General features: G+C 39.3%; 1 protein-coding gene and 1 pseudogene across 3 annotated transcripts; one reads left to right on the top strand and one right to left on the bottom strand.

The window, feature by feature from the left end:
* The first annotated feature begins 23,534 nt into the window (after positions 1-23,534).
* Positions 23,535-43,465, top strand: ZNF330 (zinc finger protein 330). 3 transcript variants are annotated; one of them, XM_039224858.1, is made up of 10 exons: positions 23,535-23,714; positions 25,565-25,697; positions 27,565-27,584; positions 27,682-27,752; positions 29,656-29,735; positions 34,882-35,008; positions 35,428-35,532; positions 40,118-40,164; positions 41,231-41,348; positions 42,505-43,465. In XM_039224858.1, the coding sequence occupies exons 2-10, from the start codon at positions 25,578-25,580 to the stop codon at positions 42,777-42,779; spliced, it is 963 nt and encodes a 320-aa protein (XP_039080789.1). In that variant the 5' UTR covers positions 23,535-23,714; positions 25,565-25,577; the 3' UTR covers positions 42,780-43,465. The 3 variants fall into 3 exon arrangements, with proteins under 3 accessions (XP_039080789.1, XP_039080790.1, XP_039080788.1); XM_039224859.1 differs by having other exon boundaries at positions 23,535-23,723; XM_039224857.1 differs by lacking the exon at positions 23,535-23,714 and adding an exon at positions 23,752-23,923.
* A 4,390-nt stretch (positions 43,466-47,855) lies between these two features.
* On the bottom strand, positions 47,856-49,486 carry LOC120226679 (annotated as a pseudogene).
* Between the last annotated feature and the right edge of the window lie 22,603 nt (positions 49,487-72,089).

Genomic DNA, 72,089 nt, shown 5'->3' with positions numbered 1-72,089 from the left:
AGAAGTCTGAAGAGGTTGCTGAATAGTCCAAATCAAGAGAGCTAGTTAGTGACTCAACAGGGTCAGGGTCTTTTGAAATCTTTCTAGTCTCTCAGTTTATGGCAAGGTCCGTGAAGTGTCTGCAATTTTACTCGACATACAGTTTAAGTGGATGCTGGCAGAAGACACAAGACTCTTGGGTCAGAGATGAAAGACTTTAGTATTCATGGTACAGCAGGAGCTAGAGTGTCCTTAAGGATATTGTGTTGATTCCTCTTGACTCAAATCTCAAAGAAGTGATGCTGAGGGGCCACATGCAAGCTATGCACATGGCAGGTTTGCATCATAGGCAAAGAACACCGGGCCTGAGGAATTTACAGCTTTTTTACCATGTGGAAGCAAGCTTGCTCCTTTTCCAGTGAAACATGTTACTTCAATCCTGAAGGTTGCTCATTGCAAACATGTCGGAGAAATGACTCTGCTAAGGGGCCTTGGATTCTTGGCACACCAACAAAAAAGCACAGCTGAGGGCCCACAGCCTCTCACAATATCCACTCAGTGGTAAGTTCTGAGAGGGTACACAGGCAATTATTCACACATAATTTAAAATGCGTATTTGCAACATGCAAAAAATATGCAATATATACATGAATAGTCTATTTCTGAAATTATCCATGATTTTGCTTATTATAGTTTGTTCATATTCACTACCATAAAACATTGCATTGGGTGAATATGTACCAATTTATAGATCTCTTCTGTTGGTAAACATTTGAGCTGGTCTGTAATGTTTTGCTATTATGCTACTATAATATTTTTGCATACATTTTCTGGTACGTATGTACAGAAATTTCTTTAGAGTATTTGATTAGTTGTGAAATTACCTGATTATAAAAGAGGCTAAAAATAATTGCATACATTTATTCACAATTTGTTTTCCAGTCTGTGAATTGCCTGTTCATATCTTTTACACACTTTTCTATTGGGTTGCTTGTCTTTTTAAATTTATTTTTAAGAGCTCATGGTTTTATCCCTGATTTCTGGTTACAACAAAATCTGTTAGTAACAGAAAGGAACATTCTTACTCTGCCCACTGCTGCCAAATTTCTTTTAAAGGTATCTATTAAAACCTATAATTTCAAACATCATTTTTATGAATATGATAAAAGCATTCTTTTTAAAATCAGAAATCAGATGAGAATTGCTTCTGTCATGGCTTCTATTTAACATTGCATCGAAAGTCCTCCCCAGCTCATTAAGGCAAGACAAGGAAATAAAAGATATAAGGTGCTGGAGTGAAAGCAAGAAAAAGGTCACTAATCATAGATTATATAATTGTCTTATTAAAGACAAAATTATTCACAGAAAAGTTAGTAGAAATGGTAAGAGAATTTGTAAGTTGCATGTGTATGTTTAGAATCATAAATGAAAAATGAAATGTTATTTTTCTGCAAATAAAGAGATAATGTATCTTTTTTGTTTAATCTGTTACTGTGATGAATCAATTGTAGGTTTTATGTGTGTGTGCATGTGTGTATGTGTGTTTGTGTCTATTTGGCTATCTCTGTGTGTATTTCTCTGTATTTTATCATGATCTCATGCTTGGTTGATTTTAATCTGTGGACAACCTGGAGGCCTAAATTGGCAATTCTTTCCTCTGGCTATATTTATGTTTGCTTCTGGTTGAAGTTCAGGGACACCACTGGCCTGGGGCCATTTCAGCTGCCTTCAAGGACCCAGTTTATAATCCAGGGTTGTGATTGAGCTCCTTGAACTGGTTGCTGGCAAGAGGCTAAATTTCACATGTGCTATGCTGATGCTGGTTTTGGCCTCAGACAAACACTCCTTATATGTCTGTTTTAATTTTATTCATTTATTTTTTTATTATTTTTTAAATTTAAAAATATTTATTTGTTCTTAAGAGAGAAAGATTCAGAGCACAAGTTGGGCACTTAATTGACTGAGCCCCCCAAGTGCCCCATATTTATTTATTTATTTGAGAGAGAAAGAGAGTGTGTGTGTGTGAGTTGTGGAGAAGTGCAGAAGGAGTGAGAGAGAGAAGATCTTAAGCAAGCTCCATGCTCCGTGAGGAGCCCAACTCAGGTTCAATCCCATGACCCTGGGATTATGGATTATGACGTGAGCTGAAACCAAGTGTTGGAAGCTCAACCAATTGAGTCACCCAGGCATCCCACGTTAGCTGACTTTTTAACACCCTGGCTGCACAAGTTCTGGCTTTTTTTTGGTAAGGAAAGGGTGGTGTTGTTTAGAGATTTCTCTTACTTCCTGTGAGCTCAGCAACACGTTAAGAACTATGTTGCAAGTGGGATCTAATTATTTTGTTCTTGAAGGGATTTTCTTTTAATTTTTTTAAATATTTATTTATTTTTGAGTGACAGAGACAGTGTGAGCAGGAGGTCTGGGGGGACAGAGAGAGAGGGAGACACAGAATCTGAAGCAGGCTCCAGGCTCTGAGCTGTCAGCACAGAGCCCAATGAAGAGCTCGAACCCGCTGACTGCAAGATCATGACCTGAAGTCAGACGCTTAACTGACTGAGTCACCAGGTGCCCCTGGAAAGGATTTTTAAAAAACAGTGTTTTCCATTTTGAAACTATTCCATTCCACTCTTTTTTTTTCCAACCCATTCCATTCCACTCTTTTTTTTTCCAATTTATAGTTTTTAAATTTCCTACCTTGTAGAATATCAAATATCAAGTTGTAGCTAGAACTGCTAGTTTCCTGCTTCATATCTATTATCCATTTTTCCCTTAATAACATAACCTCGATTTTATTTAAGGTGGCAATGTGTTCAGATAAAAAATTTCCCAGATTTTCTAGCTACTCTGCATGCTCATGTGATTCAGTTCTGGTCAATTATCCAAATCCAGAGTCATTTAGGCTTTAAGGAAAGCCAATGACAGGTGTTGGCTTGGCTGTCATGGGTCCTTTTGCCTTTTTCCCCTTCCTCAATTGTTCTGCCTAACCTGTTCCTTGATGGTGATTACCCTTGAAACCTTGGCCAAAAGAATCCCAAAGACTTTGGCAGTCAAGTTCTTGAGCTACTGTATCTGTTCTGGACTTCTTGTAATGAGAGAAAAATAAACTATCTTGTTGAATCCACTATTACTGAGTTTTCAGTTACGTGCAGCTGAGTGCAGCTCCCAACTGATATATTTCATATCTAATTTTGATATAATTTTTAAAGTTTATTTTTATTTATTTTGAGAGAGGGAGAGAGCAAGCAGGGGAAGAGCAGAGAGAGGAAGACAGAATCTCAAGCATGCTCAGTGCTGTCAGTGCACAGCCAGATATCTGGCTTGAACTAACAAAACTTCAGACCGTGAGATCATGATCTGAGCTGAAGTCAAGAGTCAGACACTTAACTGACTGAGCCACCCAGGCGCCCCTAATTTTGATGTAACTTTAAGGGTGTCTTTTTTTTAATAGTTTATTGTCAAGTTGGTTTCCATATAACACCCAGTGCTCATCCCAAGTGCCCTCCTCCATGCCCATCACCCCCCCTTCCCCTTTCCTCCACCCCCATCAGCCCTCAGTTTGTTCTCAGCATTCAAGAGTCTCTCATAGTTTGCCTCCCTCCCTCTCCCCCACCATTTTTCCCCTTCTTCTCCCCCATGGACCTCCATTAAGTTCCTCCTAATCCTTCTATATATTCAAACATATCGTATCTGTCCTTCTCTGCCTGACTTATTTCTCTCAGCATAACACCCTCAAGGTCCATCCATGTTGCTACACATGGCCAGATTTCATTGTTTCTCATTGCCAGGTAGTACTCCATTGTATAGATAAACCACATCTTCTTGATCTATTCATCAGTTGATGGGCACTTAGGCTCTTTCCATGTTTTGGCTATTGTTGAGAGTGTTGCTATAAACATTGGGGTACATGTGCCTCTGTGCATCAGCACTCCTGTATCCCTTGGGTAAATTCCTAGCAGTGCTATTGCTGGGTCCTAGGGGAGTTCTAGTGTTAATTTTTTGAGGAACTTCCACACTGTTCCTCAGAGGGGCTGCACCAGTTTACATTCCCACCAACAGTGTAGGAGGGTGCCCGTTTCTCCACATCCTCACCAGCATCTAGAGTCTCCTGATGTACTCATTTTAGCCACTCTGACCGGCGTGAGTTGATATCTCAGTGGGGTTTTGATTTGTATTTCCCTGATAAGGAGGGACGCTGAGCATTGTTTCATGTGTCTGTTGGCCATCTGGATGTCCTCTTTGGAGAAGTGGCTGTTCATATCTTCTGCCCCTTTCTTTACTGGATTATTTGTTTTTCAGGTGTGGAGTTGGTGAGTTCCTTATAGATTTTGGATACTAGCCTTTTATCTGATATGTCATTTGCAACTATCTTTTCCTATTCTGTCAGTTGCCTGTGAGTTTTATAGATTGTTCCCTTTGCCGTGCAGAAGTTTTTATCTTGATGAGGTCCCAATAGTTCATTTTTGCTCTTGATTCCCTTGCCTTTGGGGATGTGTCAAGTAAGAAATTGCTGCAGTTGAGGTCAAGGAGGTTGTTTCCTGCTTTCTCCTCTAGGGTCTTGATGGTTTTCCTGTTTCACATTCAGGTCCTTTATCCATTTTGAGTTTATTTTTGTGTACGGTGTGAGAAAATGATCTAGTTTCATTCTTCTGCATGTTGCTGTCCAGTTCTCCCAACACCATCTGTTAAAGAGGCTGTCTTTTTTCCATTGGATACTCTTTCCCGCTTTGTCAAAGATTAGTTGGCTGCACATTTTTGGGTCCAATTCTGAGTTCTCTATTCTATTTCATTGGTCTATGTGTCTGTTTTTGTGCCAATACCATACTGTCTTGATGATGACAGCTTTGTAGTAGAGGCTAAAGTCTGGGAAGGTGATGCCTCCCATTTTGGTTTTCTTCTTCAATATGACTTTGGCTACTCAGGGTCTTTTGTGGTTCCATACAAATTTGAGGATAGTTTGTTTTAGTTTTGAGAAGAATGCTGGTGCAATTTTGATTGGGATTGCATTGAATGTGTAGATTGCTTTGGGTAGTAATGACATTTTAACAATATTTATTCTTCCGATCCATGAGCATGGAATGTTTTTCCATTTCTTTTGGAAAAAATATGCAGCCAAGAATCCTCTATCCAGCAAACCTGTCATTCAGAATAGAAGGAAAGATAAAACTCTTTCCAAATAAACAAAAATTGAAAGAATTTGTCACCACTAAACCAGCCCTACAAGGAATCCTGAGGGGGACTCTATGAGGGAAAAGTTGCAAGGAATGCAAGATACCAGTGACACCACCACAAGCATGAACCTCACAAAGGACATGATGACTCTAAACCCATATTTTTCAATAATAACACTGAATGTAAATGGACTAAATGCCCCAATCAAAAGACATAGGGTAGCAGAATGGATAAAAAATCAAAATGCTCTATTTGGTGTCTACAAGAAACTCATTTTAGACTGGAGGTCACCTTCAGACTGAAAGTAAAGGGATGGAGAAATATATATCATGTTACTGGAAGTCAAAAGAAAGCTGGAGTAGCTACTTATATCATACAAACTGGACTTTAAAGTAAAGACAGTAAGAAAGGATGAAGAAGGGCATTATATAATAATTATAGGGTCTATCCATCAGGAAGAGCTAACAATTATAAATGTCTAGGCATCGAATATGGGAACACCCAAACACATGTAACAATTAGTCACATACAGAAACAATATTATGGATAAGAATGTGCTAGTTGCAGGGGACTTTAATACTCCACTTACAGCAATGGATAGATCAACTAGACAGAAAATCACTAAAGAAACAATAGACTTGAATGACACATTGGACCAGATGGACTTGACAGATATATTTAGAACTCTACATCCTGAGGCCATGGAATTCACTTTTTTCTCAAGAGCGCATGGCACATTCTCCAAGATTTAAGTGTGTCTTAACATCTTTTAGTAGCAGGCTTAAAAAATCAAAGTAAGAGATCACATTTTTTACATTTTTGATAATTTAAAGTGTTTTGTTTTGTCATGCTTAATTATGGAAGCGGCTGGAGATCAGATGTATCTATGCTTGTTATTTGAAGAAATTTTTATTGAAGTTATAATTTGATCTTATTCAAAGAAAAATGAAGCTATAATTTAAGGCAATAGTTACTATCTGATATTATGTGTCTATCATGTGTAACATATTAGAAAATTATCTGATTTTGTTACTTTAATGCCTTACTGTTGCCTCCAGGGGTTTGACTTAATGTATTTCAACTTTTATCATTAATGGGTGTTTTAGAGGTATTGAAGGTTATCTATACATTGTTCTTGCACTAGTTCCCAAGTAGAAAAGTAATAGAGTCAACTATCCCTTTAACTATTTTCATTTATTTTAATGTATTGATTTTTTTTGGACATGTGGTAACTATTGTCATCTAGATGGTTGTATTGGGAAAAATAACATTCTATGTTCAAATTTAACAGTAATTGATTTTTTAGGCAGTTTCACTTTGCTGTATTATCTTTATTGTCAATATTTTAATCAATTTTTAAAAGCTTATTTCACCTGAAATTTCATACTAAGTCAGAGTTGTAATAATGATCATTCCTAAAGTGAAGGGAGGAAATTAATAGGAATTTCTAGGAAACTGGGAAAAAAGTGAATGCTTTGCCCATTTTGAGCTGTCTTTATGGTATAATAACTAACTATCTTGTTTGATTTTGTTTTCTTGCCCTTTATTTGTTTGTTTATTGATTGACTAATTAATTATTTAAATTCCAGTATAACTAATGTACAGTGTTATATTAGTTTCAGGTGTACAATATAGTGATTCAACAATTCCATACATTACTCAGTGCTCACCATGGTTAAGTGTATTCTTTTTTTTTTTTTAATATTTTTATTTATTTCTAGGAGAGAGAAAGAGATAGCGTGAGCATGGGAGGGTCAGAGAGAGAGGGAGACACAGACTGAAACAGGCTCCAGGCTCTGAGCTGGCAGTCAGCACAGAGCCCGACGTGGGGCTCGAACCCACAAACCGCGATATCATGACCTAAGCAAAAGTCGGACGCTTAACCGACCAAGCCACCCAGGTGCCCCAAGTGTATTCTTAATTATTATCACCTAGTTCATTCATCCTCGCACCCACCTCCTATCTGTTAACCACCAGTTCTCTATATTTCAGGGTCTATTTTTTTTAATCTCTTCTTTTCACTGTTTATTTGTTTTATTTGTTTTTTTAAAAATATATTTTAGAGAGAGATAGAGAGTCAAAATGGGGGAGAGGGAAAGAGGGAGAGAGAGAATCTTAAGCAGGCGCCATGCTCAGCACAAATCCCGATATAGGGCTTGATCCCATGACCCTGGGATAATCACCTGAGCCAGAATCAAGAGTCAGATGCTCAACTGACTGAGCCACCTAGGTGCCTCTGTTTTGTTTCTTAAAGTCCACATATGAGTGAAATCGTATAGTGCTAGTCTTTTTCCAATATTACTTAATTTCACTTAGCATTATTTCCTATAAATCCATCCATGTTGCAAATGGCAAGATTTCATTCTTTTTTTAATGGCTGAGTAATATTCCATTGTGTGTGTGTGTATATATACACACACACACAATGTGTATATATATATATCCATTCATCTATCAATGGACACTGGACTGCTTCCATATTTTGGCAATTGTAAATAATGTTGCAATAAACAAAGGGGTGCACATATTTTTTCACATTAGTGTTTTCATATTCTTTAGACTACCCTGTCTGATTTAAATGTCTCACATTAGTGTTGTCAGAGTCTCAAGTGCTACAAAGATAATATTTCACTGAATATTCTGAACAACCCGATAGAGACCACTGGAGGCCTATGGTCTGAAGGAGCAGGAGACAGGACTAATGGATGAGTTGGGTTAAACAGTGAGCAAAGGTGGCAGGTTCCTTAGAGCCAGGTAGCCAAGGAAGAAGGAACTTCACTCTTCCTGGCTACCATGTGCCGCTCACTGTGCACAAAGCATTAACTTAATGCCTTCCCCTTTGCCTATGTGGAAGGGGCTTTGTTACTATAGACCAAGGATGTGACACTTTGAATATTCTGGAGTCTCTAACTATCTTGTATTTGTTATCTTCATTTCCCCATAGAGTACAGTGGAGAAAGCTTTAAAAAGAAATAAACAAATGCTTGAAGGTGGGCTTGTACTTAGGAATTCTTTTATGGTGATTTTTATCCCCCCCCCCCCAAAACAAAGGTGATACAGGGAGTTAACCCTACCATCTTCCTCTGTGGGGTGAGAGTTTTGGTTTTGTTTTTTAACTTTGTTTTTGCATTGAAGTTCTTATCCTTTGTAGGCCCCAGCTTTATGCCAGAGTCTTCATACAATGTCTTGCTCTGTTAGGCCACAGGGCCCCGTCTCCATGCACATGATACTTATTAGAATCCAAGTTCTAGGTCACTGAGTTTTTAGATGGTCTCAGCCAAATATCAGCTCAGGCGCTTAGTACTGTTTGGATTCCTACTTTTGTTTTCTTCTCAGTTCCCTTGAACTTCTATCACTTTACTGTCAGTTTAGCCACATACTGGAAAAAGTGTTTTTTGTTTATTTGCTCGCTTTTTTGTTGTTTTATTCAGAATTTTGTGGGCTGTGTTCTTACACACTTTCTCCAGACATCTTTATATATATCTTGATAGGTAATTTGGAGATCATATTACAAAGGCTTAATTATAAGAGTGATGGATAGGAGAGATGAGTGTGTTTGAGTTGATTCTCAGATTTCTGGCTTAAACAGATGGATCAGTGCCTTGTGTTCCCTGAATTAAGACTCCAAAAAGGAGGGATCAGTTTTTGTGGAAAGATGCTGAATTCAATTCTGAACAGGTATCATTTGTCATGACCGATACAACTCATTTACATCTTTCTTATTTGTGAAGTGGAGAGAATATCTACTTTAAAATAGATATTTTATGGGTATTAAATATAAAAAAGAGGTACTTAGAGTGGTGCATGGGTGGCTCAGTCTGATGAGAGTCAGCCTTCAGCTCAGGTCATGATCTCACAGTGTGTGTGAGTGAGTTTGAGCCCTGCATTGGGCTCTGTGCTGACAGCTCAGAGCCTGGAGCCTGCTTCAGATTTTGTGTCTCCCTCGGTCTCTATCCCTCTCCTGTGGGCTCTCTCTCTCTCAAAAATAAATAAACATTAAAAAAAATTTAATAAGAAGTACTTAGAGCCTTCTTTATTAAAAACTGGGTGTCTAATAGGGTGTGATAACCAGTGAAAAAAGGAGAAATAAGTAGCTAGCTCATTCTGAACACTGTAAGTCTTTTCCAAAGCACACAAACCATTTATTAAGGATCATTTATTAGCCTAACTGGAAAATGTGACACTTTAAAAGAATTGAGGTGAAATCAGTTATGCAGTTATTTTGTGAACCACAATTATTTCCCTTCTGATTCTTAATGATAGTGAAATACAGAAAAGATGGACAACATTAGTTGTCTGGATTTCTGAGCTAGAAAATTTATTTTCATTTCCAGGATTAAAATTAAAGGAAGACAAACTGAAAAGCTTTAAATGGGTGGGGTGAGAACTCCGGTGGTGCAGAGCTCCCCAAACTACCTAACCCAGCACATTTATATGCTGCAAGTAAGTTGTAAGTGTGCCTTGACCTGGAGCTTTGAGTTGGGGCCAGAAATAAAGAAGACTGACTACTTCTAGAATCAATGAGTATGAGAGGTACCTGTTATGAAAACACAAAGAATTCTTCTTATAGAAAGATAAATGAATAGAGATTTTTACCTTTGCACTAAAGAAAGGGGGTTGGGGTGAGGGTCAGATGTGGAGAAAAGTCAAGAAAAAAAAAAGAGAGAGAAGGGGAGGAAAACTTCTTCTCTACCCATTAAGGTCCTCCAGCTGGACTAAGAATTAAATTTACATGAGACAGATTAATAGGAGAAAAAGCCAAAGGTTTATTACGTGTCCATGGAAGCCCAATGATGAAATTGGCACCCAAAGAAATGACCGTGGCAGGAAGTGTTTATACTCTTTAGACAAGAGACAATAGATCTTGAGGAATTGACAACAGAGAAAACAACTTTGGGAGTTTCAATTAGTAAGGAATTCTAAACAGAATTTTGGCTGGGGTAGTAAATTAGTAAAAGTAACAAGGGTTATTTATGAAGACTGCCCTGCTCACTGGGGCACCTGGGTGGCTTACTCAGTTATGCTTCTGAATCTTGATTTTGGCTCAGGTCATGATGATGAGGCAAAAAAAAGGCAAAAAAAATGCAGTTTAAATTAATTCCCTTACAGCCTATAGCCCATTGATAGATGTCAGAGACTTGCAATGTGTAACATTCTCCAAGATGTTTATGGCCGCCTTAATGCCTTAATATTTACACTCCCTTAAAAACTAAAAGCAACCTTATCTTGACAATAGCTAAATCGTCAGAGTCTTATTGATGAAATTTGAAGTGGGGTTTGTGAGCAAATGGCTAAGAAAGAATTCTTGGAACGTCTTTGGTGCAAAAAGGTTATTTTATTAAAGCGTGGGGACAGGACCCATGGGCAGAAAGAGCTGCACTGGGGTTGTAAGGAGCAACTGATTATATATGTTTAGGGTTGAGTGGTGGTAGAGATAAAGTAAGTTTTTAAGGAATTTCTGTAGGCTGAAAGCAGAGTCTCACAGGACCCTGAAGATTTAGCTATTGTCAAGATAAGGTTGCTTTTAGTTTTTAAGGGAGTGTAAACATTAAGGCAGCCATAAATGTCTTGGGGAGTGTTACACAGTGCAGGTTTCTGGCATCTATCAATGGGCTGCAGGCTATAAGGGAATTTAATTTAAACATTTTTTTCTTGCCTTTGTTTTCCTCATCACTAGGAGACCCTGCTTCCAGCATAAAGCAACTCCCTGGAAACTAACTTTATCTCTATCCCTCCTCCCTCCACAAACTTCCAAGTATACAATGAGTCGCTCCTCACAATCGCAGTGCAGTTCTTTCTGCCCACGGGTCCAGTCCCCATGCTTTAATAAATTCACCTTTTTGTACCAAAGACATCTGAAGCATTCTTTCTTAGCCATTTGCTCTCTGAACCCCATTTCAAATTTCATAAATGGTCATGTGGTCCCTGGGATTGAGCCCCGAGTCAGGTGCAGTACTGACCGGAGTCTGGTTGGGATTTTCTCTCCCTTTCTCTCTGCTTCTCCCCTGCTCATAATCACGTGCCTGCTCTCTCTCTCAAAAGAAATAAATAAACTGAAAAAACACAGAACAAAACAACTTCTCTGCTCTAAACTTCCCATCTCTGGCCATAAGAATGTCTCTTTACCCCTTGGTATAGGGAGGTTACTAGTTACACGGGAATTTTTTTTTTCCTGCTTTCAGGGAGACAGAAGAGCATCTGAGTGTCTTTTTTTTTTTTTTTAATTAAAAAATGTTTCATTTATTTTTTGAGAGAGAGAGAGAGAGGAGGAAGAAAGAGGATTCAAAGTGGGTTCCAGGCTGACAGGCTGACAGCAACAAGCCCAAGGTGGGGCTCAAACTCACAAACCATGAGATCACGACCTGAGTCAAAGTCTGACACTTAACCAACTGAGCGAGCCAAGCGCCCCATCTGAGTGTCCTTTTTACACAAGTTATCTCTTCAGTAACTTAAAAAAATTTTTTTTAATGTTTTTATTTATTTCTGAAAGAGAGAGAGAGCGTAGGAGGGTCATAGAGAGAGGGAGATACAGAATCTGAAGCAGGTTCCAGGCTCTGAGCTGTCAGCACAGAGCCCGATGTGGAGCTTGAACCCACGAACTGTGAGATCATGACCTGAGCCGAAGTTGGACGCTTCACCACTGAGCCACCCAGGCGCCCCTCTCTTCAGTAACTTTTACTTAAAATAATCAGTATGCCAAAGTGGCACATCTTAGGCTTGCCCACCCTTGGTCCCCACAGGAGTTACCTCTGGCAACAGATAGGCCTGTCCTATTTACCCATTTATGACTTATAAGTATTATTTTCTATTTATGCTGCAGCAAGGAAATGTTCAGGAAGTACTGATATAGACAGCTTCTCATCCAGATTTTCTGCCTCTATTTTTAATTGGTATTCCTTTAAAAAAAACTTATAACAAAACATTGCATGTATATGACATGAATCATAAGTTTTCTAGATTGATGAATAGTCACAGTTTGAACAAAGTTGTAAATCGAGTATTTCTAGTATTCCCATTCATGATCCCTTCCAGTCACTACCTTTTTCTGAAGGTGTTAAAAAGAAACAACAGCCCCAAATGTAGTCACTTAGGTCCTACAGTGACTTAAACTTCTAACCCAATTGTAGTTTCAGCCCCTCCTAGATGTGGGACTTTAAATCAGTCAGTCTAGAATTTCCTATCAGCTCTAGTGCAGTAATCTGCATAATAAGAACCTCTGCCCCTCCTCCCAAGGTGACGTTGCCTGAAACAATCCTTTCTCTTCTTTTGCTAATAACTTCCTTGTCCTGTCATTTCTGCCTATAAAAAGCCTTACATTTTGTTCTGCTCTTCTATTTGTTAGATGGAGGCTGCCCAATTCATGAATCATTGAATGAAGCCAATTGGAACTCTAAATTTACTCTATTGAATTATTGTTCTTTAACAAAGATAACCACCATACAGAATTCTAACCCTGTGAGTTTAGACTATTCTTGAACTTTACATAAACAGAATTATAGGGTAATTTTTTTTTCATTGCTGACTTCTTTTTCATTGCTGGCTTCTTTTGTGTAATCTTATTTTTGTGAGATTTATCCATATGGTTATGTGAAGTTGTAGTTTGTCCAAAGTTCCAATTCATTTATCCGCTATGCTGTTGAGGGACAATTGCTTTTTTTTTTTTTTTTTTTTTTTTTTGAGTTTTAGAGTTAATTATGAATAGTGCTGCTATAAACATCCTCCATTTAGTATTTAGTAGATACAGGTATGCATCTAATATATGATGTTAAATAATTTTCAAAGAGGTAGTTCAAATTTATACTCTCCCAGACTGAATGAGAGTTCCGGCTGCTTCACATTTTTATCAACAGTTGATATTGTCAGTCTTTTTAATTTTAGCCATTCTGATAAACTCAGTATCTAACTGAGGTGTCTCTCCTTTGGATGGGTGCCTCCAAACATGGAGCAATGATTGGGTAGAAGCCGGTGGCTAAGGAGGTGAAAGAATTCACCTGAAGCAGAATAAAAGAGATAGTAGTTTACTGAATATGCTGCAAATAAGTGGTGGGCAGGACAGCAGAGGAGAGGCTGTCTGCAACTGAGGTAGTGGGAGGGGCTGTTTTTAAAGAGGGAAGGTGAGGTCATATGGCGTTTTACAGAATTTTCTTTTTCGGTAATTGTGCCTGGTTGTAAGCAGCCCATTGGTCACTTAGGGCCTATGGATATCTTGAGACTGGGTGCCTGAAGGGCCTGTTTGTATTCAGCCAAGTGGCCCCTGTGGGCCCTTTTCTACATTCCAATGTTCAGGTCTGCTGGGCTAAAAGCAGCCTCTACAGTAAATGGGGTATTGTTACCCTAACCTGGGTTTGTTTTTTGGCGGATTTTAAGACAAGAGACACAACCCAGCCAAAGAATAGGAAAAAGACAGGGTTTTACTTTCAACAAATAAAGGAGAACAATGGGAATATCTCAAACAACCAAACTGAGGAAATTTTAAACTAAGGATACATATGTATTCACAAAGGGGCTTGCACAGGGGTGCTTGGATGCCTCAGTTGGTTGAGCATCCGACTCTTGATTTCAGCTCAGGTCATGATCCTAGTGTTGTAGAATTGTGGTAGAGCCCCTCCCTAAGGAATGTTGTGAAAAACCTCAAGACAAGGGAAGGCAACCTGGCTATGTGCGCATGCGTGACATTCTTCACGTCTCTGAACATAGACCACCCATTCAGACTGTCAGTTACCACATATGAGACACAGAGGAGCGAACATTGTACAAAAGGCAAACTCCCACTGCACTGCGGGCTTAGCGCTTTGGGTCTTAGCCCACTGAGCGCCTGCTGGCATGAATAAAGTTGCTTCCTAGAAAGAAAAGCCTCCGTGTCTCGACTCTCTGTGTGTGACTCACTCTACATTTTGTGGGGGCTCTTCCGAGAGATGGAGATGGTGTGTCACCTCCCTTGTCGCCAGGGTACAAACCTTGGGACACCAGGAGAGATGACCTTGCCTGGCACCAGTGGACCACCCGATCTGTAGGAGACTAGCCTCTCCTGGCACACCAGGGTGAGGACCCCAGATACACAAAGGAACCTGACGAAGCCCAGGAAACAGCTCAGGGAGCACCTCTTGTCATACTGGTAAGAATCTGGGTTTGTTTTGGGAGACCTGCCCCTAAGAGACAGAAGAGGAGCCTGATCACCTCCCAAAGTTGCCTGACTAGTTCCATAAGGAACAAAACCACAAATCTAAGGTGCGGGGCACTGGGCATCGGATTGGAGTCACTGTGTGACTATGTATGAATGAGACAGACAGCAGAAAGGTTCAGCCAATGGGCTGAAGCAAGTGTTGAGTCCCAATCCAGGGTTCTGTGGTAACCTTATACAGCTTAGGGAGGCATCAGACTTCTTCGGGAGTCTCTTCTGGGTTAAGGCTTGATACTGAATCCACCTATGTTAAGAGGCACCTAAAATATCTCTTAGAGAGAGGCTGGAAACAGATGAAGCTTGTGTGTCCACTCCAAATTAGTCCCTCCCTTCCCCCATTTTTCCTCTCTTGTGATGAAAGTTGTCCATTATGGGGAGGAAATGGGCTACTTGGAAGAAAGAAGTCACAACAGTGCTCCTTCAGAAGGGGGCTGCTACATCAGGTTGTCAATCAAAGGCCTGTAACTCTGTTAATTTTACCATCATTAACCCAGGAGATTCCAAATGGCAATGGGGCATCCAAATCAGCATCCAGATCCTTGGGCAAGGCAGAGACCCAGGGATTGTGCTATATTTCGAGATGGTCACTACCACCCATCCAGGCACATCCCATCAAGTCTTCCACTCCCTCAATAAAGAAATAAGAAGTAGCCCCCCTTCCCATTTCAGTCACAGCAAGGAAGTTGTTTCTAGCCCTATCAGAGACTATAGCCCAGACTATGAAGATCTCTTCTTGCTATGTATGCAGGTAAATCAACATGGGGGAATCAATGGCCATTGAAGCTATAGAATTATATCCCCACAAACCTTATAATGGAACAGAATATCCCAGTCCTACTATTGGGATTAGACATCTCAAAACCTCAATTATTGGGAAAAACTGCCTTGCCTAGTGGAGAAGAAAGTTTATCATCTCTCTTAGAAGCTTAACCTCCTTGGGCCAAAGATTTTATAACTCAACAACCTGGGAAACCCAAGGATGGGGGTCCCCAAGATCACCTTGAGCCAGATCCCTACCCTATGGCTAACTTCTTTCATCTCTAAGAGGCTGGGACAATGTCGACGCAGCCATTGAATGGCGAGTCCGGGTGACTCTACTGATATGTGGAAGGACAGCCTATACAATAGTTCCCTTAGGCTGGTCAGGGTCATGTGTGCCGGGAACTATTCATCCATCTTTCTTCCTGCTCCCAGTTGCCAGAGGGGAACATTTGGGAGTCCAAGTTTATGGGGACAGGGAGACTCAAAGGAAATGACATGCCCTACAAATTGGCAATTGGAAAGACGATGAATGGCCTGCTGGGCATATAATCCAATATTATGGCCCTGCCACCTGGGCAGAGGATGGGTCCTGGGGTTACCACGCTCTCATATGCTAAACCACAGAATCAGACTGCAAGCAGTTGTAGAAATTATAACCAATGAAACTTCCAGAGCTCTTAACAAAATGTGCATGCTATCAAAATCGCTTGGCCTTAGATTACTTACTTGCTTCTGAGGGTTTGTGGAAAGTTTAACCTAAGCAACTGCTTCCAACAGATAAGTGATGAAGGAAAAGTCATAAAGGAGATCACAGATTGAATGAGAAAGGTAACTCATGTCCCAGTCCAGACCTGTATGGTTGGAACCCCAGGGAGTTATTTGGAGGATGGTTTTCAACTCTTGGGGGTTCAAAACCCTCATGGGAATGATTGTTTTCATTTTGGGAGCTTGCTTAATCCTACCTTGCTCAGCTCCCCTGGTTATACAGTCTGTCTCCAGCCTCATTGAGGTAATGGTTGAAAGGAAAATGGCCCCACATGTGATGACTTTATGGAAATATAAGCCTCTAAACCAAGATGATGCTTTTTGATCCAAAATAGGGGGTCTGAGCATCAAAGGGGGGAATGTGGTAGAGCTCTGCCCTAAGGAATGTAGTGAAAACTTCAAGACAAGGGAAGGCTATGTGTACGTGTGTGACATCCTTCACGGCTGCCTATTCAGACTATATATTACCATATATGGGAGACAAAGGAGCAAAAATATTACAAAAGGCAACCCTCTCCCCGACTCCCGGTTCGCTCAGGACTCAATGTTTTGGGCCTTAGCCCACTGATCCTGTGCTGGCACCAATAAAGCTGCTTCCTGGAAAGAAAAGCCTCAGTGTCTTGACTCTGTGTGACTCACCGCTCCAGAATTGAGCCCTGTGTCAGGCTCTGTGCTGAGTGTGGAGCCTGATGAAGATATCTCTCCCTCTGGCCCTCTCACCTGTGCTCTCTCTCTCTCTCTCTCTCTCTCTCGCCCTCTCTCTCGCTCTCTCTTGCTCTCTCCCTCTCCCACCCTCACTCTCTCAAAAACAAAAAATTAAACAAAACCCCCCCACAAAACGAAGGACTCGCACAATGGGGAATTCAGCATGAAATCGGAGTAAAAGTCACCTTAAGGTGGCAGAATCCAGGTTGAAGTCACAAAGACCTAGAGCCAGCAAGGATCAGCATCAGTTCTCTAGCTTTAGTTGGCCCGGTATCTGAGTGCTCAAAGGGGTTTAGATCCTGTAAAGATAACTCAAGAACGTGCATCAGGTTGATCTTTACTTTCGAACCAGCACTGGGAGTTTTGTTGATAGAGTCATAGCCAGGTAGCAGATATGAGCAGGGAACGAGTCCTCTCTGACTGATAAAAGCAGTGAGGCCCAGGGCACCTTACTGGCTTTGTCAGCGGGAATATGTGACTCTTGATCTTGATCTTGGAGTTGTAGGTTTGAGCCCCATGTAGGTGTAGAGATTACTTTAAAATATTTTTAAAACAGGTGATTGTGAAGCTAAGTTCCAAACAGCCTGGACAGACCCCAAGGGATATGCACACATTCCCCCTATGACTACTGCCCTGCAGTAACCTATAGCTTTATTATTATACATTTACCCTGGGGTTTTAATCCTCCTCCCAGCCCTGAAAATTGCTGCCATAACGGTTTCTGAGAAGGGACATAGGAGACCAAAATCACCCCCTTGCGTCTGGTAGGAAGAGTTCTTTAGACAATTGGTTTCCACCTTAGTCAGACACTGCCCTGCTATGACCCATAATCCATCCAAACACAAAAAGAGAAGACAGCCCTGAACCTCGTGAAGCCGCCACCTCTGGGCCGCCAGCTCTCCCAATTTAAGAGTGTCCTTTCATTTAAACTGCTCCTAAATTCTTGCTTAAATGTCAGAGGCCGGCTCCGGCAGGTCCAGGGGTCCCTGAAGGATGGACGATGTCAGCGAGAGAGAGAGTGAGAGAGCCCCAAGATTCTTTCTGATCACCAGGCAGGCATCTCTGTCCTGTTGGTTTTGGTATCTTTATTTAAAGGTTCATGAACAACATGAGATCAGAAAAAGGAATTTTTACAATGGGAAGCCTTTTTGTGAATTACCCCAATCATAGTGAGGTTGAATTTTACAACTAAGTAAATAACAGGATGTTCTTAATGAAAAATAGGACGACATATATATGTTAAGTCGTAAATAGTTAGGCTAGGAATCATTCTGTTTGGCTCTCAAGAGATGAATGTTTTTGAACTGGTTTGTTTGTGGGAACCTATTTGATGCTGAATGTGTGAACACCATGGGGGCCCTAAATGTGTTAGCCTTTTGCTTTTGCGTTATGTGTTAGCTACTCTTATCTATCCTCATCCCAGCCACATGTAAGGGAGGGTGTTTGCAGAAGGTAGGCCCTGGGGAAGAGACTGCCATACATCACCAGTTAGAAGAAGGTGTAAGTGTTAAGTTCTACCCTGATTTGTTCCTTAACTCTAAATTAGGCTCTTTGTCTTGGGGCCAGACTCAATTATCTTTGATCTGCAAGGCCCATAGGAAGAGGCTTTTGACAATCATCCACAGTGCTTTCATCTAAAATCTCTTTTGTAAAGGCAGGAATATGCTTTTCCTTATGAAGTATCTGTGTTCAGAATATGGGTCTGATATGGAATATTGTGAGGCCTGGTCAATACCAGCAGGCTCATTTCCAACATGAGCCAGTAGTAGCAGAAAGAGATACCAGTTTTCATTTCTCATAACAGGAGCTGTGCAAACACTGCCATTTCCTCGCTGTGACTGCCATCCAGAGAGGCCGGTGTGGCTCCCAGCACTTAAAAATTTGGCTCCAAATTCTTTCTTGGCCAAACTCAAGAACCGAGGCTGGTTAATGAGACTCACCGTTGCCATTACCACTGATTTATTGTCCCTGATATGATTAGGCTATCTCCTGGCCTGATAGTGGCTGTTGGTTCTTACATTCTGTTGTTCTTTCAAAATTATTACCTATTGGGGTCTTTTCTTCTGTAATTTCCACATATCCCAGGAAGTTTTGCAAGAAATATGCTTTGAGCAGGTAATGCAGGTCAGGCATAGTTCACAAGATGGCCAGGGGCATAAAATGGCTTTTCTTACGTCAAGAAAGCTATATCTCATCTTTATTTTTCCAGGGACCCTTAATCCTTTCTGTTTATAGTATTACATATGTTTTTTGATTAGTATTGTTCTGACAACTAAAAGTATAGCTAATGCCTCACATCTATCTGTTCTTTTTCTTTCACCAGAAATAATCACAATCTGAAGTTAATATTTCTGTGAATGTTTTGATACTTTTACTAGGTATATATGTATCCATATGTATGTATATAATTGGGTTTTTTTTTTGCAATTTTATTAAATAGTATTTGAATTAGATTTCTCCTTTTCTTTTAAGTTTATTTATTTTAAGAGAGAGAGAGAGCAAGCTAGAGAGAAACAGAGGGGGTGGGGGGGGGAGATAGAGAATCCCAAGCAGCCTCTGTGTTGTCATTGCAGAGCTTGACACAGGGCTTGATCTCACGAACCATGAGATCATGACCTGAGCTGAAATAAGAGTCAGACACTTAACTGACTGAGTCACCCAGGTGCCCCTTAATTACTAGAGCTTTATAATAAATAAAGGCATCCTTCTTTTGCTGGTGTTTAAAATGGTCTGGGATAGTCATGGTTCTTTACTCATCCATATGAATTTCAGCATCATTAATCAGACTGCATTAAAAGGTCCCTGTCAGGATTTGATTTTAATTGCACTCACAGTTGAATTGCATTCGCAGTTGAATTTAGAGACGATTTCCTTGTAGTTTTTATATCCAAAAGTATTACAGTTCTGTTGCTTTGTAAGGTTCTATTGTTTTATACAGGTAATGTTTTAGATTTACCCTATATGTTAAATGAATTGATTACACACTATTGCTTTTTGCATCTCCCTTCTTTCTGAATTCCATTTTTATCTTTCTGAAGTATACTCTTTGGAATTCTTTCCACGAGGGTCTGCAAATGGTAAAGATTCTCTCTCTTTTAATATTTCTTCATCGTGCTATCACCTTTATAGTGACTCCTTGGAGGCACTCCTTGTATGTGTCTTAAGAAACAAAGGCATGTGGGTGGCTCGATCAGTTGGGCCTCCAACTTTCGGTTATGGGTTTGAGCCCTGCATTGGGCTCCATGTGCTGGTGCAGAGCCTGCTTTGAATTCTCTCTCTCTGCCCCTCCCCTGTGCTCTCTCTCTCTCTTTCCCTCTCAAAAATAAATAAACTTAAAAAAAAAAGAGAGACAAGGGACTTATTCCCGGAGGTGCTGGGAATTCAGCAAGCTGACACATTTCAACTCTCAGCCTCTTCAGTGGTAGTCTAGCCCAGAGTTATACTCGTTTTCCTTGTCAGCTCACATCTAAAGACTGTCACAGGTATATAAAGGTTGAGCCTACTTGCCTAAAACCTAGGGACATCCCAGATTCAAAGTTGAGGTCTCCACTAAGACTAGAGTACAGGCCAACTCTTTTGTCTGTCCACTCCTGCTACCATCCCTTCCTCAGTAGTTGTTCCCAAAGCACTCCCCGATGAACTCTCTATATTCATCTCTGACTCAGAGTGCCTCCAGAGAAACCAATCTAAGATAGTTGATGTTAGGAATGATTCAAGAAAATTGAAGCTCATACGGGATTTTCAACTTGAATCATTGGCCACCTGACTATCAGTGAGGACCTTCTCATTGGTGATAAATGTAGGACATACAGACCTTGGCATGAAGTAACAGTGCAATAGGTAAAGCTTTCATCAGTAGTTTACTGGGATGTATTCTAAAGAAAGATAATATACTAGCGGGTGCACTTAAGAAATATAAGGGGAACAACACTCTTAAGGACAGAGGAATTGGCTGTTGCTAAGCAAAATCGATTCTTTGGAATAAGCAAAACACTGAGATGGGTACTGGCTATTAAAAACCTAAGAGTAAAATTCACAAAGCCTCTTTGGTAGCAAATAAAGAGGCTTTTATCTCCTGCAGTGGGAGGGCAGAAAAAGCTGAGGAACAGGTCCAGCACTAAATCATAAGTGTGGCAGAGCTCCAAAGGAGATTAACAGCCTTGCAGCTCAGCTAGGTCAGTTATGCCAAGGTCAGAATGCTGGATCATAAAGAAAGGAACCCTGATGCCATGGGCTGGGTTGTGATACCGAAAAATCTTGAATGCTTAGATTCTCCTACACCCTCTGTGTCTGAACATGGCCCAGTATTCCTAATTAATGGATAGTGCCTCCATCACACACACCTTGCTTAAATACAATGTAAAGACTTCCTCCTCCTAGTACAACCAGTACTCCCTTTAGGATCCGCCCCTAGCTCCCCTCCTAGTCACTGGATTAATAACTTAGCATTCTTTACAATGTAATCTGGCATAATTATCATAATCACCAGCAAGGGCAGAGGGCAGTAAGGAAAAGAGCTCTGACACTCAGAAGATTAGGGAGATGGATGGAAGTATATAGTGTCTCCAGGAGCAGAATGGATCCCCAGGAAGCAAACAAGGATCTTTCTCAGTGTGTAATCAAAATAAACCAAGAGAGAGCATGACCAGGAGCCTGAGAACAATATTCTAATAACAAGGCACAATTATTTGCCCAGTTTTTAAGTCCGAGCCAGTTTTTGGATCCGGCAACCATGGACATTGAAAAGACTGCCAGATACCCAGGAGGAAGAGCCTGCAACATCATAATGGTGTATACTGTAATAATTCACCGGGGGTTCTTTCCCAGAGCAGTCTTCACTATTTTACTGGCTAGCTGTATGTTAGGAAAATGAGAACATAAAAAAAACTTCTCAGTGGATGGCGTATATAAGAATTTACCTGCCTTCTCTTAAGCTTTACATTAAAGACATTTGCAAAACTGTAAAACAGTACCACTCTTGTATGTTTTCTATTTAGGAAAATAGAACATTTTTTGTATAAATATTTATACTAAGATGTAATAGATGTATTATTCTTTAAATGTTTATTTATTTATTTTGAGAGAGAGAGAGAGAGCACATGTGTGAGCATGCATAGGAATGAGGGAGGGAAAGAGAGAAAAGGGGGGAGAGAGAGAATCCCAAGCAGTCTCCACACTCAGCTCAGAGCCTGAGGTGAGGCTCCATCTCACAACTGTGAGATCATGACTGACCATGAGATCATGACCTGGCTGAAATCAAGAGTCAGATACTTGACCGAGTCACCCAGGCTCCCTAGATATATTATTTTTTAATGAATTAATAAATTTTATCTCCTTTAATTTTTTGTATGGTAAATATCAATGGATATAGCCCACATAAACAAAGCTTGTTAGAATCTTCAATTTTTAAGAATTTTTAAGGGGTCTTGAGATCAAAAGGTTTAAGAATTGCTGCAACAGATAATTCCACAAGCCAAAGCATCCGTGGAATCTTGGGGCAAGTTTCATAGTCTTCCTGCTCAAGTTTCCTCATGTGTAAACTCAAGAGTTAATACTACATATGTAAGGTAATTAGAATGTCAGGGGCATATAATGAAGTATAATCATTATTGCTGTTATTCCATTTTCTTTGTGAAATATAATATCTGCTAAATTGATGGAAGAAGTGATAGATGGTTGAGGAAAGGGGAGAAGATTTATCAAAGCCATACGGAGAATGGGAACAAAAAATCTGATTAGGAAACTCTAGGAGGATTCAAGGGCAATTTTGAGAGCCTTGTGGAGGTTAATAACTTTGGATTCACAGTAAAATCATGATTGTGTACTTTTTTCCCACCTTAACAATACTAAGTCCAGTGTAGAAAAGAAAAGGCAAGCTGTTGCATTAACAAAATTGGGAATGTTCCAGTTGGTTTGATCAGAAAGAAAATAAAGCAAATTGTGATAGATGTGATGAATTGCATTTTATAACGTGGGGGCAAAAGGAATGGAAGAAAGCAGAGAGCTAATCGATAGGGAGAAAATTAAAGAGTTAAGAGATTTGAAGTCTTCATTAGGAGGGAAAATTGAGTGAGAGACTTGGTAAAGTAGGAGGTTGGACGGTTTGTTTGAATTTTGGATTTTAGTAGTGGAGTCGATCCACCTGACCCCACGACCTGGAGTGTAGTCTTGAGAGTAGATGCCTCTAGTGGCTTCGAGGTGTTGGCTACTGGAGATGAAAAAAATCTAGAACCCAGGAGAACCGGTTTGGATGTTAGTGTCATTCTGGGTGATGGCAGAAGTTGGAGGTCAGGTTCTAAAGTTTTCCATTAATAAAGAGTGGGTAAAAAAAAAAAAACAGCAATGACGAAGGAAAAATGTGGCATTGCTATCTAGAAAGGAGGAATAATTATCTGAATGAGGTGCTGGGGAACAACAGCATTGCTCCTATCTCTAGACAAGAGATACAGCAAGTGTGCAAAAACGAGCACCCTTCACTTCAGACAAATTCAAAACAAGTAGCTTTCTTGTAAGGGAGAGGATGTTAGGTTTCAGTTAAGGACAAGGCAGAACACACCCTAGATGTCCAGAATGTGGGAGCCTTTGTTCACAAAATAATGGAGCTCACAGTAGGCACAGCAAACATTAGAAGTGGGATGTGAGTCCTAAAAGATGTAAGTAGCAGAAAGTTTCCACAAGTATTAGGCACGCATTTTCTGTTCGGATCAACTGATGCAGTATCAACTTTGTGAATTCAGTTCCCTTTTCCTTTAGATTTCTCCTTTTCTGAAAAAATAAAATTGACGGACCTTCCCGTTCCCTCCTTCTGTCCACTTTTCTTCTTCACTCAGGTTTTCCCGTCCCTGCTCAGGCGGATCCTCCGCGCAAGAGTGGGAGCCCCGCCCCACCGCAGGAGTGGGCGGGCCCAGGGCGGAGCAAGCAGCAGTGGGAGGGCCCCTTCCTGTCGACGTGCTGCCGTAAGGGCGCTGCTGTCGTAAGAGGACATCCGGTCCGCCCTCTGTGTTGGAAATTGGTTGTGTCCGCCCTTCATCGGTTTTAGTAGATTCTTCCCCCGGAGTCCTGGCCCGCAAGTTGGATTTGCTGCAGCCGCGGGCCGGTCCCACTCTGTTCCCTGCCCCTTTGCCCCCGGAGTGAGCCCGGCCTCCCCGCCAGGGTGAGCTAGGTCGGCCTGGAGCGCGCGCGAGGGAGGGTGTCCCGCGGGCGGGTGATGGTTGTCGGTTCCCCGAACCGCGTGGCAGCTCCGCGGTGGCCTCGGGACGCCCCCATCACTCCGCTGGGCCCTCCGATGGCGGGCCTTTCCTCCAAAGCCATGGTGACATCGTGCCTTTTTCCGCATTTGGTAACGCGGGCCACGTCGAAACGGTACCGGAGAAGGGCTTAAACCCATATAAGGCTGAGGGGGAAAAACCATTCTTTTAAGTTTTAAGTTTCCGGAACAAATTGGAGAAAAAAAATCGAGGCTCAGCAAAAAATTCATCGGGGTGGTCACCCCGTGATTGTTTTCTGAGTTCCTTTGGCAGAAGCAAAATCTACGTTTCTTTCGCCCTGTAGATTTTTGTCATTGTAAATACTGAAAGGGTGATCTCCTGGGACGTTGCTTAGCCGACCACCTACTAAACCTCCTGGCCTCATCTGTCTGTATTTTTAAGTCGCAGCTTCCCAACTTGGACATTTCTCACATGAGCTAAAACCCAAAGTAGGAAAACGTAAGACGAGTGACCTTCGTACATGTTGGTGCATGATTTTGCTCGATTGCAGTTGGGCCTTTTACATAAGATGAAGTTCTCAAAGATGTGATTTCTTGGAACTCTGTCCATGTATCATGGACGTGCTTTAGTTTCTTTGAAAATGTTCATGCCTTCAGGGAGATTGTGTCACAGTCACCAATGAAAATCCTACCCTTGGAAGTTTAGAGTTTGTAGATTTTGAGTTGGGCCTAGAAATGTAAATCTGTATTTGTCAGGAATATTTACAGTTGATTTTTGAGAATCGCTCTTAGTGAAGACTTAAAAGATACATATTTTGAAGAATATTAAATTTGAGATTCATGTTTGGAAGCAAGTACATAAACCCGTTCATGCCTGTGTCTCTTCATTTATTGACTGCTTAGTATATACCAGGCAGGGCTGGTATGTAAACATTGTCAAGAAAGACAAATCCTCAGGGAACTTGTGTTCAGATTGGATGAAAAGCCAAATAAAAACGTGTTCTGTAGTAAAAATCTTTTTTTTTTTTTTTTAATGTGGTGGGTCTTTCAACTAAGTGATGAAAGATGAAAGCCTGTTTTTAAAGTCCTTATTTATATAGTACTTTAAGTGCATACTCTTATATAATACTTTTAAACATACACTTGAGCTTTGTTAAAATTATGTACTCACTGTAGGTAGAGAGACATTCTAACAAAAGAGTTGAAGGGCAGCCTCTAAAGTCAAAGCAACACTTTAAATATCTTTTCCAAGAGAGAAGTTTGGCTTTGCAGTTAATGCTGTCATTTGACTTGACTGTCAGATGTTTTGGTTAGATATTACATGGGAGAAGTAGGACTTGTTTTCTTCAAATCTTAGTATCAAGTTATCCGAATATATAGCTCAAAAAAGTAACATAAACTGAGTCAATGGTATACTTTTTAATTATTTCTTGTTAATGATATATTCCCAATAACTTTTTAATTTGGTACAGAGTAATTTTTAAAGAGTACTTAACATCAGAGAACCTTTTTTTTGGTCCCTCAGTGGGAAAAGAAAACTTTTAGCTTTTAGGATAAGTTGTTCTGATGTTTACATTTTTTTAGAATTGTTTGGCAGTGTAAATTATTTTAAAAGTCTTCTATTTTATTTGAGATAGTATATATGTAATGTTTCATAAAGGCTTAAAATATGCATAATGGTCAAAGTGACAGGGTTGAATTTAAAATTTAATGAGAGTAAAAACACTTCGTTCTACTCTTTCTTAGTCTATTTAAAATAGGAAATGCAATTATATCTTCTCTCTTCTCTTGTGTAGAAAGAGGGGTAAAATGCCTAAAAAGAAGACTGGTGCTAGGAAGAAAGCAGAGAACCGCCGGGAACGTGAAAAACAGCTCAGGGCATCAAGAAGCACCATAGATTTAGCTAAACACCCATGCAATGCATCAATGGTAACAGCTTTTTTTGATATCTGTTGGTGGTTGAAAAACTATATAATACTTATCTGAAAAGCGCCTGAATAAAATTTTGGTGAATACAGTGTTGCTGCATATATTTTATTGAATTTCAGATCTGTGTTTTGTCCATTGTTTTTATTGACTGAGCAGCAGTGAGTTATTTATTTGATTGTTTATTATGTTGGCTGCTGTTGGTCATAGATATGAAACAGTAAATACTAGGAACTGTGATATTTTCTAGCTTTTCTAACCTTATGTGCATTAACTTAATTTGTTCTCTTAAGTTGGAAGCATTTCATTATTCCTCTTAGTAGTTCTTAACTCATATGATTGCTTTTTTCTAAACTTTCACTTTTCTTGACATCACTTTTGGCTGTTTTTTTACCTTGTTTTCCTGTGCTCAGTGAATTAGTCGTGATCATTTCTGCGCTTCTTTGGTCAGAGTGTGAAAAAGCAAGATTATCCTGTGATTATGACCTATTTCCTTTCTTTGACTATATTTCTTTGAGTTGCCCCTTATTTCTCTATTTCCAGTCCTCTCTGCTTTTCTATTCCTGCTGCTCCTCATTCTTCTTTTGTTTCATCTAAACAGCATATGAAATGCTTAATATGACTTAGTTCCACAGGTGTTTCTTGTGCATCTACTTTGTGCCAGGTACATTTTAGTTAGAAAGATGGGGCATATATAGATGAATGATGCAGCTCCTGTTTCCACAAGTTTATAGATCACTTGTTTGTTTATAAGTGACAAATCCAACTGAAGTAACTTCAGGGAGAACTAGAGTTTATTGACTAACACGTGGTTGGGAAGGGCATGTAGCTGGAACTCAGGGACAACAGGAACAAACTTGTATTTCCATCTTTTGCTTGTCTTTCTTTTTGCTTATTGGTTCCATTTTCTCGGGGCGTCTTACCCATTCGTTTGGGTTCACAGGTACTGGTAGCTTGTGCATCTCACATCACATAATGTCCTCAGAGAGGAAGAAAACTCTGATGGATTGGAGTTAGTCAGGTGCCCAACCCAGGGCTAATGTTTATGGCTGGCATCAGGTGTGGGAGAGACCAGGATTACATAACACAGGACAGATGGTAGAGACTCCCTTCAGGGACATTTTTTAGAGAATAGGGATATGGGACAGATAAAACAACAAATGACTCACATACATAATTATACATAGTGAAGACTAGAGTTTGGTACGTGTTGTAACAAATACACAGTTAAGCCCAAGGTACATCTGGGCTAAGAGGTGATAAACTTGAGTGTGTGGATGGGGTGCAGTTCATAGAGGAGGTGGGGTCATCACCAGAACTTTGAACAGGTGAAGATTGTGAGGATAGGCTTTTCAAGGACAAGTACTAGAGTGGTAAGGCATGAAAAAGAGAGAGTATAAGACATATTTCATGAATGGCTGACAGTCGTGACTCGAATCTGAAGAGAATAGGCTAGCAAGGTGTGAAAGTGTTTAGGGACTGGATTGTTGAGAACTTTTAGTACCATGTTTAGGATCCTAGATTTTCTGTGAGCTTCATCATACTGTGTTCTCTACTGTTTCTTATGTCCATTCTGTAATACTTGTCTGATTAAAAAACGATAACAACCAAGAATACAACCAAAAAATAAACCGTGCTGTATTTATTGAGCCTCTCATGGAGATACCACTTTTTTCTCTGGTGTGGTATGCTTAACAACATACCTTTGTTATTAAAGTATGTACAGACACTTGTATACATGGGTGAAGTAGGAGGCTTTGGGAACTCTTACTTACATTTAAACATAAAAAGTAAGGTGTTTATTATAATGCAAGTAAATTTGCGGTTTTCAGCCAGTAGAAACTTAATGTTATATTTTTGTATTTTATAGGAATGTGACAAGTGTCAGAGGTAAATATTTCTTTTTCTCTCTATATATAGTAACAGAGATCCTGTCTCCTTTTATCTGATAGTGATTGTATTTTAAAATTTTATTTTACATGACAAGGCGGCAGAAGAATAGAGCGTTTTGCTATTTTTGCAATTCTGTACAGAAGTTACCAATTTGTGCACAGTGCGGTAAGTATATGAACCTAAGGAAATATGCCTTTTGTTTTTTAATGTTTATTTTGAGAGAGAGAGGGAGTGCAGTCAGAGAAGGGGTAGAGAGAGAGGGAGAGAGAATCCTAAGCTGGCTCCACACTGTCAGCACAGAGCCTGATGCGGGGGTTGATCTCACAAACACATGAGATCATGACCGGAACTGAAATCCAGAGTTGTGGACGCTTAACCAACTGAGCCACCCAGGCGCCCCATATGCCTTTTCTTTTATCAGACATGTTTTGCAATTAATCGTTTGAACCTGGGGCTTATCATTGTTTACAGTAATGTTAAACATTATTAATGAAATAACACATTGTTATTTGGCTTGTCAAATACTGTCACATCTTGATTTTGTCTCTGATGTAATACTGAAAAATAAGATATCGTTTAGGTATAGGTTACCATCATGTTGTAAATGTTAAAAGATCAGATTTCAGACTAATAGCATTTGGTGATCTAAGTTTTTAGTTATACTAACTTCGTCTTGTTGATATCTATTTGCATACTTTTCTAAGTTTTGATTCCTGCTGAAATTGCACACAGTATCTTAGACCATTGAGAATAATTTTATTCTACATTTGCTTGGTGCCAATTTTTTTCTTTCTGGCACTTAGCATGTGATTCTTGAATGTCCTCATGTGTTTTCCCAGGTGATTGAAATAGAATTCCTAAGCCATCTACTCAGTTGCCAGGTATAAGTGAAAACTTTTATTCAGAGTAAATGATTATTCAAAGTAAAACTAAATGGTAGTTCATAGAACATCAAGGTTGGTATTTCCCAAATAGTCTTCCAGAGTACTTGAGATATTAATAGGTGTTTCTTAAAGTATGCATACATTTTAGAAATGCTGTTTGTTTCATTCCCTCCTTTCCATCTGGGAGATTTCTATTACATACTTTTATGTTAACGTAGGTAATACTGAAGACCTCCAGTAAAGAAATCTGATTTATTCACTCAATACTTAACTCCCCAAACTTTTATTTGAACCAAATGTCCCCTTTGGTTATGGGATAATAGTTTAAGGTAGAAAACAGTTTGGGATATGCTCACTTAAATGTGTTTATGTATGATGACACTGCAGAAAATTAGCAATGTTTAGGGCTACATCCCTGAATATTTCTAGCGTAGTTTTCGTTTTCAAAGAGGCCATATTTTGAGGTTCATAATTAATGAACCAGGTAAGTTGCATAATCCTTGTTTGGTTTGGTTTGAGATGTTCTGTGGAAAGAAGTAAGCAATAACTTCAAATTGGACTATTTTTATTGTAAATTATAGACTGTAAAATTTATTTTAAAACATAGCTTTTTAAAATCTGTATTAATTCATTTGAAAATTTGTAAGATTTTATACTACTTGAATGATTGTTAGGTTACAGACTATAACCTGGAGTTTCTGATTTTTTGTACAATTAGCATATAATTTTATTATGCAATACATTTTTATAGATTTACTAATAAATTTCTAATCTTTTTTTTTTTTTTAAGTTTATTTATTTATTTTGGGAGACAGAAAACATGAGTGGGGAAGGGTCAGAGAGAAGGAGAGAGAATCCCAAGCAGGCTCTGCACTGTCTGTGCAGAGCCCATTGTGGGGCTTGAACCCGTGAACTGCGAGATCGTGACCTGAGTCGAAGTCAAATGCTTAACCGACTGAGCCACCCAGGCTCCCCTAATAAATTTCTAATCTTAAAAGATATGATTCAGGTTAGATTTCAGTTATGTCTAGCTTCTGTTTTTAGTGACATAAGCAGTGAACTGCTGCTTTCTGTCCATTTTTAAATTATTTCCATAGGAACTTAGGCTAGATAAAAAGTGGAGTTAGTGAATACTTACATGTACTACTTTGCAAGAGTAGTAATTCATATTTGCTTCTTACTAGGGAAAACTAAATGCATGATGAAGTCTTCAGACTGTGTCATAAAGCATGCTGGTGTGTATAGTACTGGCCTTGCGATGGTGGTAAGTTTTTGTCTTCATCTCTTAGACTATTAGGTTTCCAAGGATAAGAAAAGTCTTTCTGACCGATGGTTATTTTTTCTAAATAGCACTGATATGCCCTTGATTAAGTCAATTTGGAATTTTTCTGGATTATCTGTGGCATGTTCTTTGTATGATTTTCCTTTACTACCCACTTGTCTTTGATTGCTTCTATTTTCTTTCTGGAAAACATATAAGAAATGAAAGCTTATTTAAAGTTGATTTAAACAAAAATTCATTTGTCATTGGTACCTTTCTAGAGTGGTACCTATCCAGACTTCATGGAATTTAGCACTTATACTATTGAATACCCTGTTTAAGCAAGGTTCAAGCTTTTGGTTAAAAAATAACCTAGTTTCAAAAGAACCTAATATTAGTAGATTTTTTGTAGCTTTACATTCCAAACAAGAATACATATTTAACATAGGCTTATAACTAATTTCCTCATTACATATGGAGTTTTCTAGGGAAATACATTATTTTAAATACAGGCGTACTTCAGAGATATTGTGAGTTGGTTCCAGACAATTGCAGTAAAGCAAGTATCACAATAGAACAAGTCACATGAATTTTTTTGGTTTCCCATTGTATGTAAAGGTTAATGTTTAGGGATACCTGGGTGGCTCAGTTGGTTAAGTGCCTCATTTTGACTCAGATCATGATCTCACAGTTTGTGAGTTTGAGCCCACACTGGGCTTTGCGCTAACAATGTGGAGCCTGCTTGGGATTCCCTCTTTTCCTCTCTCTCTTCCCCTCTGCTACTTGCGCAGGTGTGCGATCCCTCTCTGTCTCAAACAAAGGTTACATTTACATTATACTATAGTCTATTAAATGTATAATAGCATTAGTCTAAAGAAACATTTTCTGTACCTTTAATACAAAATATTGCTATACAGTGCTGTTTCAGGGAGTTGTAATCTTTTGCTGGTGGAGGTTCTTTCCTTGATATTGTTGACTGCTGATCAGGATGGTGGTTGCTCAAGGCTGGGTGGCTGTTGCAATTTCTTAAAATAAGACAGCAGTGTAAAGTGCTGCATCAGTTGACTCTTCCTTTCACGAATGATTTCTCCATAGCGTGCGACACTATTTGATAGCATTTACCCACAGAAAAACCTCTTTCAGAATTGGAGTCAGTCCTCTCAAACACTGTCCCTGCTTTTAAACCAATTTTATATAATATTCTCAATCCTTGACTGTCATTTCAACAGTCTTCCTAGTGTCTTCATCAGGAGTAGATTCCATCCCCAGAAATCACTGTCTTCATTCATAAGAAACACCTTCTCATCTGTTCAAGTTTTACTGTGAGATTGCAACAATTCAGCCCCATTTTCAGGCTACACTTCTAATTCTCTGCTATTTCCACCACATCTGCAGTTACTTTCACGATTGAAGTCTCGAACCCCACTAAGTTATCCATGATGGTTGGAATCCCCATTTTCCAAACTCCCGTTAATGTTGACATTTTGATCTGTTTCCGTGAATCACTAATGTTCTTAAAGGCATCTAGGATTGTGAATCCTTTTCAGGTTTTCAGTTTACTTTGCCCAGATCTATTAGATGAATCACTATCTATGGCAGCTATAACGTTATGAAACGTATTTCTTAAATAAAAAAGACTTGAAAGTCTTTTTCAAATGACTCCTTGACCCACGGGTTGCAGAATGGATGTTGTGTTAGTAGGCCTTTTGAAAACAACATTCATCTCATTGTACGTCTCCCATCAGAGCTCTTGAGTACCAGGTGCATTGTCGGTGAGTAGTCATATTTTGATAGGAATCGTTTTTTCTGGGCAGTAGGTGTCAACAGCGGGCTTAGTATTCAGTAAACTATGTTGTAGCAAGATGATCTGTGATCCAGGCTTTCTATTTCCATTTATTCAGTGTGGGCAGAATAGATTTAGCATAATTGTTAAGGACCCTAGGCTTTGCAGAATGGTAAATTAGCAGTAGCTTCAAACTGAAGTCACCAGCTTTATTAGCCTCTAATAGGAGAGTCAGCCTGTCCTTTGAAGTCAGGCATTGACTTCTCCTCTCTAGCTATAAAAGTCCTAGATGTCATCTTCAAATATAAGGCTATTTTGTCACCACTGAAAATCTGTGGCTTGGTGTAACCACCTTCATTAATTTAACTTAGCTGTATCTTCTGGATAACTTGTGGCAGCTTCTAGAATAACGCTTGCTGCTGCTTCTCCTTGTATTTGATGTTATGGAGATGGCTTCTTTCCTTAAACTTCATGTACCAGCCTCTTAACTTCAAACTTTTCTTCACCTCTGAGCCTTCTTAGAACTGAAGAGAGTTAAGGGTCTTGCTCTGGCTTAGGCTCTGGCTTAAGGGAATGTTGTGGCTGATGTGATCTTCTATCTAGACCACTCAGACATAATCCATATCAGCAACAAGGCTGTTTTGCTTTTTAATCATTCATGAGTTTATTGGAATAGCACTTTGTGTTTATTGGAATAGCACTTTTAGTTTCCTTCAAGAGCTTTTATTTTTGTGTATTCACAACATGGCTGAGTATCTGGCACAAGAAGCTAACTTTTGGCCTATCTTGGCTTTCAACCTGCCTTCCTCATGAAGCTTAATCATTTCTAGCTTTTGATTTAAAAGTGAGAAATGCGTGACTCTTTCACTTGAACACATAGAGGCCATTGTAAGGCTATTAATTGGTCTAATTTCAATATTGTTGTGGCTCAGGGAATAGAGAGGCCTAAGGAGAGAGAGAGAGGTGGGCAAATAACTGGTTAGTAGAACAGTCAGAATATACAGTGTTTACTGATTAAGTTTGCTGTTTTATATGGGCACAGTGTGCGGCACTCTAAAACAATTACAGTAGTAATACCAAAAATCACTGATCACAGGTCACCATAACAGATAAAATAATAAGTGAAATATCATGAGAATTAACCACAGTGTGACGCAGAGGCACAAAGTATGCAAGTGCCGTTGGGAAAATGGCACCGATGATGCAGGGAAGCCACGTACCTTTGATTTGTAAAAAAATACACTATCTGTAAAGCATGTAAAATGAAGTATGCTGTAATTAAAATAGTTGTGTTGTGTGATGCATTTCGCTCTCTTTCCTTTCAGCCAGTTTTACTGTAATCTGTTGTGTGATTTTATGCTCAGGTGCAAATTTCATTCCATGAGGAAGGCGATAGTATTTCTATATCAAGCAGATATTTTATTTATAGTAGCTTCCCAAGAGCTTAATTTTCCATCATGAGGCAGACCTTTATATATATTCCATGTGTGCATATGTTAAAGAAGCAAGAAACTAGACTTACTCATAAGTATCTTGTGAATTCCTCTTCATTTTAAATACAGGATTGTCAATGTTATCTTTATTCATAACTATCATCTTCCTTGGTAACTTGCTTATGTCCAAATTTATCAAATGCTTTTTAAAAAATTCACCAAGTTGTAGGGACACCTGGGTGGCTCGGTTGAGTGTACAAGTCTTGATTTCAGCTCAAGTAATGATCCCAGAGCCGTGGGATTGAGTCCCATGTCGGACTCCACACTGAGGATGGAACCTGCTTGGGATTCTCTCTTCCCCTCTGCACCTCCCCCCATTTGCGTTCTCTCTCTCTCTCTTGAAAAAAAATTGAAAAAAATTTCGCTACGTGGTATGAATGTGAATGATTGTTTATATAAAACATTTCAATAGACTCCTGTATCATTAGCTATATATTCTAGAACAGTGATTTCTGGGAATCTTCTAATTGCCTGTTGATATTCCCTCTCTGTTCCCTTTTATCAACCCTGCTTTGCCCTGGGAGCCTGACCTGTGTGTATGGATTGGATCAATGGCTTTCTTACCTTATGGCTTCCCTTTGGGTTCAGCCAATGGAAGACCTTGGCAGGAGACCTGTAGATGGGAGGATAATGCATTTGGATGCTTATTCTCCCTACCTGGCTCACTCCCTACCTGGTTTTCCTAGTTTGGACATGGTTTGGCCACAGTTCCTCTCTAGGTGGCCAGGTAATCCTTTCCACACTGGTTCATTCTCAAGATTCTGGCAATTCCCCCACCTCCCTTGTTTCAGGCTCAGGGTGGTGACCTGATGTTTATTCTAAGCCCTTCCCTGTCCTTTGTAAATTACTTCTTTTAAACTCTCCTAGATTATTCAGCTTAGTGTGTCATCTTTTTGGCGCTAGAACCCTGAATGTTTCAAGAAGTGTACTTCAGAATTTGCTATCCATAGTGATAATCCATATTTACAACTCAAAAAATATTCTTCCTGTTTGCTCTTCACTACCTCTGTTAGAGAGTCTTGCATGCTAGAACATTAAATCGAGATGTAGAACACTGCGGTTTAAATCTCAGCTCCACTATAATGTAGCTCTGGGATTTGGAGTTAAGACTTGGGCCACTGTTCATCATCTGTAAAGGAAAGACCATCTAATCCTATTTTCTTAACATTCATTCTAGCAATTAATATTCTGTAGATGTCATTGTGTTATTGAAAGGTATAGTCTTTCTGTCTTGTTTTGGTGTAGAATTAGTCTTACTCTGTTATTTAGTTTTGTGTATTTTATTTTAATTTTTTTTTCCACAAAGAAATGTAGTAATGACTTAAATCATGAGTTGCCTTAACAGAAAAAAGATGTTGGCAGAAGTTTAATATTTTTTCTCAGTTATTCCAGAAGAGCTATGTAAATTACTTAACACATGATTCAGGAAGGAGCTTTCTTAAGTCAAAAATATTTCTGTTTATAAAACTTCAGTTACTATGATTACTGTAGATAAAAATGCTTAACATGTGGACTCCAGACATCATTTGAATTAGAATTCAGTTTGAAGGCAACGCTTGGTAGCTCCATGACTTACTTTAGTGATTAGGATTAGGGTTAAATGTATAGTTTCCCCCTTGCTTTTTCTTTTGATTTCTAGCCAAATTTTGTATGTTGTCAATAGTTGTTGCTGAAGTAGTATGACTATCAGAGAACCCTCTTTAATTTTGGCTTAATGTAAACAAAATTTTTTCTTTAGTTGAAGCCACCCACTATCACTGAGAGTTGTTAAATTCCTAAATGTGTACAATTTTGGTAGTTGCCATTGGTTAAGCAATGGTTGCAGCCAGGCAAGTGACAAAGATTCATTTTTGTGTGTGTTCCTTGGTTGCAGGGCGCAATATGTGACTTCTGTGAAGCGTGGGTTTGCCACGGGCGGAAATGTCTCAGTACACATGCCTGTGCCTGTCCCCTCACTGATGCTGAGTGCGTGGAATGCGAACGTGGTGTCTGGGACCATGGTGAGCGATTGCATACAAGCAGTGAACTTTACTAGAAACATTCTGGATGTTCTTTTTATGATTTTTGTTTAGGATACTGTCAATCCTGACTACTGTTGTGGTTACCAGTTTAGTTGGAAAAGGGATCTTCCAGTGATGGTCACCATTAGGACTGCTTACCTCAGCCATGAGGGAGGGGAGTTATGGAACAGCAAGTATCTGTGAGCAGTGCAAGTAGCCAGGAGATAGTGGGAGTCTGCCTTTTTACGGTTCACTTTGGCAGTTTCAATCGTCGCCTTTACCAGAACAAACACTGCTGTGTCAGTTTGGTATAAATCTGAAGTAAATTGCTTGCTTATTGAGCAGTTTTATGGATATGAGTTTTTTAAATTGGAGTTTATCATTTTTACATTTGTGGGTTTTGTGTTTTCATCCAATAGGAGGCAGGATATTCAGTTGTTCTTTTTGTCACAACTTTCTCTGTGAAGATGACCAATTTGAACATCAAGCCAGCTGCCAGGTTTTAGAGGCGGAAACATTTAAATGTAAGTTTTTATAATTTTTTTAAAAATATTTTTATTTCGAGGAGAGAGAGAGAGAGAGAGACAGCGTGAGCAGGTGAGGGTCTGAGAGAGAGGGAGACACAGACTCCAAAATAGGCTCCAGGCTCCGAGCTGGCAGTCAGCACAGAGCCCAATGCGGGGCTTGAACCCACGAACCGCAAGATCATGACCTAAGCGAAAGTCGGACGCTCAACCGACTAAGCCACCCAGGCGCCCTGTAAGTTTTTATAATTTAGATATCCTTCGGGGCACCTGCGTGGCTCAGTTGGTAAAGCGTCCTGACGCTTGGTGTCGGCTCAGGTCATGATCTCAGGGTTTGTGAGTTTGGGCCCCACATGGGCTCCATACTGACAGTGCAGAGCCTGCCTGGGATTCTCTCTCCTCTCTGCCTCTCCCCTGCTTGCACGCACTCTCTCTCTCTGTTTCAAAATAAATAAGCCTGAGGAAAAAAATACACTTAAAAAATTAGATGTCTTTTATACCCCAGATTCTGAATAGTATTAGTGTTAGACTCTGGAGCGCCTGGATGGCTCAGTTTGTCAAATGACCGTCCTCCTCTTGATTTCGGCTCAGGTCATGATCCCAGGGTCATGGGATCAAGCCCCATATTGAACTCCATGCTGAATGTGGAGCTTGCCTGAGATTCTCTTTCCCTCTGCCCCTCCCCAGCTCACACCTGTACTCTTTCTCTCAAAAAAAAAAAAAAAAAAAAAAATAGTGTTAGACTCAATGAAAAAAGAATCTAGTTTTTCATGCAGCTTCTTGTGGACTGTAATTCACCTTAGTGTTTATTTTCTGTTTTTTAAAAAAATTCAAAACCACATAGTCCATTTTATTTTTTTTGATAGGGGTGCCAGTGGCATCTTCATTGGGTCACTTCTTTGTTTTGTGGGATTGAGCAGGCATTATAGGACTTGTAGTGTATCCTGGTCCAGAGTATTAAAGGTCATTTTCACTTCCGAGTTATTGTAGCACCCTCCCGCCTCCCTCCCCCCAAAACCCCACACACATTTCCAAATGCCTTCAAGTAAGTGATATGTGGTACTGCCCCTAGTTTGTTCCTGTTAGTTGGTTTCAGTGATTGTTAGACGGAGTATGCATCTGAAACATCTGTGGAGGTTTTTAAAAAATATAGGTGCCTGGGCCTTGTATCTGGAGAGTCCGTCTCGGAAGTCTGGTAAGTTGACATATTTAACCTGCACACGTAATTGTCATGTACTTTCCAGTTTATAAGAGCCAGTGTTAACCAACTGGGTATTATCAATGGTATTACCTTTACCGATAGATTCCATTTTATTTCTACTTTATTGATTCTCAAAAGCTCAAGATTTAGAGTCAAACATTAAATTCTACTCACTGGTTATGTGATTTTGGGCAAATCACCAAATCTTTCTAAAGCTGAGTTTCCTTATATATCAAAGGAAGATGCTGATTTCTTTTTCAAAGAGTTAATTAAAATGAGAATCCATATAAAGTGTTATTATGGCACCTGTTACTTTAAAAGCCCTTAGTAAATAGTAGATACCATTATAGGAAAGGCTGAAATTCCCCAGATAGTCATTTCCTTGAATTTGGTTCTTGTTTTGATATAAAGTGCTAATCTCTGTGTTCTATAAATTTAAAGTCGATCAGTTGTCAGTTTTAATGTATATATAAGTCCATATATATGTAATTCTTACAGTGTTTCTAGAGAAACTCTCAGAGGTTAAAGAACATCTCAAAGTATGTAGCATTTTTGAGCCATTCTTAGGCTTCTGCAAAATGTGTAATATAAAAATTCAGTTACTTTATTTGGGACTTAAGAGCTTTGTGTATTTGTAGCATTTGAGCCTCAAAGATAGGCAGTTGTGAGTGATAAGACTGTAATTTCATCAGGAAGCTTTAGTGATTCAGTAAAAGACAAAGGAAAAATACAAAATAGACTAATTGACAGGATTTTAAGATAAATCTGTCATCATGTCTTTTGATACTCGATATTAAGGTCATTCTCATTGCAGGCTCAGGTTTCTCTGACTTAATGTAATTTATCTTCTTTACTTTTCTGTTGTTGTTGCTTTATTTTTTCTTGCCATTCTTTCTTTGCCAGTTGCCGTTTAATGCTTGTTTTTTTCTGAAGTATTTTCCTAATCGTACACATAAGCTCCAAAGATACAGCTTGTTTCCATCCCCTTTATTGGTCATATCTCATCATTTATAGGTTTGATCTTATCCTTATGAATTAGGAGGTAAAGACATTTTTTAAAATACTTACTTGCATAATCAGTGGGCAGGGTGTTTTATTAGGAAAAAGTAAAACAAATAGTGTTGACTATTTTTATAAATAAAATAGCTTGAGGACTTCTAATTTAAAATGGCTTGTTATCAGCAGGCTTTGAAGCATCCCAACCTCCTCTTTTAAAATACTCTGGGAGTGCCTGGGTGGCTCAGTTGGTTAAGTGTTCAACTTTTGCTCAGGTCATGATCTCACGGTTCGAGAATTTGAGCCCCGCGTCGGGCTCTCTGCTGTCCGCCCAGATCCTGCTTAGGATCCTCTGTCCCCTTTTTGTTCTTCCCCTGCACATGTGCTCTTTTTCTGTCTTTCTCAAAAATAAGTGAGCATTTAAAAAATGCTTTGAAGACATAGAAATAGACTGAAAATGAAAACCATTCCCTCCAGTCTAAGAAAGTCAAACTATTTTTGGAGTCTAGGAGAAATGTATTCTTTGTGTAAAGTCCAAGATTGTAACTCCTGGGGAGAGAAATCACTGGGCAGTGAACGGGAGGGCATATGTATGGGGTTGAGGTAATTAGGGAAAGGACACAGACAGGGCCATGTTCCATCCTAGTTTGAGTTCTCAGAAGAAAAGATGAGGGTAAGATAGGCAGCACCTTGTCTTTGTAGCATGCCAAAGACTCCTATAGTGTGGGTGGGAAAAGATTCTATATCGGAAATGTCTGGTGTGTGCTGGGAAATTGGGTAGGGTGCTTTACACTTTCAGTATGTGTTCTGGCTATGTACTTGAAGGAGATTTGTAACATTTTGATTAAATATATCCTTTTCTTTTGATTGAATGAAGAGGGAAACAGAAACCCTCCTGGGCATATCTTCAAGTGGAAATGATTGAGAGTTCAGATTTTTTTCCCCCACAGACTGAATGAAATAATATGGTTATTACTGGAGTAATTAGGTATACCTATTTATACCTAATATAGTTAATCATTGAACAATATGAGAATTAGGGGCACCAACCCTCTGTGCAGTTCAGAATATGCATGTAACTTTTGACTCCCCAAAATCTTAACTGCCGGTAGCGTACTGTTTGCCTGAAGGCTTACCGATAACATAAATATGGCTGATTAACACATGTTTTGTATATTGTATGTATTATGTAACATATTCTTACAATAAAGTGAGCTAGAGAAAGTAAAATGTTATTAAGGAAATCATAAGGAAGAGAAACCACATTTGAGGTACTGCACTGTATTTATTGGAAAAATTTGCATATAAGCAGACCTGTGCTGTTCAAACTGTGTTGTTCAAGAGTCAGCTGTATGTAGTAAGTACTCAGTTGATTTTTAACTTTAATTATTAGCACATAGGACAAATAATGCATATCTAACTGAATTGCTGGCATTGCTGTGGAAAAAAGCAGGAGTGTGGGAAAGAAACAATAATACACATATTTGAGAATCATTTCTGATTATAAAAAAACAACAACACTTGCCTGTTGAGATTAAAAAGGTTCCCCACGAACCAGGCAGAATTAAATAAAAGAATTCCCAAATTAGAAACATCAGGTCCAATATTTGAACTACAAAGACAGGCTTTCTTGTATTTTTTTCCTTTTTATTTTTTCTAGACCTCTAAGTGAATAAAAGTTAATAGTTTATATTCAGGCTTTATTAGGGTAAGGCTTAGTTTATTTTCTCGTTCTGTACCTCTGGTACTAATTTTTTTCTTCCACTTCTGGCACAGTCAATACATGCCTGATATTCTGGCTTTTCTAATGTATTTGCACTTACATTTAGGTTTTTCCTCAGTAAGTATAGATAATGACCCAAATTAACATGGCTTACTGATGAAAAAAAGGATAAAGTATTTTGGGATTTTTTCCCCATCTTTTACTGCCCACTTGAACATTATTTTCTCTTCATAGTCACCCTTTTCTATCAGAATATTCTATTTTCTGTTATCAGACATTATGTAAAAAATGGCAATAGTCTACACCATTAGGAGAAGTTATATGTTAATGGAGAAAATGATTCTTTATAAAATTTAAGCATTATATGATTAAGGGATGAGCTTCAGCCAAGTGTTGTGGGGAAAAGGATGTCTCACTGTTTCAATTTTCTAAGTATAATTAAGTTTGCCATCTCCTAGATCTGGAGAAATGGAAGCTAAAGAACGCTGGGTGTGTGTAGTTTGTTCTTCTGGCTGGGAATTCCGTCTCATTTTTATGTATCCTCTAGGTTATACTGAGACAGGAAAAAAATGTTAATACTTGACCTAAATACATCAAGTATAAATCTGTGGAAAACTGTTTTCATTCCAAATTTGAATCTGGACATTGTCTATTTTCGCCCATAGGTGTTTCATGCAATCGACTGGGTCAGCATTCCTGTCTCCGTTGTAAGGTATACTTGTCTATTTGTTATTTTTTTATTTTGTTTTTAATCCCAGGACTTTTGCATCTTGGATTATTTATAGCTATAATTAATCTACAAGGGTCTTTAAGCGTTATGTCGTTTACTTCTTTTATTTTGGAGATTGTGAAATTAAGTTAAGAAAGCTGAGTGATTTTCCAAAGGTCATCCAATTGGCTTGTCATCCAATTGACACTAATGCACATGTCTGCTGGCTCCTTGTTTTTATACATTATACACATTACTTTTTATGGAGAATATTCTGACCAAAATGTTGAGAATACATTTTAATTAATATCAAAATGTACTTGCTTAGGAAAGTTTGAATAAAGTGAAGATTGCCGTAATGTTCCATTTCCTTAGATCTTGTGTCCAGCATTCTGTTTGTCAAAGATCACTAAACAGGTGCAGGTGATTCATTTCCCGTCAAACATTTCCCTAGTTCTTAATTCTATTCCTAACCCTATGTCATCATTCTCTCCCAACTCTGCTCTCATTGTACCAAATGGCTTTCAAGTATTGTCTATGCTGTTCCCTCTGCTTTAGATCCCTCTTCCAATTTTGCTTACCCTACTGTATCTTTATTTTCCTTCAGATCTCAGCCAGCAGTTCATGTTTTCCAGGAAGCCTTTCCCGAATCCCGTATCCAGTTTAGTGCCCCTCCTCTGCACTTCTCTTTCAGTGCACAGTGTTGCAGTTGCCTTTCCACTTGTCTGTGTCCCCAGTTAGTTGTATATTTGGGGGTGGGCAGGCTGTTCATTATGTCACCAGGGGCTTTGTGAATGCTCATATGTTTATGAATGAATAACTGTGTTTATAATGTCACACCTGGTGTATAGTTTCTGTCTTACGTTAGAGAATAGTTCAGAGGGTTCTGACAGAGACCATTTCCCTTAAGAAATTTAAATCCGAAATTTAAATCAGGACCAATCCCAACAAAACTCTTAATCTTTACCCTTAACAAAACTGTTTAAAGCTCCTTGAAATAATTGAATGATAATTTTGTGTATTTTTTGAATTACTGTTTTACTTGCTTATTTTTACTTCTCCTATATAGGCTTGTTTCTGTGATGATCATACAAGGAGCAAGGTGTTTAAGCAAGAAAAAGGAAAGCAGCCTCCCTGCCCCAAATGTGGACATGAAACTCAGGAAACTAAGGATCTCAGCATGTCAAGTAAGGCTTTTTTTTAAAATACTGTGGAATGATTTTGTTTTCTTGCTTAGGCAAGATTTATCACTTTTTTCTCTGTTTGTGTTTTTGCCACTTCTTCCTATTTGAAAAGATGAATGTGTTCTCTTAAGCAAATGGAATTTTATAGCCTTCGAAAATTTGTGGGTGAAGTTTCTCAATTTAACTTAAGAAATATACCATCATTCACTTTGATATTTGGCATTTGACTCAGTTAATGACACAGTGAATACTGAAATTTAAGACCAAAAAGAGTGATTTTTCTGTTTTTGCCGAAGCCTTCCTTGTTAAATAATTGAGTAGCTATAAATCTTTAATATTTGAGTGCTGGTAATCTTCCGTACTTGGAAGTTAGAATTCATTTTGAAGCTTTCTTGTAGGTATGTGGTATTTGAGCACCTATGCTTATGATGTAATATATCAGTACTATAGGAAATTGTTTTTGTGGTTTTTATATAACATTTCTATGAAGGAATAAGACGACTGCAAACATGCTTATAGTAATGCAGCTCACAGTTTCATTAAAGGGAATTTAATTTGACTCTTTACCAAACATAGGAGAATGGAACCATAATTCTAAATGATTCCGACAGTACTTTTGTTTAATCAAAGGTGTAGTTGTACAGTGAGGTAAGATTGATAATTTTGCTTTTTTTTTTTTTTTGCACTCAACTGTATTGCTACTTAGGCAGAAGAAATGAAGGGCTTTGTCTTCATTTCAGAACCAGAGTTCTGAAGTAGCTCTCTTGAGAAAAATGTAATGACATGAAGTCAACTGTTCTGTGACTTGTAAATAGAATTTTAATCCATCAAATGAAGAGCATTTTAGTTTTAACATGCCTTATTTGAATTATATTTAGAGAGTGCTCTTGTTCTTACTTTGTTTTCCAACTCTTTCTGGATTTAATGAAATGACACTGTTGTCTTTATTATTTGTTATATATGGTATGTGCATCGACTCTGAGTAGGAGAGAAGTGATTGTAGTTACTAAGGTCTCCATTTTTTCCAGTTAAGGGAGGAAATGAGGAAAATGAGAGTAAGAAGCAGCCAATCAAATGCATGTAATAATGTGTATTGTAAAGGGAAGTGAAAATGTAATGAATCAGAACCAAGTGCCATGTACATATCTGTCTTTTGTAGCACGCTCCCTGAAATTTGGCCGGCAGACTGGAGGTGAAGAGGGAGATGGAGCTTCTGGCTATGATGCCTATTGGAAGAATCTTGCTTCTGAGAAGTATGGTGATAGCAGCTACCATGATGAAGAGGAAGATGAAGATGAAGCAGAGGATGATGAAGAGGACGAAGATGAAGTCGGAAAGGATTCAGATGCTGAGTCATCAGATTTGTTTACTAATTTGAATTTAGGAAGGACCTATGCCAGTGGCTATGCTCACTATGAGGAGCAAGAAAACTAGGAGAGCCGCTTGCCCTTGGGTGACTGTGTCAGATGAGCCATAACGCGTGTGCTGGATGAGTTGGGTGTGGGTATTCAGGAGAGCTGTGCAAAAGACTAGTCACACTTACAGGAGCAAGGAGTAGAGTGTAGCATTGTTATAGGAACTGATAATCAGGCTCATAGCATAAGATAAATGAGTTCCAAACGTGAGATGTGTATTGATCCAAGCAATGGAAGCATCATGGATTGGATTTTTACTGATTTGAGCAATTCGTAGGTTATGCCAATCAGATACACATACAGGATAAAAGAATAGGATGGTAATATATTTGTTGGAAATCAGATTACTGTTTTTATTAAAACACTGCTTATATTCATTCTGTCTGATTTTGTAAAATGTGATGGGTAAAATGAATTACTGTGTTTTTCCTTGTAGGTCTGCAGGATGAAAGTTGATGTTAAATTCTAAATTTTCATTAAATATTCATGTTATCTTAAGTAGTTGTGATATGTATGTTTTAGCAATTGACTCATTTCATTTTTTTCTTCATAATATATGCCCTCAATAGTACCTGTTATTAACGCCTAAATGTATAGACCAAGGTGACTACATAGCCACTTTTCAGAGACACAGGGACAGAAGCAGTATTACTACACAGATGTTTTATGTATTTCTCTTTGAATAAATACAGTATTTCATTTACATACTTGGGATATTTAATTTCTGGTTCTCAGTTTTTTCATCATTTTGGAAAGCATTCTGATATTTTTATAGAAACTGCTTCACTTTCTACTCTGTGAAAAAGGTAGCAGAGATTAATGGTGTGATAGATGTAGTTATGCAGCCAGACCCCCATCATCTGTGGTAAGTGGGGAATAGGCACTTGGCTGGTGTGAGTTCCAGTTGTACACCTTCCACTGGCAATGAACTGGGCTGGTGTGGTAGGGAGGAATGTGTTAGTGCACTGGCTGGCGTTTGAGAAATATGGAGAAAATTGTAGCTGTGAGGATAAAAGGGTTGGATGGCTGTTGCTAAGCTATTCTTACTCTATAGAAACATAATGAACAGCTGAGGGCAATAACAGGCAGTGGGAAGCCAGGTGTGAAAGCCAGAGGGCCCCTTGGTGCACAGGAACTAGTTTTTCATCTCTTGCAGCCTGATGGCTGAGAGAACTGAGGACCAAGGCCAGGACTTCATAGTATGTATGGATAAAGTTCAAAGAGAGTCGCCAATCAAGGCAGGTCTGTTCTGCCAAGGTCAAGACCCTTTTTGGGAATAGCCAGGACCCCAACAAGTGAGGTGGAGGCACCTGAATGGATGCTGCTAAAGATGTTTACTCCACTGACTACTGAACTTTCTGAGCCTACAGTCGTGCCCCACCCCTCTCTGGTTAGGGCACTCCCACTCCACCCCGAGCTGAGTGGCAATGCAGAGCTCTGCTTGGTTAACAGGTGCCCCCTTCGGGACTTGTCCTATCTCCAGGCGACTAGGCCTTGAATTAGGGCTAAGTAACTATAATTTGGTTTAAGGAAAACTCAGCTGGAGAGGTGCTGGGCCTGCAGAGAAAAATAGACCCTACCCCACAGGATCTGCAAGAATTGGCCAGCATGGACTAGGGAGGAGCTGGAAGAGTATGTGAGGCAGGAATTGGGGTGAAGATCAAGATAGAACAAAAAATAGGGAGAGTTAAATAGCACCCACATTAGGTCCCTAGGTTGTAGGTTATCTGAATAGGATTTAACATCCTGTTTGAGATCCTGGGAGATGGTGTGAACTCACTACCAGGATGGCTTCTAGAAGCATGTAATGGTGTGCTGAAGACACTGATGGCAGCAGCTCAGAGGCAATACTCTGCAAGATTTGATGTCCTTTAAGTCACTGATACTCATTAAATCAAAGATACTTTTAAAATACATTTATTTTTGAGAGAGAGACAGAACATGAGCAGGAGAGGATCAGAGAGAGAGGATACAGAATCCAAAGCAGGCTCCAGGCTCTGAGCTGTCAGCACATAACTTGACACAGGGCTTGAACTCATGAACCATGAAATCATGACCTGAGCCGAAGTCAGATGCTTAACCCACTGAGCCACCCAGGCACCCCTGATTCAAAGATACTTCTATCCCGTTGTGTTCCCCATAGTTAATTCATGTGTGGTGGTTGGATGTTGTACCATTTCTGGCTTTTTATGTCCAGAGACCAATAAGAAGAAATCAGTCTGGGCTGCAATAAGTGACTCTCTTCATCAGGAGGTGGGTGGCGCTGTTTTTACATGATGTGACAAATGAGTGGAATCTAGATGATTCACTTGAATTTTCTAGGTGCTCCTTTGCCCACTTGTGACCATAAATGAACATGATAAACCACCTCAGCCTATGAAGGGCATGGTGACGATCCCTGGGGGAACGGGGGCCTGGGTTAGGCCACGAGGCAAGCCACTGAGACCAGCTGAGGCAGTGGTATGTAGGCAGCCCTAGGGTCTGCTTCAGCTGCACAGCTCCTGGCTGCATCAATCACTCTCCAGGGCGAAGCATGCATCTGATGACCAAGTCACTAGTTGGCTATTTTGGCTCAATATGGCCCAAATATGACAAATAGCTAGTAAGTTAATACCTCTGTACAGAATCTGGTAGCTGACACTTAACGTGGGGCAAATATATACTTCTTTTCATTTTGGTCATGGTTTGGCAAACTCTGGGCTGGGATATTGTAATGATGTGTGTGACAGCAACCTTTATGAGTCACCTACAAGCTTCTGCTCATGTAGAATCTTTTACTCCCATTTCAGAATGTGAATAGACCATATAGCATACACATCTGTGCTTTACAGGATGGTCCTGGTTACTTATTTTCCTAATGGGAGCAGTTCAAATGGTGAAACTTAACATATTAAATCTGTAATCACATTTTGTGGAATCAGACATAGTACAATGATAAATTAGACCTATTGAAGCATTTTCAATAAGGAATCAAAACCACATATACAAGGGTCAAACTGTTTCTGATAGAGAATCTTTGTGGGAAGGCAAAATGATATGCTAACTGCACGATGCTACTATTCCTGTACTACATTGAGAAGCCTAGCTCCAAGGTCTATCCAGACTCCATTCTTTGATCTCCGCTCAGGGCATCTGTGGGGCTCCGTCTCGGTCCCCTTCCCTGTGCTGTGACTTGTGTAAAATCTCTTAAGGAACTGAGGGGCAATTGTCTGTTTCTCATCTCTTAGAGATCACCATCCCCTTCATTACTTGATGTCCCGTGTCTTGAAAACTTATTTCATGTATTTTGTCCTCCCTGCCCCCTTGGTTTTCAGGTGATAGAGTAGATCTGGTTTCTGCTACGGGCTGAAGTGCAGTTAACTACTCCTGTAGGGATGACTTCTTTGACATACTATTTTCTATCCATGTTTACAAGGATTCTCTTAGTATTTTTAATCAACTAAAGAAAAAAGGGATGACAAAAATCTGGTTGCAGTTTAATCTTTTCCCAACTCTGTTAACTTAGTGATATTAGTAATCTTGCCTTAAAAAATAAATATTGTCAATGGTCTTCTATCTGTAAAATAAGAATAACTTGGTAGTAGTACCAAATTTACATTGAGGTGATATAAATAAGTTTTAAAAATTATATTTACTGCAGGTATAATGTAAGGACATATTTTTAGTTGTCAGGAGAAATCGTGGCCCGTTGATTTTTGTTTTTTTTTTCCCTCAGACAGCAGGGATTTTTGCCTTCACACATAGTTTACAGTCCTCTGGCATCCTTCCTTTATACCTAAGGGAAAACAGTTTGGCTTCATCTGGTAAAAATAGACAATGGGGTGAAATGACAGATATATAACCAGATCCCCAGTTATAATTTGAGTTGATTCTTGAACCCAGGCTTCACACAATGTGACCAATGATAACGCCCCTGCCCAAGGACTCTGCTTCATATTACTCTTAAAGCCAGAGTTCCTGATCTTGATTTTGTATTTTTTTAAAAAAAGGTTGTTAACCTAAATTAAGTTTTGACAAACAGAACTGAGACCAGAAATATCCCTAATTAGATTCTTGAGAGGAAACAGGAAGCCACATAGAGCCAAAGAGAACAAAAATGATCCCTTAAGAACTTTATCGTGGGCTTTCACACACATGTGACCATGTGGAACCAGATATGAATCTATGAGATAGATAAATATGTAACATTTACTAATTAGATCAAATTGCATGTGTAGTCTTTAGTATTAATAATAATTTTTTTTTTTTTTTTTTTTTTTTAGGAAACATCATTACTAAGTCATTGTCAGATCTCTCAGTTCCTTAGAGACCATGCTTCTAGTTAAAATTTCAAAGGGCATTTTTCTGCAACATACCTCCATCATTGCTGAATATCTTCATCCCAAAACAACTGATGGGATTCTCTTTTATCCAAGGCTTTAAATGTGAGTTTATTCCCTACCCATCCCTCCACACACACACAAACATTAGCCAGTATATAAATAGCCTAAGTTTTCCAAGTATCTCAGTGGACATTTATACTTGTAGATCTAGTCCAAGACCTCAATACCCTGCACTTCTTTGCCAAGAGCTATGTATGTTGTTAAGAATCTATCAATTACTAAGATCCCCTAAGTAATTTTTCACTAATGAGATTGATTTCCTTAAATAACGCATATATAGTAAATATCCATCATAAAACTATTAGGAAATAATCTCAAATGCCATTAGATTTAATGGAACCATTCAATTAAGAAAATATAAAAAGCGTAAGTTAAGGTAGCTGTCTTTTATTTTTTTAATTAAAAAAATTTTTTTTACTCTTTATTTTTGAGAAAGAGATAGAGTAAGTGGGGGAGGGGCAGAGAGAGGGCAGGACAGAGGATCTGATGCAGGCTCCGTGCTGACAGCAGAGAGCCCAATGTGGGCTCAAAGTCATGAACCGTGAGATCATGACCTGAGCCAAAGTCAGACACCTAACTGACTGAGCCATTCAGGTGCCCCAAGGTAGCTGTCTTTTAAAATTATACTTAAAAAAAGAGGAATACACCAGGAGTTGTTTCATAAACTTCATTCTCTTCAAATTCTTACGCGGTTTATAGTGATGTGACATGTATCAGTTCCTTGCAGTCTTTTTCACTTTGATCTTTTGTAACAGAATAACTGGGTTTTCAGGGGTGTGAATTATGGCTGTATAATCCATAGTGGGAAAATACCTGGCGATGAGATTAAATTCACATAAATGGAGCATTAGTGGACCACATTGTCTTGATTTGAACATAAACAAAATTCTCCTTAATGGCATGTAGGCAAACTTCTTTCCTGATGCTGGACTGTCCCATGGGTAGCAATCAGGATTGAAGTCCAGATGATCTACCCATAAGTGTTTATTTAAGTCTTTGACTGACAGTGGGAGGAACACACACCTGATGTCCTGGAGGAGTGGTACACCCTGCTGCAGTCAGAGGGGTTTGGGCCATTCTCATCATGTTCATTATAGGAGGTCATAGTCTTGATGTTTCTGTTATACAGTTATCAAATAAATTTAGATGCTTCAGCTGGTCACAAATTAAAGGAGGCAGATCTTCCTAGACTGTTTTCTGTTCTAAGTTATGTTTTTCTCAATGCCTCATGTGGCCAAAAAGAAGCCTGTCCAGGTGTAGTGGTTGAGGATATACTTTCTGCCCTGCCAAGAAAGCCCAAAAAACATGGCTGCCATTTCCTCTGCTGTCAGAGGATGTCCATTCCTGTAAGTAGAATCTAGTAAAGTTTGGAGAGTGTCATCTTTTTTTTCTTTTGACTATCTGAATTTTTAGATCACTTTATAGAAAATATTCTTGATCTCTTGATGAGCTCTGTCCCTGTGTCTGAAACTAGGCAAAGGGAGCCCACCCGGCTGTAGCCAGCCTATGTGGCTAAAACCTCCAAATCTGTATACAGTTGTGCCACTGTCTCATTGAGTTGACTTCTGATTTCCTTTCCATGTAAACAATGGCTGGGTATTGAAATTATGAGCGCAGAAAGAGCTTCAAACAAATTTTTCTCTCCATTTTCTCCTCAACTTTGAAAGTATTCTGGGGCCTCTCGGTGGCTTAGATGATTGAGTGTCTGACTCCTGATTTTGGCTCAGGACATGATCTCACAGTTCGTGGGTTCAAGTCTCACATCTGGCTCTGTGATGACAGTGTGGAACCTGCTTGGGATTCTCTCTCTCCCTCGCTCTCTTTCAGTTATAGAAATGTGCTTTCCGAAGTGGGCTATGTTAAGACGACTTTTAACGTTTTCTTCTCAAAAAAGAGTTAGGGTTAGCACTTCATATGCAACTCTCCTCCTCAAAACAAGTGTTGTCTGACACCTGTAGGCACTCTTGGCATTCAAGTTCTCATGTTTACTATGAAAAACCAGGATGGCAGCGTCACTCTCCGGAAGGGAAGTAGATATCTTGCCCACCGTGCTAAAACTAAATACAGGTCCATTCTTTTCAAGCATTTTTTAGGAATTAAGTTGGAATTTTCCCAAATGCTATGGCATGTCCAAGGAATGGAATTGGAGAGAAAATGTATGGCGGACTTTCCGCCCTAGTGGGCAGAGGGGCCTACTGCGAGGCAGAACAGGAAGACTGGGCCAAGTGTGAAGGTGCAGGCAATTAGCAGCGTTAGATAGGAAGCTGTCGCCAGTCGGTCACCCTCTCCGTGGCCTGCCCAGCATGGACACACCCACTTGCAGTAAACCCAGCAATATTATCATGGCCCTGTGGCAGTCACTACAGTTTGCTGGAGACCCCTTGACCTCCAGGTCTCCTGGTTTTTGATTTTAAAAGATTTTGTTTTGTTTTAAGTTTTTTTACTTATTTTTGAGAGAGACAGAGACAGCTTGAGTGGGAGAGAGGCAGAGAGAGAGAGCCAGACAGAATCCCAAGAAGGCTCCGCACTGTCAGTGCAGAGCCAGATGTGAGGCTGGGACCCACAAAACTGTGAGATCATGACCTGAGCCAAAACCACCAGTGGGATGCTTAACCACCTGAGCCACCCAGGTGCTCCCCACCCAAGAAAACAATTTTTTAAGTTACATTTTCATATGTAGAGAAGAAAAGTCCTAAGGCTAATTTAGTGAGAATGCTGTAGTTTTGATGGATCTTTTGGGGAGCATTTTTTCTTATTTGTATACCCTAAGAACGTTCAGTCCTATGATTTTGTGGTGTGTGAGAGGAAGGGATAAACCAAAGAACAGGACTCAGTAGATCTTCAGTGGGTTTACTGTTGGGTCAGAAAGAGTCCTAAGTCGGTCTTGTTTATTTTTTCACTCTATTTGGAGACTTCTGTAGATAACGGCCAAGTTTATTTAAATTATTTAAATACTATCCTTTTTTTCTTCTTCTTTTTCATTTGTTTTTGGGTTTGTTTTTGTTTTGTTAGAACTGCATATAGCTGTGCCTGTATCTTAACAGGAAATGAATACTAGATAGAATAAGGTTTGTTAATTAATATATACCTGACTCATGGATAGAGCTTAGATTTTTGGCAGCATTAAAACTCTTAGAGTGGTAGGCAGAAAAATGGCTTCTCAAAGATGTCAATGCCTTTAGCCCGGAGACTGCATATGTTATGCTACAGTGCAAGGAGGCATCAAAGTAGTAGCAGTTGGGATTAGTTTGCTAACTAATAAGCAGCTAAGTTTGCTAACCAGCTGACTTTAAAATAGGGAGAGTATTTGGGATTATCTGGATGGATCTAATGCTATCAGAAAGGTTCTGAATGTTGGAAGAGGGAAGCAGAAAAAAAGGTCACAGTTCTGTGATGTCAAAAGGACTGAAATCGCCCTTGCTGGCTCTGAGTAGGAGGAAGGGGACCATGAGCCGAGGAATGCAGGCAGCTTCTAGAAGACAGAAAAGGCAGAGAAATGGATTCACCCCTGGAGCCTCCAGAAAGGAACACGGCCCGAGCAACACTGATTTTGGTACAGGGAGGCCTGCATCAGACTCCTAACCTACAGAACTGCAAGGTAATAAATTCACATTGCTTAAGCCACTACATTTGTGGTGATTTGTTACAGCAGCAACAGGAAACTTAGCAAACTGAGTTATCTCCGAAACCTCACTTTGGCCTGTTTCGTGGATGATAGGATCCATTGTTTTCACACAGAATAGTTCTTATTTCCAAACAAAATTTAAATGCCCCCAGAGTTTACTGTGAAGTAACAATAAGCTAAACTATGTTAGCTTTTTTTTTTTCCAAAAGAAAAGAGAGGGTGGAAAACACGAAGTCCTCCACAACATTAACACATTGTCTGAAAGAATTTATATTCATGAAATTTAAAACCGACTCATGAAACTCTATCCTCTTTGGAACACTGTTACCAGGCCACAATTAAAAGACAAAATGTTAAATTGTTGAGACTGGCAGTCATCCTGGCTGTTGTATTTGGTTTTTGGAGTTCTTTACTCAGTACTGGCTGGGACGTTTTTTGTAGACTAAAGATGAAGTCATTAATGAAATCTCAAAACAAACTCATTCTAAACTTTGGAGAAATAAGGTTTCATTACTTAAGAATTTCCCTGGACTAGATGTATGTTGAAACTCCCACTTGATGTAAGAAAATGTACAGAGAGAGAAGAAATACTGTGTGACTGTTTTTCATATTTGAGACCTTGCACAGCCCTGAGAATGCAATTGTGGGCTCCCACGGGTCCATGAGATCTACCAGTTGTGCAAAACTTATGAACTAAACACAGGCATAAAAGAGGAAAAATAGTAACAGACTCTCTAAATAGCTCATGCAACGATACAGCAAAAAATAAGTTTTACATGGTTGATGTCAGAAATGACTACCATAGGGGCGCCTGGGTGGCTCAGTCAGTTCAGCGTCTGACTTCAGCTCAGGTCATGATCTCACGGTTCGTGGGTTTGAGCCCCACGTCAGGCTCTGTGCTGACAGCTCAGGGCCTGGAGCTTGTTTCAGATTCTGTATCTCCCTCTCTCTGACCCTCCCCTGTTCATGCTGTCTCTCTCTCTCTCTCTCTCAGAAATAAATAAAACATAAATTAAAAAAAAAAAAGAAATGACTACCATATAGTAGAATAATAATTATAAATATGCAGGGTGTACACACACATTATTGCTATTTTAAAATTTGAGATTTACAGGTTACCTGTGTAATATCTTTATATGTTTATATATTGCTTATACAAAGTTAGCATAACTTGATTCTAATCTTTGATGTAAGTTTTTCTTAACCTCCAAGAGAAGAAAAATGTTTTAAAAACACACTGAAAGCAGGGTTCAGATAGTCTGTATCATTTTGACCTTTAAGTATGTGGTGCCAACTGCTATCTATGCCCAGGAGTGTATAACGTGTTGCATGAGCTCATCAAATTATCTTACTTTGCTGACGGAATCTCTATTTTTAAAAAGAAATGTTGTACTTAATGCCAGTAGACAATTACTAATAAACAGTACTATTGAAGCTTTATTGTCCTGGAAACTCTTTTTCTTAGATAAAAGAAAAGTTTAAAGAAAAGATTTTTTTTTCTCAGAGTTTTGGTCTAGTGTGCCGCCCAGGCCTCTCAACCCAGCTTTGAACTTGGAGTCTAAAAAAACGTTTGATCTTCTTTGTCTTTCAACTTGACAAAACGTCCTTCTTCTTTGAAATCCCCATTTTATGTGTGCTTGTCAATGTGTTTTAGAAATGAAAAGCTCTGGGGGGTAAGATAGGAGTCTTTTTTTGTTTAACCTTTGAACATCCTCCTAAGTGTCTACTCAAGCAGTTGGCATTCCAAAAATATATCTCATTAAAATTCTAATTCTTCCCATAGTGGTTTGGAAATGATAGTAGTAGGTGCTGGATTTAGCTTCTTCACTTAAAGCTTTTAAAAATAAATACAGTCAAAGGTGACATTTCATTCCATTCAACAAATATTCTTCAGACCCTTCTGCATGGTAATAATTAATGTTCTTTGAAAGATGAACTGACATAGCCAGTATGATCAAGTCATATGCTTGATACATAAGAACCTTAAAAGTAATTCATTGATTCAAAAAATTTATTCTCTTACTAGAACAAGAAAATCTAATGTGTTGCCAAATAATGTCACTTAGTCAAATGACCAAACCCTACCAGATAGCCCTCTTTGAATGAAATGAATACACAGAGAAAAAGGCAACGTTATACTTTATTAATCAGGTGGGAATTTTGCTTTAATTTTATGTAGAACCCTGGTGACTTATAAGTTGATCCCCATGAAAAGTTCTTTCCTAACCATTATTGGCATGAAATGCCAACTCAATGTCTCTCTTCCCTGAAAGTAGGGTATATGGATGAGGGATAAAGAAAAACCAACATAGGAACCAAATGATCACAATAGAGAACACAGGAAAGAAATAAAACTTATTAAAATGTGTCACATGGGTCTACATAGCATAACAAAGAGAGCCCAGCCCTTGTTCTGAATGATCTGCAACTCAAGGATTAACTTTTAGTAGGAGGCCTCTGATGTTGCCTTAATTTTTGTTGAAATAAAGTAGAGGAAGTATGACTATTCTGATTTTAGATCAAACAGCTTAGTCCTGCGGCTTTCTGCCTTGGCAAAAAACCTATTCCAGCTGAAAACTCACCATTAGAAAGAAAGTATTAGCTGCTAAGATAGCCATTAATAAGTAAGAATATAATCATGTGTGGTTCAAATAAATGCATTTGCGTAACATTTTAGACTGCTTCTTGAATAATAAGGCATTCACTGATAAGATGAGAGACTTTTTTTTTCTCCCTGGCATTTGTCATTTACTCACTTTTCATTTTAAAAAGGCACTTATTTTGGCTGGCCTTCAGAGAATTTCTGACTCCTCGGCCTGTTGATGTCTTTTAATAGCAGAGTGCAACACTGCTGGTGACCTTCATTTATGTTTCAACCATGAGCTGAGTCTAGAAATAGACATCAGAGCAGACTGCTATGCTAGCAAACCACATCATAGAGGCACTATTTTTAAGGAAACCTAAAGAGTTTTGTTCTTAACAGCTATGGGAAAATAAGGAAAACCAACATGACTGTGGCAGTCAGTGAGAAAGGCCTGCCTCCTGCAAGAGGAGGAAGAACTGGATTCCCTGAGGTCTCCCTGGTCCAGTTTGGGGGTAGCTGGGTGAACCTTGAAGCCTACGGCAAAAATGGCTGGTGGAGTGGCAGCCACACATGAAGCTTTTAGTAGTAAGAGCAAATACTCAAAGAGAATTTTAGAGTCTCTGATGTCAGCCCTCCTTCCATTTTTTTTTTTTTTTTTTGAAAGAGAGAGCGTGCACATGTGAGTGAGTTCGGGAGGGGCAGAGACAGAGGGAGAGAGAGAGAGAGAGAGAGAGAAAGAGAATCCCAAGCAGGCTCCCAATGAGGGCACAGAACCCAATGAGGGGCTTGAACTCAAACCATAAGATTATGACCTGAGCTGAAGTCTCATGCTTAACCAACAGGCTCAACACCCCTCACCCCCTTTTTTTTCTTATTCATTCTTCTTAATCCCAATCTGGCTTTTACCCTTCCCTACTGCCTACTTCTCAGAGACTATGTTCAATGGCTGTACCAGTGATCATCGGTGCTGCATCCAAGGATAAGCTCCCTACTTGCTTCCTTAGCCTATCTTCAGTATTATACTGATGGCCACCATTATTTTCCTCAAATATCTTTCCTCTGATTACCACCATATCACTGTCTTCCAGTTTTCCTCTTGCCTCACTCACCATCTGTTTCTCATTCCCCATTCCTGGCCATTTCTCCTCAGTGAAAAGATCAAAAGAAAAAGTATTTAAAATTTATTTTAGCAACTGAAAAATAGATACTTTGAAGAATATTGATAGACTAGCTGAATATGTGCTGATGTGTTAATCTGATTGCACATATTAAGAATCACACATTAATAGTATAATAATATATTAATGTAGAGAGGTTAATTTTTCCAATCTCACATTTCATGAAACAATTCTATGCAAAATCTTCACTTGTGGCCTTCAGATCAGTCTCTTTCTGTCAGAGTCACTTTCAAGTCATTGACTACAGTTTTCCAGAAAACATCCATTTCAGATTTAGCCCTTTTGGAATGTTGCATGATATTATCACTGGAAATGTTATTAGCCCATTAGGGACATTTGTACAACAGTATTTGCACAACATTAAGACATCTTTTTTTATTTGTCTTTTAGATGCATATTCATGATCTCTGCAATGTCATCACTATATTTCTTTAAATAATTTCAATAGGTTTGCTTATAAGGATATCTAACACTTATAATTATGAAATCTTACCTTCCATAATAATTAAATCGGCATTTCATTTCTAGGCCTTCATTTTATGGAAGGCAGGCTTCTGTTAGCATCTAAAACTAGAATTAATTGAAGCTCTCTGTGCCTGGATATAAGATCAATTTCCCTAAATATTACTTTGAGTTTTGAATAGAGTTATCTGTTAACCTGTGTTTTTGGTATCCTTGAGATATGTTTGCTATTTTTTGTACAGAAATTGTGTTGATTTCCTTTTTTTTAAATGTTTACTTGCTTTTGAGAGAGACGGAGCATGAGCAGGTCGGAGACAGAGAGAGGGAGACACAGAATCCGAACCAGGCTCCAGGCTCTGAGCTGTCAGCATAGAACCCAATGCTGGGCTCGAACCCATGAACTGTGAGATCATGACCAAGCTGAAGTCGGATGCTTAACCAACTGAGCCACCCATGTGCCCCTGTGTTGATTTCTGGTTTAAAAATGCAATATATAACATACTGGGTTATCATAATGCCTTTTGTTCCTTAAAGTTCAGCTATATTTTGTTGTTTTTTGTTTATTTTATTTTTAATTTTATTTTATTGAGTCCCAGTGGGGAAGAGGGGCGGGGAGGGGGGGAAGAGAGAGAGAGAGAGAGAGAGAGAGAGAGAGAGAGAGAGAGAATCCCAAGCAGCCTCCACACTCAGTGTAGAGCCTATCGCGGGGGCTTGATCCCACAACCCTGGGATGACCTGGGCTGAAATCAAGAGTCAGGCTCTCAGCTGACTGAGCCATCCAGGTTCCCCTAAAGTTCAGCTTTTAAATCTCTACATTCTATTTATAAATATAGGAAATGTTTTGAAAAATATTTGTTTCTGTTTATAAGCTTAGTTAATATTTCACATGTTTTAAACAGCATTTATAAATTTAATATATTTAATTTCATTTTGTACTACTTTAATTATCTGGCTTTAAAAGATAAATATTCCCAAGTACTAAAAAAATTGGTATAAATCTAACAAAATAAACTTACACATATTATGAATATGTTCCAACATCATAATGTAGTAAAATGCAAACTCCAAATCCTAAAATATAAATTACTCAGTTATGGATTTTAAGTCGTCACTCAGATAGGTCAATTTTCTTAATCATTACAACCACATTATATCACCATATATGCAGATTCCCTTTTGAAACAAAATCATAATACTCTGGTCTTGATTCTCTAATCTTTTTAATCTTAATTTTATATCTTACTGGGATTAAAAAATAAGTGTTTATTTAAGAAGATAGTTACTGAGGGGCGACTGGGTGGCTCAGTCGGTTAAATGTCTGACTTCGGCTCAGGTCATGATCTAGCGGTCTGTGGGGTTGAGCCCCGCATCAGGCTCTGTGTTGACAGCTCCGAGCCTGGAGCCTGCTTTGGATTCTGTATCTCCCTCTCTCTGCCTCTCTGCCCTCCCCGCCCCCGCCCCCACCCCCACCTGCCTCTCTCTCTCAAAAATAAATAAACATTAAAAAATTAAAAAAAAGAAGACAGTTACTGAGGTTATTTAATATACATTCTCATCTGGGTTTTATGAACTGGCTAAAACCAGTTTGTTATTTTTGGTAAATGTTTGTTGTCACTATTGTTACCAGGATATAATGCAGATAAGTGTCAGGCCTGCCACACCAATGTCTTTTAGTGAGCAGTCACATCACAGTAAAGGTACCTGCTCTGTAAGTCTCTTGCAGTCATATTCCTCCTGTTCTTTTTGGTGCTCAACAGCCTTTCATAGCAAGGCTTACCTAAGCCAATTCAGTAATAGTCTTGTATCAAGATTTGGCTAAGCATCTACTGGAAGCAGGCAACCAAGAATCTTCAGAACCAGCAGCTGGACAGGTCATTTCAAGATCCCGCCCAGAGTGCTATACCTAAATGTATAGGTTACAGGGCTCTGGATTTTCAGTCAGCCAAATGTGGGGAAATGTCTCTATAAGATTCTAAACAATCTAAACAATACTCTAAACACGCTCTTTATATCCTGCATATCACTAATTTTTGCCCATGAGGTGTCTTTTTCTTACATGCATTATGTGAATTATCAAAGCCCCAGCTATTGCTAAGGGCTAAACGCAGTCGAAGTTCATTTATTAGCCACCCAAAGAATGTGAACTTTCCAATTAAATGCTGGATAACCACATCTGAAATGTAAATTTCTGATTTAGACAACTGGCCTCTCCTAGATGTAGACTGAAACTAACATAAATTTATATCACAGTGTTTATATTCAACAATGTAAAATAAATCGTAAATACAGTGGTGAACGAAGCACACTCATTATGGAAGACAATTCCCATCCTAGTTGCTTGAATTTATATACATTCTAGCCATGAAGCTGGCTGGATTCTTATCAGTCACTGCAATGGGATATACTGAACTTGACAGTTGCTATCTCAATGACTCTATAAATCAAAGTAGATACATAGCCTTGTTTTTTGGATTCATATTATACATACTGCATAACTCTTTTGTATTCGTGGAAGTTAATATGTCCTATTTAGCTTGATCACTCGACTGGATTTTCCATTTTGAGGGCTCTTGGGGAGCATAAGGAATGAAAATACTTTTCTGTTTATCTTTAAAGATCTTTCCATTTGATGGAATTCTTTGTTCTTACATGTAATCTCGGGATCTTTGAACTCTTACAGATTTTTCTATTAATTTTACATATTCCTCATGGCTTTGTCTGACTTTTGATAACAACTCATAAAGTAAGTCTGTTGATATAATTGTTATTATGCCCCAACCTGTGAGACGTTCAATATAGGAATGCCTTCTCTTTTGAGTGATCATTTTTAGAAAGAAAATAAACCAGGTTGTATTTACATATATACGGTATATAGCAAATCACCAAACTTTTATGTCCAACCCTAACATCATCCTGAATTCTAGAGATGTATTTCCAGCCAAGCAACCATTGAATTTTGTACCCACCTCTTGAGTGCCTCCTCCCTGTGGATTTTCATGTCAGTACAAAAATGTACTGACCACATTCATCCATATTCTCAGGCCACATATTTAGGAGTTATTCCCGACTCCTCTCTTCTTCTTTTTCATCCCTCCCACCCTACCCATCACTGAGTTCTGTTGCCTCTGCTTAGAGAACAGATCCTAAATCACCTATCCAAGTCACCATCACCTCTAAGCAGTACTATTTCAACATGCTGGCTTTGCTGCTCCCCTCTTGCCCCTTTATCATCCCTTCTTCATGAAATGTTTGGTTAAAATGGAAATTGGATCTTTCTCCTCTGCCCAAAATTCTCTAAAACTTTTTTACCACATGTAAAATAAAATCCAAACTCCTTACCTCATCGTATAAGTTAGGACCTTTGCAGATTCTCTGACCTCATCTTCTAGCCCTTTCCTTACACAGCTGGAGAGCTTTTATTTTCCTCAAACTCAGCTGATTTCTGCCACAGGGACTTTGCCCTAGCCCTTCCCTCTGAACAGAGCACCATTTCCTGTTATTGTAGGAAAATTGGATCTTTTGGGATTAGAATTTCAGTGTAAATTTACCTCCTTAGATAAATATCTCCTGCCCATCTAATCTAAAGCAGACCTGGGGCGCCTGCGTGGCTCAGTCGATTGAGCATCTGACTTCAGCTCAGGTCATGATCTCACGGCTCATAAGTTCGAGCCCTGCATTAGGCTTGGACCCTGGAGGTTGCTTCAAATTCTGTGTCTCCCTCCCTCCCTGCCCTCCCCCAAATCATACTCTGTCTCTCTGTCTCTCAAATTATAAACATAAAAAAATTTTTTAATAAAATAAAAAAATAGAGTAGACCCCAGTCACTCTTTATTATTTCACACTATTTTAATTCTGTCCATTGCAGTTATCAATATTTACGTTTATCATGGTCACTATTTTTCTTCTCTAATAATACATGCAAATGATGTTTATTTTTATTTTGTTCACTACCACATTGCCAGGGCATCTGCGATATGATGGGCACTCAGTGCACATCTTTAAAAGAATAAACATTCAGAATATAATCCAAGTCTCAAGATGTCTATTGGCAATCTCTGTTGTGTATCCTATAGGCACCTCATCTTTTTTTTTTTTTTTTTCCGGTTTTCACACTTTTATTGTAAAGCTCGGGAATAATTACACGGGTCTTCCATTGACAGCTCAGCAGACAAACCGGAAACGAACCGAACTGGAGGGGGTAGAGGCACCTCATCTTTTAACTCTATAATTGCTTTCTTCAATGGCCCTTGTGACAAAGACCATCAATCATCTGGCGATGCAATTTTTTTCTGATGTCCTCATAGGGTAGGGAGCCCATAAAAGGTTATTCAGAAGCCACATTTTCTTTAATATTTTATGTTTGTTGAGTCTACACGTTTAATTATTATATTTATTAATATGGCAATTTTAACCACTTATGTTTATTTTAATCATTTACTTACATTATGTTTAAATATTTACATTAAATTTCTTTTAAAAGTGCTTCATCTGACTCACTAACAAATAAAATCTTCCCGGGTACTTAATCAATTCTTGTAAATCTAGGAAATAAATCTTATTTATATATGCTAAGTCTTATATTCTTGAAAGTGTTCCAGTATTATTTATGAAACTAGTAAACTTTCAATTTAAAACTTCAAATCTGGGGCACCAGTGTGGCTCAATAGGTTAAGTATGCAGCTCTTGATTTTGGCTCAGGTCCTGATCTCTGACTCAGGTCATGATCTCATGGCTGTGAGATCGAGCCCTGCGTTGGGCTCTTTGCTGGATGTCGGGTCTGCTTGAGATTCTCTCTCCCTCTCCCTCTGCCCCTCACTTGCTTGCATGCAAATAAATAAATAAATAAATAAATAAATAAATAAAATTTAAATATAAATTTAAAAATTATTTAAAATAAAGTTAAAAATAAAAAATTAAAAATAAAAAATTTATTTAAAATAAATTTAAAAAAATAAATGAAACCCAAAATCTAAGTCAACTATCACTTACACAGTTTATATTAGACTTACAAAATTAATCAAAGAAGACAAATTCCCTGAAGCCTAAAATATCTAATAGGCACAGATTTTTTTCTTTCGCACAAAAACATTAATATACAGATTTGATTTACTTCATAATTTTGATACTTAATCCAACTCTTCCTGGGGTTAAGAATATAATTATGTAATGTCACACAGTTTTGAGGTTATCACCCCAAGCAATTTTTAGGGTTCACTTCTCAGCTGGCTAAGATTATGTGCCAATAAGCAGTGTGGGCGGGAGGTGAGGTCTTATGCTGCAAATGTGCAAGGTGAACTTTTATTTTTTATGCCACCACCTGTTAGTGCAAGCTTTCAAGGTGTGATGTTAGTGCCCTCCAGATAGGTCAAGCTTGACGTCTCTTCCTTGTATTCCACTTAAACATTATCTGGTTCTTACATCCGATGAAATTTGCAACCACCTCACAAGATTTGCAACTAATTTTCTTCTCTGAATAAATTGGATTGTTCTTTGCCTTCTAAGATATTTAATTGTCATCTGATTGGATCCTGCATATATTTTAAATCTTTTTCTCACTCTGTTGCGACAGTTTCAAGATCACGTTAATATCACCTCAAGGCCGGAACATGAAAATAAGCCTGCCTTTTCATTCACCTTCTCCATAACTTCCATCTTGATTTTATCATTGACCTCAAATTCATTCTATCCTTCTCATTATCATTGCCATTGCCCTAGTGCAGGTTGTGACTTTTTTTCTCACTTGGACTCTTGTTCTTCTCCACAACTATTCAGTCCCACTTAGTATGCCACACATTTGTCAGAGCAATTTTTCTTAAATGCAAATCTGCTCATATCATTCTGCTTAAATTTTTTTCATAGTTGTAGGTAACCTTAAGTATTAAGTTTAAACTTCTTAGCATGGCATTTTTATCCATCCATTTATTTTCCATCTATTTGCTATCCATCAGATAGTTCCTTTTCACTCTGGGTATTCCATTACCTCTCATTTCTTTTTTTTTTTTTTTAATTTATTTATTATTGAGATAGAGAGAAACAGAGCATGAGCAGGGGAGGGTCAAATAGAGAGGGAAACACAGAACCCGAAGCAGGGTCCAGGCTCTCAGCCGTCAGCATAGAGCCCAATGTGGGACTCAAACTCACCAACAGCGAGATCATGATCTGAGATGAAGTCAGCTGCTTAACCACCTGAGCCACCCAGGCACCCCTCTCTCTTATTTCTGTCTATAAAACCTTATTTATCCTTTAATGTTTCTATTCCCCTAGTCTCCCTACCACCCTATCTTCAGGTAGATTGACCTATGTCCACTTCTTCAAATGTGTTATGCTCTTTCTCATCTTGGTTTCCCTCCAGAAGTTCCTTCTTTCCAGAATTCTCCTTCTTCCTCTGGAAGAAGTCACTGGACAACATTATACTCATTTCTCCAAATTCAACTCAAGCAACACTTTCTCTAAAGTGTCTTCCATGACTTGATTCTTCATTTGGGATGAGTTACAACTTTTCTATGCCTCCATGGACCCTTTGCATGTGTATATTTTAGCATTAATTACAGTGTTGTAACTCATGATTTTGTTGTCCATCTCTTCAAATTCACGGAGTTTTTATCTCTATATCTCTGACACATAGAACAAATTAAGCATTCTAACAACTTTTAATATAGGTGAATAAATAAATGAGTGAGTGAATAAAAGATGCCCATCTTTCAAATCGATTGTGTTTGGTCACCAAGCCACTCCTAGGGATTATCTTTGACTGCTGCTTGACCAGTTCAAGAAGCTTATCTTCAGCTAAGGTGTCAGGTTGGGTCTAAATCTCTCATTCGAACAAGCAATTTGTAGAATGCAAAATCCTGACAGAAAACTTGTGTTTCTTGAGAGCATTTAACACAAAGACCAAAGGTGGGAGACTACTTACTTCTTTATCATTCATACACATTCAAAAAGGCCTTAAAAAAATACAACGTAGATTCAGAATACCACACAAATCAAATATGTGCATTAATGGATTATTATAAACCAAACAACCATGTCAATTCATGCAGAATTTTACTAGTTACCCCAGAAAACTCTTCCATGTATCCCATCCTAACCACACTTTGCTCCTACCCCCAAAAGAAGGTAATCATTTAGGTAATCATTTATGCTTTTAAAAGTAATTTTAGGGGTGGCTGGGTGGCTTAGTTGGTTGTTTCGGATTTTGGCTCAGGTCATGATCTCACAGGTTGTGTGTTCTAGCCCCATGTAGGACTCTGCTGACAGCTCAGAACCTGGAGCCTGCTTTGGATTCCGTGTCTTCCTTTCTCTCTGCCCCTCCCCCACTCACGCTCTGTCTCCCTTTCTCTCAAAAAGAAATAAACTTTAAAAACAGTAATTTTAGGAGTGCCTGGATGGCTCAGTAGGTAAGCCTCTGACTTCAGCTCAGGTCATGAACTTGCGGTTCGTGAGTTGGAGCCCTGCATCCGGCTCTGTGCTGACAGCTCAGAGCCTTGGAGCCTTGCTTCAAATTCTTTGTCTCCCTCTCTCTCTCGGTTCCTTCCCTGCTCGCACTCTGTCTCTCGCTCCCTCTCAAGAATAAATAAACATTTAAAAAGAAAAGTAATTTTATTATTCCAATATACATACCTAGATACCATATTTTGACTTTGTCCACTTTTTTTTAACTTTGATATATCTTTTAAATGACTTTTCATCTCTAGGCTCTTCTTCTATCCCTTTTATTTGCTGGTAACTTCTCTGTTGAAGAATTAAGGCCATGTGACATGTAGAGTTTCATACCATCTGGATTTTTCTGATTTTGTATTCTTGCTGAGGCACTGTGCATTTTTGTATCCTTGATATTTCCTGAAATTGGCAGCTGAATCCAAAGGCTTGATCCAACTCTTATTTGATCTCTTTGGCAAGACCATAGGTGGATTTATGTTCTCTCACCAGGAAACACATACTATTTTTGGTTGCCTCTTTTTTGGACATATCAGCAGCCATTGATACAAAGGACCTAGATCCATTACTTCATTAGATGTTATACTTTTTTCTTTCTTTCTTTCTTTTAATTTTTTTAAATGTTTATTTATTTTTGAGAGAGAGAGAGAGAGAGAGAGAGAAAGCAAGCAGGTGAGGGGCAGAGAGAGAGGGAGACCAGAACCCAAAGCAGACTCCAGGCTCTGAGCTGTCAGCACAGACCCCAATGCGGGACTCGAACTCACATACCGTGAAATCATGACCTGAGCAGAAGTCGGCCACTCAACCGACTGAGCTCTCCAGGCGTCCCTCCAATTCTTTCTTTAAAATTTATTTTTCATTTACTGGAATAGTTTCATAAAGAGACACTTCCCTCCTTTACAACAGGCTATCCAGAGATACCATTCATGTAAGAAATGCATAATAAATGCTTGATTCTTTTTCTTCATTTTCTAGTTTTTAGAACAGATAGTTGATTTCTGTTATCCTTTTATCCTTTGAAACTGACCAATTAGTTAATCTTTTATTGCTCCTGGAATGGACACTGTTTCTGGCCAAAAACAGTATTTAAAAAAAATTTTTTTTAATATTTATTATTATTGAGACAGAGAGAAACACAGCATGATTGGGGAGAGGAGCATAGAGAGAGGGAAACAGAATTCGAAACAGGCTCCAGGCTCTGAATTGTCAGCACAGAGCCCAACACGGGGCTTGAACCCACAAACCATGAGATCATGACCTGAGCCGAAGTCGGATGCTCAACCGCCTGAGCCACCCAGGCGCCCTTAGAAACACTATTTTAAAGATCCAAGTGCTAAGACTACTCAATTTGTTACCCCAGGTAGATAGGGCTAGAAGGATTGGGATAAACTGCTTTCCTCTACTCTAAATTAGTTCAGGTAACTGAGAATTGGTTGAAAATTTTGTACTTCATTTGTGTCCACTTATAAAATATGAATGCATTTAGCAATACCATGGCCCACACATCTATCTTCATGGTCATTACCAACCTGTGCAGGTCAGAGGCTATCAAGTTGAGAGTGAATTTCATGAATAACATAGCCCAGGGTTATCTCAGAGGCTGTCTTAAAACTTGCAGAGCTGTGCTCCTGAGTATTCTTTCTGGAAGCCTGAGGGCAATGCTTCCTCGAAAAGAACACTACTCTAAATTTGAATTAAACAAACGTATACCGTGTAAAGGAAAGCAAGTGTTTAGCTTTTCACTTCATGAACACAAACAAACATGACAGAATGAACAATTCTTTCCACAATCATTTTGCAACTTATATGGTTTTTACTAAATACATCTGTTTTAAAGAAATCAAATTTCTCATTTGGAAGAAATTTAACTTCTTATTTCTTATATAACTGTTATGTCCTTGAGGGAAATATAAATATCCAAATGAGAATCCTTTTTTTAGTAACAGCACGTACATCGACTTGGGCCATATTGATTCTCAATTAGGTGTTTAGTTGTGGAATGAATACTAGTAGCTATGACTTATTAAGCTCTTACTAGGTGCTGGCTATTTTATACATGTTTCATTTTGTTTTGGTTTGTTTCTGTTATTCTCACTGTAACCCTGAAATGTATGCAGTCGTTTCCCCCTTTTATGGAGTAGAAAATGGAGGATGGTGTATTTGAAGAAATATAGCTAAGAATTTTGGACCTGAGAATTCATTCTGGGGCTCTTATTTTTCAGAGTCCCTATTTTTATCTACTTTACCACACAGCTAGCCAGGCTTTGACTACATAAACAGGCAAAATTGCATCTGCTCTCATCAATAGAACACGGATGGTCTTTGTAGACAATTTATTAGTGTCTCTTCTACCTCCTTGGTACCACTGATGGGAATAAAAAAATAACTGTTGCCTTTCAACAGATTATGAGAAGAATAGACTTTAATATTCTAAGTGGCTAAATAACTTTGAATTAAAAACAGTTCACAAACATTATCAAATAGATAGTCGTGCATCTTTTAAATACTGGGCACTGCAGGAGATACAAAATGAAGAAGGCACATTTAAGCTCTTTAAGGCTCTAAGCATAAGATAACCTAATGAAGAAATAGGTATGGATGTTAATAACACAAGGTGTTTCCTTGCTGTCAGAAACCTGAGGCCAAAATTGTTGTGCAAAGGCTGTGTGCCTGGATTAAAAGGATGTGTACGATGGTGCTGGGGGGGGGGGGGGGGGGGCTGTGAAGGATCCTGACTGGACAGACATGGGTTTTTTGAGGCTGCGATAGAAGTGTGTGTGAAGGGAGCAAGGTCTCCCCCATTGGAAGGAATGAGCCATTCAGAGCGTTCAGAGAGGGCCCTGGTTGTAGAATTGCACCAGGGAAGACAACGGTCACAACTGCTGGTGCTGGAGCCTGCAGTGCACCCCTTACATGTCACCGCTCCTCAAATTTGGGACTCTTCCTCCATCTCACTCTCAGCAGATAAACTTGACCAACTTTAAAGAGAAAAAGCAGTCTTTTTTTTTTTTTTTTTAAATATTTTTATTTATTTCTAGGAGAGAGAGAAAGAGAGCGTGAGCAGGGGAGGGTCAGAGAGAGAGGGAGTCGCAGACTGAAACAGGCTCCAGGCTCTGAGCTGGCAGTCAGCACAGAGCCCGACGTGGGGCTTGAACCCACGAACCGCGAGATCATGACCTAAGTGAAAGTCGGCCGCTCAACCGACTAAGCCTCCCAGGCGCCCCAAAAAAGCAGTCTTATATTTCAGTACGACACAAACAAACCTACCTGTACTTTCTCGTTAGCCCCTCCTTCGGGTCAGGGGTGTAGAAAAGTTGTTTCTTGTAAGACTAATTCCTCTACCTTCTTTAAATCCACTTTCCTCCCCTCCCCACCGCCAATCCTTGCACCCCTTTCCTCTCGTTTGCTTTCAGCCTCCCTCTCTCAGCTGGATTCTTCTCAGCCCAATTCTTCCCTATTTACTCGTTCCAAGTAAAAATGAAAGCTCTACTATTCTTGATCCCTGTCCAGCTCCACCCTCCCGCTCTGCCCTTCAGAACCAAGTTACTGGAAATCATCGTCTATAAATCTGTCCTTATGCCCCCAGACTCAGCCCTCTCATCTATGGCTTCCTCAAACATCTCTCCACTGAGATAACTCTCCCTGAGAGCACCAATGACTTCATTGCTGCTAAGCCCTGTTGCTGTTTCTCATTCCCGTCTGTACTAGTCAAGGGAGTTAATGCACACTTGCACAATGGACAGACCCTTAAAAATCAGTGTCACAACACAATAAATATTCCTGTCTCAGTCACGTACAGTCTGATACTGGTCAGATGGCCCCCTCCATCCTGTGGCTATGCCATATGGAATCTGCAAGTGTTCTAACCACCTACTGCTGCTTAACAAACTACGCAAAACTTCAGTGGCTTGAAACGATGTCAGGATGATATTGTTCACGGGTCTGCAATTTGGACAGGGATTTATGGATGTAGTTTTTCTCTGTTCCACTCAGCATCTGCAGGAATAGCTCTAAGGCCAAAGCCGAGGGCTGGACTCACGCAGACATGAGCTCCCTCACACGTGTGGAGGCCGGTGCTGGCTGTGGCTGGGAGGTCGGTGGGTCTGGTGCTGGCCATGCTGGTGGCTGGGCCTCCTCACAGCGTGATATCTTGGGCAGGACAAGAAGGTGGAAGGCAGAGCTGAATGCTCTTTCCTGACCTTCTGCTAGAGGTCATGCAGCATCGCTGCCACTGGACTCCCTTTATTTATTTGTTTGTTTGTGTGCTTATTTATTTTTGAGAGAGACAGAGAGTGAGAGAGCGCAAGTCAGTGAAGAGCAGAGAGAGAGGGGCACAGAGAGAGAGAGAGGGAGAAAGAGAAGCGAGGCTCACCCAATGTGGGGCTTGTGTTCACCACACACGGGACTTGAACTCTTGAACCGTGAAGTCATGACCTGACCTGAAGTCAGATACTTAATCTGACTGAGCCACCCAGTCACCCCACTGCGCTGCCTGTGGAAGTGAGTCACTGAGGCTGGCTGCCACCACTGACTTGATTTCATTAGCAGCATTGATTCAGTAACTCTGCCTCCTTATGAAATGTTCTCTTTCCTTCTTTTTTATGACCCACATTCTCCTAGCTCTACTTTTAGATTTTTTTCTGAAGACAAAACCCCAAATCCAGGATATGGTATGGCTCCACATACTTTTTCACTCTTCTCTTGCACTATGTTCTCCTTTGATTTTTCTATTCCAGCTACATGAGTTGTATTTAGTCTTTTACCTAGGCCACGTCCCTCCCAACTGTTTTCTCTTCCTGAAATGCTTTCCTTAGCTCTTGTGTGTCTACAGGTAGCTTTTCTTGACGTTCAAAATTAGTTCAAATCTATTCCATACCCTCTAATATAAACATATATGTCTTCCTTTAAAGCCTTTATATTAGTTCTCAATCTTGATTAATTTCTTATTTATGTCAATCTTCATCTTTACAATATAAACTCAGTGAAAGGGGCCTACCTGTTTTGATTACCAAATTTTCCATGCTGTCTACTTAGCACAGTGCCTGGCATATAATAAATATTTGTTGAATAAATGAATATATCACTCAGCCTAGGAATCTTGGGTAGCAAGAAATATAGTTCAACTTTTATCAATAGCTCTTAAATTTGGAAAAGTATATGTGTGTACATGTACATGCATGTGTGCACACACATTTACATATGTGTGTGTGTGTGTGTGTGTGTGTGTATGTGTGTGTCCAGGATACTGATGTTCACTATTCAGGGTCAGACATGCTTACCATCCTGCAGTGAACAGAACAGTGTTGTACAATAAATGTGATGTATCCAACATCACATACTGATAGTTACCCTCTCTTACTTTGAGAAATCGTAAATCAGTGGTCTGACTGAACTTCTTAGCAGGCCTTCTGTATTAGAACAAGCAAATATTATAACTTGACAGAGATAAAGGGAAGTGTTGTGGCACTGAGTCTCTTCACCCCATCTTCTCTATTCTGTAGAATGCTAGCTTCCTGGGTCTCCACTTAAGAGTATGAATATAGTAGGAAGTGGTGGCTGTTTGGCCTTGCAGGCTATGGAGACCTGTGTACCTCCAGCAAGTAAGCCCACCAGGCTCTGAAATTTAACAGAGCTGCCTTTATGCACTGCCAAGGGGACAAGTTCACTGGCTCCAAGGGTCAGTGCTCTACCTCTGAGTGCAGCAACAGACATCCATCAGGTTAGCTCTTTTAAATTTGGTGACTGTGACTGCAATGACAAAACAGATAGGATGAAAACCTGACATGATGAAAATGCTTATGAAGAACTTAAATGCATATTACTAAGTGAGAGAAGCTAATCTGAGCAGGCTACCTACTGTTTGCTTCCAACTATATGACATTCTGAAAAGGCAAAACTATGGGGACAATAAAAGATCAGTGGTTGCCAGGGGTGCAGAGAGAGATGAATAGACAGAACACAGAGGATTTTCGTGGCAGTGAAAATATTTCGTATGATCTTCATGATATTATAATGATGGATATATGTCATTATATATTTAGCCAAACTCACTGAATGTATGACATCAAGCGTGAACCCTTAGGTAACCTATGGACTTTGTATGATTCTCATGGGAAGTGAAGATTCATCCTTGGTAATAAACGTACCACTCTGATAAGTGATGTTCACAATAGGAGAGGCAATATATGTGAGGGGCAGGCAGTGCATATAGGGGAGACCTCTGTACCTTCCTTTTAATTTTGACATAAACCTAAAACTTCTCTAAAAAAGAAAAGCCCTTTAAAACCATGTTAGGACATTATCCAGCATAATAAGATGAAGTTAAATACTGGCTAACGTTTTTCCTGCCTTTAGGAGTTAACTCTGAGCAGTACAGTGAAGGTAACGACTGTATTCATTATCTCTTGCTACATAACAAATTGCCCAAAAACTAGTGGCGTAAAACTAAATATTTACCATCTCTTAGTTTCTGTAAGTTGGGAATTCTGGAGTGGCTCACTCGGATGCTTTTAACTGAGAGTTTCTCATGAATTTTCATTCAGATGACATTTGGGGCTGCAGTTACCTGATAGCTTGACCGGGGTGGAGGATCCAAATTAAAGACGTCTCACTTACATGGCTGGCAAGTTTGCGATGAGTGTTAGTGAGAGGCCTCTCTTCCCTTCCACAGGGGCCTCCCACAGGACTCCTGGAGTGTCTTCTGGATTTCCCCTAAGCTGGCATTCCAAGAGGCCAAAGGAGAAATGAACTTTTTGTGGCTGTGTGTGTTATTTTTGATGGTCACACAACTTCCCTTGATTCATCGTGGGAGAAGCCTTCACACAAAGGCATACATAGAGATAAGGATCATTGAGGATATCTCAGAGGGTGGCCACCACAGTGATGTCTCCAATTCTCCAAAGCTGAGTTGGAGAGGTCTGATTATTGGCATAGGAATCCTAATTGCCTGAGGTTTTGCACCAGAGTCCATAGTGCTCTGATGACTTTGGATAAAAGGGAAAATGGGAATGGGATAAGCAGAATTATAGCCCCTCTCTCAGCTCCCAGAACTTGTGAATATATTAATTGGCAAGGCAAAAGTGATTTTGCAGATACAATTAAGGATCTTGAGATGGGGGAGTGTCCTGGATTATCCAGCTGAGCTCAGTGTGATCACAAAGGTTATGAACATTGGAAGCAGGAGAGACAGAGGGGATATGTCAACAGAAGCTTAAATTTGAGTGAGTTACAGCCATGAAGCAAAGAATACAGACAGCCTCTAAGAACCTGGGAAAGTCAAGGATTAGATTCATCCCTAGAACCTCAGAAAGAGTACAGCCTGCCTGACACTTTGCTTTTAGCTCTGTAAGACCCAATTCAGACATTTGACCTCTAGAACTGTAAGATAACCCATTTGTTTTGCTTTAAGCCACTGGTTGTGATAATTTTGTTACAGTAGCAATAGGAAACTAATACAGGGAGTGAGAAGGAGGAGACCTTTCTGGGGGGGATCTTTGTGTTTTTCAACTTGTTCCTCTTCTGAAAGCTGCAAAGCTGTTGTCAGTAAACTCTGTGTGAAGAGAAGAGTAAACATCCCCCACCCCACTCCCACTGACTGGATGTTTACTGAGCTTCCAGACTTGTGGTCTTGCTGTGCTACTACCAGAGCCTGGGAGGGTGGATACTTGGGGGGTGGGGGGGAGGTGGCGAGGGGGAAGCATACTTGTAGCACAATAAAGCTGAAAGGGGAAAGTGTGTCCTCCTGAATTCCTTGTTCTCAGGGTAAGAAATGCCAGAGCTGTTGGGGCACAAAGGCCCTGAGGTGGGGAGTCAGGGGCTACATGGGGCTAGAAGCTGCCTGCTGCTGGCATAGGCAAAGAAATGCAGGAGCCAGAGATTATAACCAGATCTCACAAGAGACTTCCAGTTCTTAGGAAAGCTACCTGAGATTAGGCAGCCCCCCACCCCCCAAATGGATTGCGACTTCACAATGGAGACGATGACATCCTTTTCACCAAAATGAAATTACGTAATTACTTAAATGTCTTAATTACTAAAATGACTAAAAAATTATGGAACCACACAGAGATGCTCAGAAAGGAGCCCACTGTGAATGGGTTTCCATAGAGCTGACTTGGTGCAAGTTCCTGACACATTAAAATATATTTGGTATACACCATAGTAAGTTGAGATGTTTCAACCAAGCTAGTTATAGAACCATTCTTCGCACACTAAATAACATTATGGCTGTGAAGGAAATGGTAGCCATCCAATTAAAGATACACCCTTGGTGTCAGAGGCTAAATTTTCTGCATTAATAAATATTCTTAAGTCTCAGCTGTGCCGCATCTCTCTTGACCAGAGTTGTGAGCCATAGGTAACTTACAGGGCTGGTGTGCAGCCTCCTGGATCATAGGAATGATTGCAAAGCATGGAGCGCCATGGTGAGCTTCTAATGACTGTTATCATCCTGGTTAAATCAGGAAGGAAGTAGAGGAAGATGAGCATCCAAATGTTACGCATCGAAAAAATAACTGTGTGTTGTGTTGTGGTAGAAGATGTACAAAAGACAGATGACAAGTTCAAGAGTAGGAGGAAGTGCGGTTTGGTTTGAATGTCTCTCTGGGGGACTTGTTTTAAAATGTTCACATGTTTGTATAGGAGGAATTGAGAGAGCTTTGTCAGAATTTAGCAACCAACCCATTTCCTTGTTATCCTTTCAAAACTGCAGAGTGTGGGCTTTAAATCTTGTATATCATCTCTTCTGTAAAGCAGAACCTTTAATATTATATCATGTTTTGATTGTTAGCAATAAATTGCAAACACTAGGGGTGCCTACGTGGCTCAGTCAGTTGAGCAGCTGACTTTGGCTCAGGTCATGCCTCGTAATTGGTGGGTTAGAGCCCCGTGTTGGGCTCTGTGCTGACGGCTCAGTCTGGAGCCTGCTTCAGATTCTGTGTCTCCCTCTCTCTCTGCCCCTCCCCTGTTCATGCTCTGTCTCTCAAAAATAATAAACATTGAAAAAAATTATAAAAACATAAATTGCAAACACCAGATAATCATGTTTATGTAGACTTTTTTTTTTTAAATGTGGATAATTTTGTGATATTATTTAGATTTTGATAAGCCTTCTCGTTTTGGCCCATGCATATCTATTCAAGCATTAAAAATATATAAAGAGTCAAAGCAGCCTCAAGCCATATTCTTTAGTGTCTTAACTTGTACAAAGTCTGAGGGCAATGGCTGGAGTCCTAACACACGAGACAGGTGTGGCAGAGGGAACATGACCTGGGTTTTTTAGTCAGAGAGACCCTTAGTTCAGGCTGAAATCTTTGATTTCCTCTTTGTCTGTGTGAACTTGGAAAGTGATGGTGTCTCTTAGAAGATGAAGTTCTCCATCTACAGAGAGGGTACAACCTTTCATGCTTATGTGGGATCCAATGTTGTACATGAGGTGCCTATTTTGTCACCTCTCATTATGTGCTTTAGAAGTTTACATAGATATGTAAAACAAAAGGATGAAAAAAATCAAAACCTAAATGCTTGAAGCTTCTGCAGAATTTTATATATGATACTATATAGGAAAGGGTTTTCTTGTTTGTTTGGTTTTTAATGTAGTTCTTGCAAATTCATACACCAATCTTTCTTTTTTTATTGAGGTATTATTACATACAACATTAAA

The sequence above is a fragment of the Hyaena hyaena genome, unplaced genomic scaffold, assembly GCF_003009895.1.
Source record: "Hyaena hyaena isolate Hyena2069 unplaced genomic scaffold, ASM300989v1 scaffold_1794, whole genome shotgun sequence".
Classification (NCBI taxonomy): Eukaryota; Metazoa; Chordata; class Mammalia; order Carnivora; family Hyaenidae; genus Hyaena; species Hyaena hyaena.
Note: the sequence above shows the minus strand (reverse complement) of the source record. Positions and strands in the feature narration are given on the sequence as shown.

What these genes read in the sequence shown, in the direction of transcription:
- ZNF330 (XM_039224857.1), top strand. Translation starts at nt 23,769, where the DNA reads ATGGTTGTCGGTTCCCCGAACCGCGTGGCAGCTCCGCGGTGGCCTCGG. An exon ending in GAATGTGACAAGTGTCAGAG is followed by an intron (nt 27,585 to 27,681) that starts GTAAATATTTCT and finishes TTACATGACAAG; the next exon opens with GCGGCAGAAGAATAGAGCGT. An exon ending in AGAGGCGGAAACATTTAAAT is followed by an intron (nt 35,533 to 40,117) that starts GTAAGTTTTTAT and finishes TTTCGCCCATAG; the next exon opens with GTGTTTCATGCAATCGACTG.